Genomic DNA, 72,089 nt, shown 5'->3' on the forward strand with positions numbered 1-72,089 from the left:
GTGAATAAAGCTACTTGCTTCTTCTTCTGATTTCGGCTGTTCCAATTAGGGGTTGCCACAGATCTGTTCCGCATATTTGATTTGGCGTAGGTTTTACCCTTTACCCTCCCTAATCTATCCGGGCTTGGGACTGGCGCCAAGTATGCACTGGCTTGTGCAACCCCAGTGGCTGGGTATTTTGCTTAATCTGCATGTCTGAACTGTGAGAGGAAACCGGAGCACCCGGAGGAAACCCACGCAGACATGGGGAGAACATGCAAACTCCACACAGAAAGGCCCCTGTTCGAACCCGGAACCTTCTTGCTGTGAGGCGACAATGAAAACCCCTGCACCACCGTGCCGACCAATAAATAAAGCTGCTTGCTCATATCAGTATACCTTCACTCCACTGTTAGGGCTGATTTAAATATCACAGAAAACCTCCCTGCATTCAGTTTGTTGTGGATCTCAGTGTTCAGTGGAAAAGCTTTAGCTTTACAAGTGTGTTAGAGCGGGCGAGTGGACTCCAGGACCAGGGTATGTACCCTGCTGTGTCGTGTCTCAGTGAAGTGCGATGACTTAAACGTGTTCTGTGCATGACAGATATTTATAATTAGTACATTTAAAATGCATAGGAATGTTCAGATCCACACTAGTGTTGTAATCTGAATTCAGGACTTCAGTGCTGTCTACAGAAAAGCTGAACATGTTTAATGGCTGCTGTATTGCTTTTAATCCAGGATCTGAGCTGCTACATGATGCTGTTTTGCTGCTGTTAATACTGTATTTGTGTCTCTGTGGGATGATATTGTTAGCGTCTTCTTTGCAAAGCCATATTTTTTAATCAGGAGTGGCAAAACCTGGTGCTTGAGGGTCACCATGAAGAAATTCCGCTTACTCTGAATAATTTACACTTCTTGTTTTAGTGTAGAATGACGATAGAATGCTACAAAATGTGAAATAATTAATATTTTTGTTTGCTAACTTTAAAAAAAAATCCTCAAAGTTGAAATTACTTATTGTGATCAAGCTCTGATATTATAATTATTATAAAAATCAGGATATTATTTCTACCTCTAAAATTATGTTTCGACACCTCTGAATTGTTTTCCTGATCAAGTGAATCCTGGGATTTTTCCTGTATTTTGCGGTTGATGCCTTTTCTTAGAATGGCTCGTGTGTGTGTGTGTACAGAGCTTGTGTAATTGGCTGACATGCTTCCAGACTTCCATGGTGTCATGGAGAAGCGGTACAATGGAATGATTCTCCAGCTTCAGTTATCTGCCTGCCACGTATCCCTGCTGTAGATTTCAGAATCCTGCTGCACGTTGTTTTTGTTCCAGTTCAGCATGATTTTACATCAGTGTGCTTTCTTTTTTTATTCGTTTGCTTGACTTTTCTATTTTAAATGTTCTGCCTGATTTTTCGCCTGTAATTGTGTAATAACAATCAATACAAGATAAATAATTAAAATGATCATGTCCACTGGCTGTAAACATTTATCTACTTTTTCAGGTTTAATACAGAGTCCATCCATCTATTATCTGTAGCTGCTTATCCTGTGCAGGGTCGCAGGCAAGCTGGAGCCTATCCCAGCTGACTATGGGCGAGAGGCAGGGTACACCCTGGACAAGTCGCCAGGTCATTGCAGGGCTGACACGTAGACACAGACAACCATTCACAACTACAGTCAATTTAGAGCCACCAATTAGCCTAACCTGCATGTCTTTGGACTGTGGGGGAAACCCACGCAGACATGGGGAGAACATGCAAACTCCACACCGAAAGGCCCTCATCAGCCGCTGGGCTCGAACCCAGGACCTTCTTGCTGTGAGGCAACAGTGCTAACCACCACGCTTCCCCCTTAATACAGAATACTGAATCAAAAGATTTATAAACTTGATCTAAGGCCACGCTGATGTCTGTACCACCACAACCAGCAGCTTCAGGCCTGCATTTTATAAACACTAAAAGTAGGTTGTTTTTAAATGGGGAAATCATCAATGGGACTTTAACACAAAAAAATGCTTTCAGTAGTTGGTGTATTTTATAATTGAGTTGGGTAACATATCCGTCAATGTCACTTAAGAATATTGTGTGAATATTATGGAAGAAAATTCCAGATTGTGGCTTTAATTTAAAAACAAATTAATCAGAGAATCTATTCTACAGGATTCCTACAGTGAAGGTCTAAAACTAATGAAGATGTTAAAGCAGTGAGATTATTCATACAAACTGGAGAACAATGCTGTGTGTGTTAGATACAATTGAAAAGTAGAACAAAAGAAAGATTTCTACGTGACTTCACCATGACAACTATGAAGGACAAGAAATATATTTAAAAGTGGTTTCTGTTGTATTTCAACTGATTGGCTAAGGCATCATCTTCAAGACTGAGATGAACCCTCAGTCCTTCACTTCATCAAAGTCCAGCGTCGTCTCCTGACCTTTACAGATTAGAAGCAGCTCAACCGGCCTGAGGTCAGCATTAAAAAGGAGCAACATGCTCATTATATAGCGCATCCACACCAGTCACAGAAAAGCCCCATGGTATTGGTTCTGTTAGTGATGCTGGCCTTTTCACAGCCACTGACTTTTATGGAAGGCATACTGGTGGACGTTATCTAAAGATGTCATGGCAACTCAGTCCAAAAGCAGCAGAACCCCCCCCCCCCCTCCCCCCCAGCTCTAAATTTCACCACTAAATATAGCACACTGAGTCAGCCACACATCTCTCCTCTGCATTAACCCTTATATTATTTTTATTATTTACAAAAATCCCACACACACAAAAAATACCTCTGTGGGATTTTTGTCTAAAAGGGAAAAAACAGTTTACTGTGTTCAAGTTGTGTCTAGTGATGTTAAGGCTCCATTTATTAATCTGTTTTGTTCTGCACCTCAACACAAATAGTGAAAAAAAACAAACTTGATGCCAACTATAACCTTTAGAAAAAGGCAAGTTATATACAGTCAGGTTCATAAGTATTTAGACAGTGACAATTTTGGTAATGTCTCTGTACACCATCACAATGGATTTGAAATGAAGCCATCAAGATGTGATTGAGGTGTAGAGCTTCAGCTTTCATTCAAGGGTTTTAACAAAAACATTAACGGCTGAGGACTATTACAGTGGCTGTAACAGTCAAAAATGGCTGATTACAGTCATTTTTACATCATCCCTCCATTTCCACAGGCTCGAAAGTAATTGGACAAATTATATTGGTGGGGAACGCTCTTATTTCAGTGTTTTAAGGTCTTTCTTATTTTACACTTATGTTACATTTTACTGCTTACGTTCACTTGTTTTTTTTAATCTCACTAGTTTATGATCTCTATCCATATTTCACTTTCATTCTTTGAACTTATCCTATTTTACATGGTTTAATCGATGGTTTCTACTTTATAGTGTGTGTGTATAGACAGATAGAGAGAGAGAGAGAGAGAGAGAGAGAGAGAGATCTAGGTTGAATCAGATTTAAGATGATGAACACATAGATCCAAAATTTAAGATCTCTTGGTTTAATTTAAAGCCTGGTCTGATTTCAGTGCTCAGTGTGATAGAGTCACGTTAAAAATTATTTTGGTTTAAAAAAAAAATAGATGGTGAAATAAATTATTCTAAAAATGTATTCTAAAGGCAGTGGTTTATGTTCTGTTAGAGACCATCGGCGTCGCCAGGGGTATTTTACTGGGGCACGTGCCCCAGTATAGATCTGTAGTGCCCCAGTAAAAAAAATCCAGTGACGAAACGCTCTGAATTTTAAACTTGGGAATAGCTGCAATTTAATTAATTCATAACGTGGGGTAGGCTAACCGATGCGCGAAGAAGACCATCTACAATGCTTTTACATTGGTAGTTTTGGCTGGCCTCGCGCACACTAAGCAATGTGAAAAAAGTGTGCGCGTGACATGAGTAACATCTTGGTTGCTATGGGGACCGCAGACTCCAGCAGCCCTCAGATGCAATGAAATTCAGAGCAGGGGAAACCATCTCTCCGTGTTTTTCAACTGTTTACAGGTTAGTAGACAGTAATTCCACTGTCATTTTTGTAACACACACACACACACACACACACACACACACAGAGTGGTGCTTTTAGAGGCTTTTGGATTGTGTTTAGAGATGTTCAATGCTGAAAATGCGTGTGCTTACAAAGATATGTTTGGTGATTTAAAAGGTATCAAGTGTGAATACTGTTGGCCATTAAGTACTCTTGGTTGAGTTTAAAAACTCGGCGGTGTTGTATTGTATGTTAATATGTTCTTTTACAATATTACCAACAGTATAAGTATTACATTGCTATTATCACAAATGTTGCAAATATTCATACTGTTATTATTAAATGATTGACCTGGATTCAGTGTCCTCGTAATCATTTTGAGTTTTACAGCTCTAGTGACTAGTTTTAAGCAGGCCGTTTCTAAATATAAATATCAATATATAAATATATATTACATAAAATATAATATATATTACATAAAATGTAATATATATTATATAAAAAATATAAATATAAATATAGTGCAAAATTTTTAGCTCGCGCGCTTCGCGCGCTCGCATACATTTCCTGTGCCCCTTTTGTGCCCCAGTATGGTCTTGGGTCTAGTGACGCCCCTGTTAGAGACTGGCGATTATTATTATTATTATTATTATTATTATTATTATTATTAAAAAGTGATCAGCAAGACATTACATTGAAGATACACAGTAAAAGATTTCACAAAGCAACAGGATTTCTAATAAATGATTCAGGAGCAGGTGAATTAAAATAAATTATTCCTGAGCGCCCTCTGCTGGAGACTGACAGAATCCAACCGGTGTTAGTAATTACCAGTCATACACACCGCCACGGTGGTGTAGTGGTTAGCGCTGTCGCCTCACAGCAAGAAGGTCCGGGTTCGAGCCCCGTTCGAGCCTTTCTGTGTGGAGTTTGCATGTTCTCCCCGTGTCCGCGTGGGTTTCCTCCGGGTGCTCCGGTTTCCCCCACAGTCCACATGCAGGTTAGGTTAACTGGTGACTCTAAATTGACCGTAGGTGTGAATGGTTGTCTGTGTCTATGTGTCAGCCCTGTGATGACCTGGCGACTTGTCCAGGGTGTACCCCGTAGTCAGCTGGGACAGGCTTCAGCTTGCCTGAGACCCTGTAGAAGGATAAAGCGGCTAGAGATAATGAGATGAGATGAGACACACCGCCTAGTGGCCAGTGTTAGTAATTGCCAACCATACACACCGCCTAGTGGCCAGTGTTATAGCCGGTAAATAAATAAAACAAAAGAGGCTCTGGCATAAGAAAATTCTACAACCCAGAAACAGATGGGAGCTCCGCTTTTAATCTATATAATATTATTATTAAAAAGGGATCAGCAAGACATTAAATTGAAGATACACAGTAAAAGATTTCACAAAGCAACAGGATTTCTAATAAATGATTCAGGAGCAGGTGAATTAAAATAAATTATTCCTGAGCGCCCTCTGCTGGAGACTGACAGAATCCAACCGGTGTTAGTAATTACCAGTCATACACACCGCCTAGCCCTGTGATGACCTGTCACCTGGCGACTTGTCCAGGGTGTACCCCGCCTCTCGCCCGTAGTCAGCTGGGATAGGCTCCAGCTTGCCTGCGACCCTGTAGAACAGGATAAAGCGGCTAGGGATAATGAGATGAGATGAAACACACCGCCTAGTGGCCAGTGTTATAGCCGGTAAATAAATAAAACAAAAGAGGCTCTGGCATAAGAAAATTCTACAACCCAGAAACAGATGGGAGCTCCGCTTTTAGACAGTGCCTAATCTCATCTCATCTCATTCTCTCTAGCCGCTTTATCCTGTTCTACAGGGTCGCAGGCAAGCTGGAGCCTATCCCAGCTGACTACGGGCGAAAGGCGGGGTACACCCTGGACAAGTCGCCAGGTCATCACAGGGCTGACACATAGACACAGACAACCATTCACACTCACATTCACACCTACGGTAAATTTAGAGCCACCAGTTAACCTAACCTGCATGTCTTTGGACTGTGGGGGAAACCGCAGCACCCGGAGGAAACCCACGCGGACACGGGGAGAACATGCAAACTCCACACAGAAAGGCCCTCGCCGGCCACGGGGCTCGAACCCGGACCTTCTTGCTGTGAGGCGACAGCGCTAACCACTACACCACCGTGACGCCCAGTGCCTAATCTATATAATATTATTATTAAAAAGGGATCAGCAAGACATTAAATTGAAGATACATAGTAAAAGGTTTTACAAAGCAACAGGATTTCTAATAAATGATTCAGGAGCAGGTGAATTAAAATAAATTATTCCTGAGCGCCCTCTGCTGGAGACTGACAGAATCCAACCGTCATGAGCGCCCTCTGCTGGAGACTGATAGAATCCAACAGTCTGGAGGATGAAGTGCGGTTCATTATTCTCAGGTCTTTACTACACAGAATTATTTGATTAAATGTTTAATCACTTCAAATCACTTATGAATAATTTTTTTATTCAAAGGCTATATTTCTAAATCAGTCATCAACTTTTATTCAAGACACAAGAAGGTCCATATAGACAGCACAGTACATGAAAAAAATAAATATTAAAAAACAATACAAAACATTTAAAAAGGATGCAAATAAAGCATCAACAATTACATATATAAGCCTATATTTTTAAAATGCATACAAACTTCGGGTCCAATGTTTCCAAAAGCAAGATGAGTACCTTGTGTCACTTACAGAAACATCAGTTAAAGACACAATAATCGTGTTCTTAGACCCAGTCAATCTGCACATGAATCTATACATAAAATTTCTCAGGACAGCATTAAAAGTCGGCACATTGTTCGTAACGAACATTTCACTGGCACTACTGCACCTGGGAATTTTGAGCAAAATTCTCAAAGCATCATAAAATGCCACTTGAAGTTTTTTCATTTTTGCATTACTAGAATTGTACCACAAGTGGGCAGTATACAGTGGAGTGCAGCTTTGAAAAGCGATATTTTTACATCAGTAGTACACGTGGAATTTGGGAGCCAGCATATTTGCCTGCCTATACAGTTTACCACACTGACGCTGCACATCGTCATCACTGAGGTCATCTCTTATCACATGTCCCAGATATTCAACTTTCTTTACAACTACAAGTGGTTCACCTGCCAATGAGAAAGAGGGAGAAGCAAGCTTCATATCCTCCTTGGTTCTAACAATCAGTACCACACTCTTCGATGAGTTAAATTTAATATCATACATTATACCATATTGAGAGCATATTCTTAGAAGCTGCTGCAGGCCAGCACTGGAGGGAGACAATATCACCAAATCATCAGCGTAAAGCATATGATTACTGAGGTTATCCCCCACCATACAGCCAGTTCTACACTCCTTTAGCTCCATAGATAAGTTATCCATGTACAGATTGAATAATAGTGGATAGCCACTTTATCCTGTTCTACAGGGTCGCAGGCAAGCTGGAACCTATCCCAGCTGACTACGGACGAAAGGCGGGGTACACCCTGGACAAGTCGCCAGGTCATCACAGGGCTGACACATAGACACAGACAACCATTCACACTCACATTCACACCTACGGTCAATTTAGAGTCACCAGTTAACCTAACCTGCATGTCTTTGGACTGTGGGGGAAACCGGAGCACCCGGAGGAAACCCACGCGGACACGGGGAGAACATGCAAACTCCACACAGAAAGGCCCTCGCCAGCCACGGGGCTCGAACCCGGGCCTTCTTGCTGTGAGGCGACAGCGCTAACCACTACACCACCGTGCCACCCGAGATGTGTTGTTGTCATGAAATTTAAAATTGCCTAATTTTTCTCTTTAAATGATACATTTTCTCAGTTTAAACATTTGATATGTCATCTATGTTCTATTCTGAATAAAATATAGAATTTTGAAACTTCCACCTCATTGCATTCCATTTTTATTAACAATTTGTACTTTGTCCCAACTTTTTTGGAATCGGGGTTGTATTTTGGGTTTTCAGAAATCAACTGCCGAACCCGATCCAGGCTTGAGTAGGGTTGCCACCTGTGTCTGACAAAAATCCTGGACATTTCGACCATCCAATCGACCTTTTTGCTTGTAAGCAATGGCGCCCTTCGCACATCTAACCCAAGACAAAAAAAAAAAAAATCGCCCTTCTACGCTGAAATTGTATTGCTCTAATTAGTAAAAATGACGCTTTTGCTAGTTATTTGTTTAGTTAATTGCTTTACATAATAAAGCAGGTCTTCATTATTTTGGTTTATTTCCAACAGTTTTTGGTTGTGGACACCTGGGGGCAGTAGTGGGCACAGGTAAAAGGGGAATACATAATTAAGTTCTGTTTGTTTGCTTATGTGGAATAAAAATAATTAATTTTTCATTGTATCTAAGAATACCTGAATGTAACAATGTAAGGTGTAGTGTCAAACAGCTTACCTGATTGCTTAGAGTGTGGTGTGTGCTTTGCTTGTGCTTGCCTGTGCCTCTGCTGCTTGCTGCTCTTGGCTAAACAAATACATAGGAGGACATGTAACTGATATAACTGGGCACATACAGGAGTATGTACTACACTACACTATTTCATTTAATTCACCAAAACCTTACCTAATCTTCCATTTATATTTGGTGTTTTTCTTTGCTGCTGCTATGAGTCCTGGCTGATTTTCAATGAATGTCTTTAACTCAGTACAGGACAACTGAAAGTTTAGCCTGAATTGAAGCTCAGCCTTCACCATTGCAACAGAGAGTCTGTTTCTTTTATCAGTCCAAGCATCCTCCATTGCCCCTTTTCCACCAAAGCAGTTCCAGGGCTGGTTCGGGGCCAGTGCTTAGTTTGGAACCAGGTTTTCTGTTTCCACTGACAAAGAACTGGCTCTGGGGCCAGAAAAACCGGTTCCAGGCTAGCACCAACTCTCTGCTGGGCCAGAGGAAAGAACCGCTTATGTCAGCGGGGGGGCGGAGTTGTTAAGACCAACAACAATAACAAGACTGCGAAAGATCGCCATTTTTAAGCGACGAGAAGCAGCAGCTGTACAAACGCGAAGTCATCCATTATTATTATTATTGTTGTTGTTGCTGCTGCTTCTTCCGTGTTGTTTTTGTTTTGATATTCGCGCCAAGGTTTATGCAAACGTAGCGCCGTAACTGACGTATACAGCGACGTAAGTGACGTATTCAGCGACGTAATGACGTATTCAGCGACGTAATGACGTATTCAGCGACGTAATGACGTGGCTCCCCTTAGCACGTCGAGCTCGGAAAAGCAAACTGGTTCTCAGCTGGCTCGCAAGTTGAAATACCCATTTTGCCCATTATGTACAAAAAACCGGGACATTCAGTGTCCCGGATTTTTATTTATTTTTTCCGGGACAGACCATGAAAATCCGGGACAATCAGGAAAAACCGGGACAGGTGGCAACACTAGGCTTGAGGCAAACCATTTTTGGTTGACTTTGCCAGATTTGCAGCAGTAGGGTGGCCAGTTCCTTTCTGCATACTCATGGGCAATTTAGAGTAGCCAGTTAACCTAATTGCATGTCTTTGGGGGAAACCAGAACACACAGAGGAAACGGACACAGATACAGGGAAAACATACAAACTCCACACAGAAAGGCCCCCCGAACCCAGAACCTTCTTGCTGTGAAGCAACAGCACTCACCACTGCACCACCGTCCTGCCCTAAAATTATACATACTACAGGGTAGTAAATATACATACAGCATACCAAATTTGATTAAATATCACCTTGGACAGACACTTTTTGTCAACATCAACAAGGGTTTGACAGAATTCTGATTGGACAGGAGTTCCTAACTGGTGCAACAGAAAAGCATTTACCCTTCCATCTGGAGATCTCATCTCATTCATCTCATTATCTCTAGCCGCTTTATCCTGTTCTACAGGGTCGCAGGCAAGCTGGAGCCTATCCTAGCTGACTACGGGCGAGAGGCGGGGTACACCCTGGACAAGTCACCAGGTCATCACAGGGCTGACACATAGACACAGACAACCATTCACACCTACGGTCAATTTAGAGTCACCAGTTAACCTAACCTGCATGTCTTTGGACTGTGGGAGAAACCGGAGCACCCGGAGGAAACCCACGCGGACACGGGGAGAACATGCAAACTCCGCACAGAAAGGCCCTCGCCGGCCACGGGGCTCGAACCCAGACATTCTTGCTGTGAGGCGACAGCGCTAACCACTACACCACCGTGTCGCCCCTCATCTGGAGATTGTGAATTCAAATCCTGATGGTGCCAAAACCCAAAAAATCAGGAAGGGAGGCGTGTCAATCACAAGTGACCCTAGTCAAATGTCTATGAGCTCATACATATGGAAGTGGGTAGACAGCAGGTGTGTTATGCTGCATGAGAAACAGTTCAAATAGATGCAGTCAGCTGGCTTCATGTGCCTCAGTGGAGCCTCCTTTATTATTCTGCCCACTTTGTGCTACGCACCAGTTCCACTGGAAGCAAACCAGCCCCAGAGAATTTTAGCCTTTAGCAGCAAAAAACAGCACAGACATGTTCAGAACAACCAAATGGTTCAGGCATGTAATATTACACTTTTTTAAAATGACCTTTTAATTGTTATTAGTAGAAGTGTGTTGGGATAGGCATCCTCCACCCTGAAACCCCACTCCAATCCAGGTGGTGGCGGTAACGCGTCTAGTCACTGCTTCCCAAATCGCCAGAAAACACTGGAGAAGGAAAAGCCGCTGCTCGCCTGAACAGCTTTAGTCCCTCGATTTATAATAAATAAATAATAAAAGCACGTTATTGTGTCTGGCTATGAGGATTTAAAACGTTGTTCTGCTTTAAAAATCCCGAGGTAAGTTAAACTGAAGCTGTGTGGCCGAATCCCAAATGCATCTCCACTTCACTGTTTAAGTGAACTACATTCAGTATGAAATAATATCATGCGCACTCTATGTAGTGCACTTTTCATCCACTAAGGAGAGATTTGTAGTTCGGCGAACCTGTTTATTTATATGTTGAAAGTATTTAAATAATCTTCACTTCAAATCCATTTCCATCACATAAAAATTTTTGCTAAATTGCGACGTCTTTTCAATTCTGACTTGATTTCTCGCAGATTTTTTTCCTCGTATTTGTTTTAGCCAATCAGGCAGCGTCACCCCCCTCTGCAGTATATTCACCAGAAAGCTTTACAGGGATATTTAGCAAATTGGCTGGCCTTAAGTTTATAGCTTGATATTTTTGCCTGATATTTTTCAATTTTGCTATTGGAAAAAATTAATAAAGTCGTCGCTACTACATATTGAAGGTGTCCATGTGTCTGTGGTGGTCTCATTCCTAGTTTATTTTACGAAAGTATTACATAAGAATCTAGGATTATTTTTGTTATGTTCTATTAGAGTAGAGAGAAACATTGATCTAGCAGCAGTAAGAGCTTGTCTGTGTAGCTCAAGAGGCTTTCCTTCCATGCTAATTGGAATACTATCAATTTTGACACCATTTTCTAATTTTATGTTTTAAGGTGCATGTGTGATCATTATACCAGGGTGCTAATTTTTTCTCTCTCTTGAATTGTTTTCTTTTAAGTGGAGCTACATTATCGAAAGTATAGTGGACACTGACTCTAAGCATTCAGTTGGCTGATCGAGTTCTGTGGGTCTGATGGTGATCCAATCAAAGTTGATAACTGGGAGACTACTGATAAAACTTCATGCAGCAGTTGGTGTGAATGTAGGTTTGACACCGTAGTGTGGCCAGTTGCATATATTATTGCTCAGACATATTTTGAATAAGATGAGATAATGATTTGAGGTAGCTTCAGACTGTGGAAATGTGACTATATTTTCTGTATTAAATGCAAACGTTAGATTGAGAGTGTGACCACCATTATGAGTTGGTCCTATGATGTTCTGATTAACCCCTGTGGAGTCTAGAATGGAAATGAATGCTGTTCTCAGAGTCTTCCAGTTTATCAAAGTGAATATTAAAGTCTGCAACAATTAATGCTTTATCTAAAAAACCAACCAGGTTTGAGGTGAAATCCGCAAATTCAGAAAGAAATTCAGAATATAAACCACAGGTCTGTAAATAATAATTAGCTGAATTGACTGGGTAAACTTTTTTTTTTTTTGGCTACATATGTTCATGGGGCAGCACGGTGGTGTAGTGGTTAGCGCTGTCGCCTCACAGCAAGAAGGTCCGGGTTCGAGCCCCGTGGCTGACAAGAGCCTTTCTGTGCGGAGTTTGCATGTTCTCCCCGTGTCCGCGTGGGTTTCCTCTGGGTGCTCCGGTTTCCCCCACAGTCCAAAGACATGCAGGTTAGGTTAACTGGTGACTCTAAATTGACCGTAGGTGTGAATGAGAGTGTGAATGGTTGTCTGTGTCTATGTGTCAGCCCTGTGATGACCTGGCGACTTGTCCAGGGTGTACCCCGCCTTTCGCCCGTAGTCAGCTGGGATAGGCTCCAGCTTGCCTGCGACCCTGTAGAACAGGATAAAGCGGCTAGAGATAATGAGATGAGATGAGACATATGTTCGTAGAAAGAACTTCAAAACATATTGAAATTTTGTTCAGGTTTTTGTATGTTGCCTAGATTATCATTATAAATAACTGTGACATGTCCTCTACCAGTTAGATGAGGCTGATGCATATAGCTGAAGATGAAGCATATAGCTACATTTAAATGCTCCATTCTCATTTGGTTTGATCCACATTTCTGTTAAACATAATACGTTAAACTCCTGATCAGTAATAATTTCATTAACAATTAGTCTCATGCTGCAGTACTACACTGATAAGAGTGTTACACTTAAATCATTACTTGCATGTTGGTAATTAAGTACTAATTAATAAGTACTTAAGATCAAAATAAAACATGAATAATAACCATATTTAATTTGACAGCTTTAAATCAGACAATGTCTGAGTTAGTGTACTTGTGGGTCTTAAACGTAATTGAATAAGTAAACGTCTTCTCACACTGTGAGCAGTGATACAGTATAGCTTCTGTCCTGTGTGAACACGCTAGTGTATTTGGAGATTACTCTGATTTTTTTTTTCCTTTTTTTTATTGTCAGATAGCATTGCATACATTTTGTATAAAAAACATATATAACAGTCTGCCAGGGGTTATGGCATGGAAATAATAATAAAAAAAAAAACAAATAAACAGAAACAGGAAAATAAATAAATTTACATGAATACATTGTACAGCACAAAAAGGGAATAAGACTTCACAGCTTTCTTATTAAGAGAGCAAGAGATGGACGCTATATAATGATTTACATAAATGGAGAATTCAATAAAGGTTGGCTTTACATTTTGAAATTTTGACTTGTGTATATAATGTTTGGCTAAAATGATAATGAGGTTAATTAAGTAAAACTCAGAAGTGGCATTCCTGTCTTGAGTAACAAAACCAAAGAGTACATTTTCCCACTTCAAAGCAAAATCAGGGTAGACAGAATCTATAATATATCTTGATAGTTTAGACCAAAATGTCTTTGTATGAGAGCATGACCAAAATAAGTGTACAAGTGTTTCTCTGTGATCCCTACAAAAGGTGCAGTTTACATCAATATCTTTTTTAAGTTTCTGTAAATAGTGGTTAGTTGGGTAAAACCTATGTATCAACTTAAAAGAAATCTCTCTGACCTTATTAGTCAAGCAGAATTTATGTGGTAGCAGCCACACTTTATCCCAGCAAATGTCCCCTACATAACTGGACCAGAATGATAAAGAAGATGGCGCAGTGGTGATTTCTTGTTGGAAAAGTTGACGGATTGTTTTGTTTGAATTCTTATGATTTGAAAAGCAACTTCTTCCAACATTAGTCTCAGCAACATCACGCACGACAGGGTCATATAACTGACCCTTAAGGCCTCTAAATAAAGAAATTATGCCCGCAGGGATGGCATCAAAAACAACAGAAAAGTCCTTCGGGGTGATGGAGATTACTCTGATGAGAAGAACTCTTTCCACACTGTGACCAGTGTTGTGTTGGAGCCAGTATTAGCCCTTTGTGGTAGTGTGCACGCGCACACCCTCTACAGGCCTGGAGGGTATTGTGTCCAGGGAGATGATAAATCCCTGGCCAGGAAAGAACCCAGTGTGGTTGATTAGAGGCAACAGCTTCTTGCGGCTGTCTGCTGCTGTGCTCTAGTTTACCATCTTGTGGGGGTGTAACGCTACACTTATTCGTACCAGACCATTTTGGTACAGCACTTTCAGTACGGTGCAGATGTGTACTGAATGCAGTCTTTAACTATAGTCCTCCTGGATACAATAGTCCTACCTTTAGATTAAAGGTTCTGACATTGGCTATACAGTCATTATGATCTAATTTCATATTAATTAGATTACTAGAACAAACTCTGAGTAGTTCTACTTTTTTGTATGGTTCAGGGAATAGACACAGTCTCAATATAGTAGAACCTGAGTGACGACTTTGTGCAGCTAGCAGACAGTCGGTTTGGCCTGTTCATCTTCTCCCTGGCCTTGGCTCTGGATTGTCATACTACGCCTGTTCTGAGACTATGAGCTATGCTGCAAGAAATGAGAGTAGCACCTTTCCAAGTGGGATGGATACCGTCCCACCCTAACAGATTTATTGTTTGATCTTTAGCTGTATGAGGACATGAAAACAGAGACATCCAAAGATGGAGGGATGTCAGAAGTCGGTGTGAAGAAAGAGGACACGCTGGAGCTGAAAATCTACAACCATGGAGACGACCTCGACAACCCATCTGAAGGTCTCGCCGTTAAAGTGGAAGATCCTGACAATAAAGACTACCTCTGTAAGACATCAGGCCGCTCTGGTGCTCAGTAACACTCACTGTTTATTCTACCCTACACACTATCTAGTGCACTAAAAGTACAATACAGTACATTTGGGATGTAGCCTCAGTCTTGGATTATTTCATCAACAAATTGTGACAAAATGAAATTTATCTTTTTATTGCTAAAGTGTGAACTTTGTCTACAGAGTGTGTAATATGGTAGCAAGGAGTAAGAGGAACTAAATAATAGGGTTTTTTTTGTTTGTTTTTTAAATTTCTTTAAAATACATTAGTCGTTACAAAAAGATGTTAACCTGAACAAAAAAGTGTGGAATATCACATGACGGGTCATACTGTTATATAAAAATCTATGTTGGGCGATTTATTTTCATATAACAGCGTGACCCAAAGTGTATTATTCCCCTCATACCACAGTAATCTGCCTGCGATTACAATTTTTAATTTATTAATGAATGACACATTGCATGTTTTATTTGTTTCTATTTACATTTCAGTGTTTCCCTTGAGTTTACTGGCTTGGGGGTGGGGGTGAATGACGATCAACTGCAGGACCCCTCCCTGCAGCTCCTATTACAAAGATTTGGACCCGAACAAACTGTTAAAGGAGTCATATTTCAGTCTTCACATGTATTTTAGAGCAATAATTAGAAAAAAATTTATAATAGAACTCTTCTGTTCTATTGGGCAGGGGCAGAATTTTGATTTTGTTGGGGGGGGGGAGACAAAGTACAGGCATGAATCCTCTAAAGGGCTTAAGTTTTTCACATACCCCGAAAAACCCTGAGGTCTATCTGCTGTACTCGGGTCTCTTGCAAAAGAAATCTTGATCTCAATTAAATTACCTGATTAAATAAAGGTTGTATAGAAATGAGGGAATATCTTGGAGGAAAGTTCATCCCTCCAATACAGTTCCACAGACTTGGCAAGGAGATATTCTGAAGATATTCTGCAGACTCATGATGGCCTCACGACACTTCAGTTTGGCTTTAATTTGTCACTCATCTGTACCACAGCCTCTCATACCTTCTTGCTTGATTCTGTAATTTGTAATTCGCTCATCTCTGAACTTTCTACATGCTGTTCCTGCTCCCTGCCTATCACCTGGGGCAGCTGTCCCTACTGAGTTACAGACGCAAGAAATTATTTCCAAATAAAAATACTTTCATGAATGAAAGTGTTCTACTGTAGTGATTTGGAGATTAAAATGGCGCATTAACCATTTATAGTTCTAACTGATTTATAATTCTAATTAGAAAGTCGGATAACTTTTCTTCTTTCTGTAATTTTTCACTCACCTCTCCGCTGCTCATCACTACTCTGATTTATGTGTTGAGTGAAGAAGTACAGTAGTAGACTGACTGTGCTCGTTTGAAATAAAGTTTTAAAAAAAAATTTCTATGGCTAGCTAATTTGAAGATGTTTACAAAGTGATATTCCAACATGATCTCACTATGAATATTCTTAATATAACGTTAGCTAACTTAATATAGAGTGTGTCTGAAGACATCACTCACACTAAAAAAAAAAAAGTCGTATGTCCTCGATCTTTTGCCGCTTGGGGGGTTCTGACATTGCTAACTATTGAATAATTTTTGAGTGCACTCGAGGAGAGTGAAGCAGACGTATACCGGCAATTTGAGCAGAGGATGTTTCTGCGTGGTCCTAGTGCCTGCAATGTCTCCTGTTCTTGAGCAGGTGTTCTTTCCGCATGGTCCTAGTGCCTGTATGTCGCCCCCCCCCCCCCCCCCCCCCCCCCCCCCGGACCTTAAAATGTGCGTGTGGAGAGGGAGTTTTGGGGTGCAGGGTCCTGTTTGGGGGGGGGGGGGTATGCCCCTGGAATGGGATGTTCAATAAGCACATTAGAAGATTATAGGGTTTTTTGTTTGTTTGTTTGTTTGTTTTTCACCTATTTTCTCCCCAGTGTGGTCACCAGCTAGTATCTACCCACCAGCCAGGTCTCTAACTGTTTGAGTGAAGGCTAACATGTGCTTCCTCCAAGACATGTGAAGCCATCAACCTCTTTTCCAAATGCACCTCATGCTGCGTCACAGGATAGCAAAACGCGCCCGGAGAACAGTGCTATGTGCTCTCTTCCCCACATGCATGAGCTCGCAGAAGAACCCAATCTGCTGTGATTAATAGGGGACAGAGAGTATGCCCTTCGGTATGCCCCTGAAATGGGATATTCAATAAGCACATATGGGTATGATGCATGGATTAAAGTTTTCCGTCGCTACGACGGATTTCCGTCAACTGGGAGTGCTAAAGGTCAATAGTGAGAGTGATGCAGATCCGAGGAAAAAGGGGGGGGGGTAGGCCCATAGGTCTGACACCGATGTGATTTAGAACTTCACCAAGCTGCTGTGATTGCCTGTTGTTGAACCCTTTCTTGTGCTATGTTTGAGTATATGTAAAGGAATAAGTTGTTGCGCTAGATAGGCCTAAATAAATAAATAAATAAATAAATAAATACAGCCTACACTACTGTCTAGTCCCGGGGAGGCTCGGCGTAGGCAGCGAGCCGCGGTGCTCGGCTTGAGTTTCGTTTCTATCGGCGGCTCCAGCCCGACTTTGCACGCTCGTAACTCGGCCAGGGGAGGTCCCAGCCTCTCCAGACTTGGCAGCCAGCGACCTCTGCCCTCTCCCCAACGAACCAGCGCTGCCAGGGCGGGCCAGCCCCGCGCCTTGGGACGCGATTCACCCCGAGGTGAGCTGCGGCGCTCCGCATCAATTTCCTTTTAACGGCGGCTCCACTGATGAAACAATCTGGCTGTCCTACTACTAATACTAGGCCTATTGTAGTAGTAATAATAATAATAATAATAACATTTGCCTATTGAAAGGTGATCAGGTGAAAAATCTAAACAGCCCTGTTGAAGCCGCAGCAAGATCTATGCTATTAAAGGAACAGTCCACCGTACTTCCATAATGAAATATGCTCTTATCTGAATTGAGACGAGCTGCTCCGTACCTGTCCGAGCTTTGCGCAACCTCCCAGTCAGTCAGATGCAGTCAGACGCGCTGTCACTCCTGTTAGCAATGTAGCTAGGCTCAGTATGGCCAATGGTATTTTTTGGGGCTGTAGTTAGATGCGACCAAACTCTTCTGTGTTTTTCCTGTTTACATAGGTTTATATGACCAGTGATATGAAACAAGTTCAGTTACACAAATTGAAACGTAGCGATTTTCTATGCTATGGAAAGTCCGCACTAGGGCTGAACGATTTTAAGAAAAAATTGAATTGTGATTTTTCTGGCAGATATTGCGATTTCGATTTCAACCACGATTTTTTTTCTTTAAATCAAGTTTCAGTGCAAATTAATTAATACAATGAATTCCATAAAGCTAATGCAAGAATGAAAACTGAGGTCAACAGATTTCAAATGTAGGCCTGTTTATTAACATTGAGTGCCTGAGGAACAAGTTATAATAACTTAAAATAATAAAAAGAGAGCCATCTTTCTTAAGGAAACTTTTGCTTCTTTTACTTTTCCCATCTACAACATATCAGACATAAAAAAAAGGTTGATCAATGGCTCAGCAGCATCAAAATATTGCACTTTTGTAAAAGAATGTACATAAGCATTATAAATTATAACTAGAGCCAACAATTCCCCTGTGGGAAAGAAGAGTGATGCAGTGGCTGTAGCAGTCGCTATTGCAGGGCCCCTCCCTCCTGTGTGTGTGTGTGAGAGAGAGAGAGCCGCCCCTCCCCCACCCGCGCGCTCAGACACAGACAGAGAAAGCGCAGTTTCTCCTCGCAGTGCTCCCTCCAAACGACAGGGATTTACACGAAAACGGAAGGAGATATTCACAAAATTCTTTCACACTGAGTGCCACAAGGCTTTCCTGAACGTAATTTTTTTGTCTGTAGTGTAAAAAATGAGGACAATTTATTGATGGAACAAAACATGGGTCAGTTTAGGAGCACTGAGAAAAACCGCGGCTTTGACGATCCCAAAATCGTGTTGTCTGAGATCGCGATTTTCGGTCGAAAACGATAGATCGTTCAGCCCTAGTCCGCACTATAATGGCAGGCGTACTAACACCTTCTGTGCGCTTCGGCAGCGCATTGATATCTGAGCTCCGTATCAATGCGCTGTCGAAGCGCGCAGAAGGTGTTGGTACACCTGTCATTATAGTGCGGACTTTCCATAGCATAGAAAATCGCTACGTTTCAATTTGTGTAACTGAACTTGTTTCATATCACTGGTCATATAAACCTATGTAAACAGGAAAAACGCGGAAGAGTTTGGTCGCATCTAACTACAGCCCCAAAAAATACCGTTGGCCATGCTGAGCCTAGCTACATTGCTAACAGGAGTGACAGCGCATCTGACTGCGTCTGACTGACTGGGAGGTCGCGCAAAGCTCGGACAGGTACGGAGCAGCTCGTCTCAATTCAGATAAGAGCATATTTCATTATGGAAGTACGGTGGACTGTTCCTTTAAGCCTTTTGTAGGTTAAACAGGCTTCGGCACACAATGTTCTGGAAAGGCTGTGTTTTTTCTTTGGTTTGATTAGCCTACGATTTAATCTTTAAACATTATGGTTTCAGCAGTTCGCTTAAACATTGGAGGCTGCAGAGTCGGGCTGCAAGATTTCCCGACACTTGTTTAAGATGCCAAACTTCATAGTAAGGAGAAAATAATTCCACAGTATTTAGTGCCTCGTCAGTCTCAAAAATGAATAGTAAAGGACCAACGTGAATTAAGTCCCCAAAAAACATCTCGTAGGCCTATATTTTACATTTTCAAAAAAGTCCGGAATTGGATGTCGGTCAGTGGAGTGTAATGAAGTGTCTCATTCACTAAGCACAAAAGGTCGGAAAACAGTGAAGAAAACAGCTATTGCTTAAATAGGCTACTAATGGTTTACATTAGTAATTTAATGTATGTGACAAATAAATTCATTGATTAAATAGTTAAAGAAGCGAATACTCCAAAGCTCAAAATTCAGGAAAGTGGCTCCGGTGTCGCAAGTGCACAAGAACAGTTATTTGAAAGTTAACCTGATGAATTTGTGCGTGCACGTGCGATTTCATGAAGAACCGGGACAATTGGCATTCGGTGAAAGATTCACACCTATGACTCATTATATTCGCGCGCGCCCTCTCGCCCACTGTTGCTTTGTTTTCCCGATTTACACGCGTGTCTGAAGATGGAGTTTTCAGAAATCTCCACTCTGCCCCGAGTTTGCAAAACTAGCTATTTTCAGTGACTGAAACCTCCGTATAGGTGTGAATGAGAGGTGCAACCGAATAAATAAATATGCGTCTTTTTTATCCGGCTACATGTAGGCTATCACTGCGCAAAGCCTCTAATGTTGAAATGGTAGTAATATTTGTTAAAATAATAGTAGGCTAATTTCCACATTAATTGGTAAAATGGCCCAAGGAATGTGATGGGGGGGATGGCCGTTTTATAAGGGGGATGATTTGAGATTTTTATTTCAGAAGGGGGATGCCCCCCCCACATCCCCCCTCAACTCTAGTACTGCGTATAAGGCCATATTTCACCGGACATAGGCCCTTCGATTTCCATCACTAGAGCGTGTCAAATTACTTTCGGTTTTGCCAGCACGGACGCGCTTCTTTTAAATGAAGCCACAGATGTGTCAGACATCGACAAAACGGTAAAGAATAAGTGGAGATGGGCTTGGCGAAATGAAATGGGCGATAATGGCAAGCTCCTGCTGCTGTGCCAAGGAAAAAGAAACAAAAACAGGCATCAGGTGTTGCCAAACTAGATGCCTTTGGCTTCACTGCGAAGAAGCAGAAAAAGTGAACTTTCACTTTACTTTTCTTGTTTCCTGGCTTTATTTCAACAGATTTTCTTATTTTTCTTTCTGTTCCACCCTTTTGAAAGCATGGTTCAAGTTCGACTGCACTTGCACTTTTCTCTGAACCACTGCTGTGCATTACTAAGTACTGTTGAAATAAATTTGCACTTTGTGCTGAAAACTTGATGTTTCGTCATGTATAGCCAGTAATGACAACGGTCAAGTCTTGCCTTAGCTTTAGTCATTGTTAAAATTATGTAAATGTACTATAAGTAGGGGCCTAGGGGATAATGGACAACACGGCGTTTAAAATTTGACGCATCGCTGATGTCGTAGGGGCCAACGACATGGAGCTTTTTTTTTTTTCAGTCAGATGATTTTTTTTTTGCTTTAATCCATGTGTTATGGACAGGTGTCCAAATATCTGTATATGGATTTAGGGGCATCACAGTGGCGCAGCTCCAGGGTTCTGTATTCGATTCTAAGCTTGGGTTGTTTTCTGTGTGAAGTTTTGCAAGTTCTCCCCCTGTGTGCATGGGTTTCCTTTGGGTCCACTGGTTTCTTCTGAAACAAATGGAATATGCTTAAATTGCCACTGGATATATATTCATCCATCCATTATCTGTAGCCGCTTATTCTGTTGTTCAGGGTCGCAGGCAAGCTGGAGCCTATCCCAGCTGACTATGGGCGAGAGGCTGGGTACACCCTGGACAAGTCGCCAGGTTATCGCAGGGCTGACAATTGGATATTCATCTCATCTCATTATCTCTAGCCGCTTTATCCTTCTACAGGGTCGCAGGCAAGCTGGAGCCTATCCCAGCTGACTATGGGCGAGAGGCTGGGTACACCCTGGACAAGTCGCCAGGTTATCGCAGGGCTGACAATTGGATATTCATCTCATCTCATTATCTCTAGCCGCTTTATCCTTCTACAGGGTCGCAGGCAAGCTGGAGCCTATCCCAGCTGACTACGGGCGAAAGGCAGGGTACACCCTGGACAAGTCGCCAGGTCATCACAGGGCTGACACATAGACACAGACAACCATTCACACTCACATTCACACCTACGGTCAATTTAGAGTCACCAGTTAACCTAACCTGCATGTCTTTGGACTGTGGGGGAAACCGGAGCACCCGGAGGAAACCCATGCGGACACGGGGAGAACATGCAAACTCCACACAGAAAGGCCCTCGCCGGCCCCGGGGCTCGAACCCAGGACCTTCTTGCTGTGAGGCGACAGCGCTAACCACTACACCACCGTGCCGCCCACAATTGGATATTATTATTATTATTATTTTAATTAAATATGAATCCTAGATGTATGGCATTAGAAAAATGCGTAGATCTAGAAATGCCAGATAGTCAGCAAGCTCAAATAGAGATATGCGTGGGATTATTTACTTATTTATTTTTATTCTGTGTGCACAGTTATTTTTGTTTGTGCATATGATTTCCTAACAAATTTGGGAAATTCTGTTTCCCAAAAAATAAGCAAACAAGTAACCGAATTTAAGAAAACCATGACCCTGATCAGGCAGGTCCTAAGAATGCTGTAAATACATTACACAGTGTCACACTCTCATGTTAATGAACATTTGTTTTATTTTGCCCTGCAAGCTTCATATCTGACCACTTGTTTACTCCCACAAGGAAGTAAAAAATTCATACTCGTGTATCTTGTTGTGTCCTGTGAGATCTCAGTCCTGATGGACACGTCTAGTCTCAAACAGATGCTCAGTGAGCCTGTCTGGCAAGCTTTCTTAGGATAATCTTTATACAGTATTCATATACTGTATATAGTCTTCAATATACACACACATTACACACACATTTGGGCCTCATTTCTTCCTATTGTGTTTTCTTTGCTCCCAGACTGTGAAGTTTGCAAATCCTTCTTCCTCCACAAATGTGAGGTTCATGGACCGCCCCTTTTCATCCCAGATACTCTTGTTCCCATGGGAGTCCCTGACCGAGCCAGACAAACTCTTCCTCCTGGGCTAGAAATCCAGAAGTCCAGTATTCCTGATGCAGGCCTGGGAGTGTTTAATAAGGGGGAGACTGTTCCAGTAGGTGCACACTTCGGACCCTACGAGGCACTCTGCTGCATCCACAACAACACGGTATCTTTCGATTACGTTCATTATGTCTTATATTAAATATAGTTAGTTTTTTTTTTTTTTTTTTTCTTTTTTATCAGACATCTAATTTTTGGGTTTGTTTACCTGACATGTTTCGACGTACAACTTCAGAAACAGCAGCTGATAAAAGATGCGTCACCAATTAACATCCGGTGACACTCTGAGGAAGACGGAAGTTGTACGTCGAAACATGTCAGGTAAACAAACCCAAAAATTAGATGTCTGATAAAAAAGAAAAAAAAAAAACTAACACGGTATCTTCTTCACACGCACACATGGACAAAGAACTTATTCATTCACACTTACACCTTGTTTCATTTCTAAATGTCGAGGATAAACAGAAAAGTATGACACTAGAGGATTTGAACAAATACAAAGACATGCGGTTAGGTTAATATGGGACGGCCTTGGGCTGAGGTGCCCTTGAGCGAGGCACTTAACTCCCAACTGCTCCCCAGGCGCTGTTAGCATGGCTGCCCACTGCTCTGGGTATGCGTGTGTGCATGTGTGTGTTCACTGCTTCAGATGGGTTAAATGCAGAGAGGAATTTCACAAGTGTGTGATGAATAAAGTTGTGCTTCTTCTTAATTAATGCTAAAGTGAATATAAAACTTGTTGTTACACCAACAATCCGATGATTTTCAATGCCACAAAATTTGCCGTGATGCGAGTTGGTTTGATGCTGGGGTCTGCAGTTGGTTTGACGTTTTACACAATCTGTTTCATTTCCATGAATTCACAAATGCAAACAAAATATAATTTGAACATCGGTTCGGCGAGGGTAGATTAGATATGTACAGTATATATTCAGTGTGCTGTGAGGCAAAGTGAAGTGTGCTGTGGAATTTTGAGCAATCCCATGCATTTTTCTACAGGCTCATGAATTTTTTTTTTTTTTAAATACACCAATGACTGCTTTTTAATTAAAAACGTTTGTAGGTAGTCATTTATACAAAATATATATAAATATACAAAATTTTCTTACAGGGGAACATACCCTGTGAGTTACATCCCTCTGAGTTACATGTCAATCCTGGGATCGAGGTGCTGACCTCTTCTGTTCCTCGGACCTGCCTGATCCATCCTGATGCCCTATCTCTGATTGGAGTCTCATCACATCGCTCCTGTGGAGGACGGCCCCATATGGACAGTTGAAAGTCACACTTGGAAGACACTCTGGACACTTACAGTAATGCTTTTGTGGCTGAGGACTACAGTTGGCTTGCTCAATTTGGGACTGCGGTTGTCATGAGCAGTTTTGCACTCAAGTTTCCATTAATGAAGAGTTATAACATCAACGAAACTGACTTCATGTTAAAACTGTTATTATAGTCATGTTGTCTGTTGTTGTCCAGGTGAGGATTGGTTCCCTTTTGAGTCTGGTTCCTCTCGAGGTTTCTTCCTCGTGTCGTCTGGGGGAGTTTTTCCTTGCTACCGTCACCACAGGCTTGTTCACTGGGGATAGATTTGGGATAAAATTGGCTCATGTCTTGGGACATTCAGATTCTGTAAAGCTGCTTTGGGACAATGTCCATGGTTAAAAGCGCTATACAAACAAACTTGACTTGACATACCCCCAGACCCTCCAGAGTGAGGTCCACTGACCACAATTTCAAAAAATCCTGTGGGAAGCACTATTATATTCTACAATAACAGCACTATAATATAATATTAGAATATAATAATATTCTCTGTTTACAGTTTTTATCCCCCGCTGGCCAAAAGGCCCGAAGGGGGATTATGTCGTGCCTCTGTCTGTCCATCCGTCCGTCCCAAGAAGGGTGCTCATCTTCTGAAATCAATTCCTCTCAATTTTTGGAGGAATTTCACGAAACTTAGCAAAAGGCTTTGTTGTAGGACAGTAATACGCATATTATAATTTCATTAAATTCAGTCACATTTTACCAGAGTTACAGCCCTTGATTAACAAAATTATAATTTGACAATTTTATGAGAGTGTGTTTTCCTTCTGAAATCAACTCCTCTCACAATTTTTGAAGGAATTTCACGAAACTTGGCAAAAGGCATTGTTATATGTCGGTAGTACGTATATTGTTATTTTGTTCAATTCAGTTGCATTTTACCAGAGTTGTGGCCCTTGAGTAACAACCTTGTACTTTCACAATTTCATGAAGGTATGCTTGCCTTCTGACAGCAACTCCTTTCACAATTTTTGGATTAATTTCTCGAAGCTTAGCAGAAGGCCTTGTTATATGATGGTAATACGCATATTGCGATTGAATTTCATCTCATCTCATTATCTCTAGCTGCTTTATCCTGTTCTACAGGGTCGCAGGCAAGCTGGAGCCTATCCCAGCTGACTACGGGCGAAAGGCGGGGTACACCCTGGACAAGTCGCCAGGTCATCACAGGGCTGACACATAGACACAGACAACCATTCACACTCACATTCACACCTACAGTCAATTTAGAGTCACCAGTTAACCTAACTTGCATGTCTTTGGACTGTGGGGGAAACCAGAGCACCCGGAGGAAACCCACGCGGACACAGGGAGAACATGCAAACTCCGCACAGAAAGGCCCTCGCCGGCCACGGGGCTCGAACCCGGACCTTCTTGCTGTGAGGCGACAGCGCTAACCACTACACCACCGTGCCGCCGCGATTGAATTTCATTTGTGAAAATTTTACCACAGTTTAGACCCTTGATTAAATAACTTGTACTTTGACAATTTCATGAGGATGTACATTCTTCTGAAATTAACTCCTCTCACAATTTGTGGAGGAATTTCACTAAACTTGGCAAAAGGCTTTGTTACGGTATATGACAGTTATATGCATATTGAAATTTTGTTTAATTTGGGCAAATTTTACCAGAGTTATGTCCTTGATTATTAACAAACTTGTACTTTCACAATTTCATGAAGGTGTGCTTGCACTTATCCTTCGCGCGCCTTGTGCTTTACCACCTTAAAGCCACCCAGTCCTGGACCCCATGCAGTTCACATACAGACCCAACAGATCTGCAGATGATGCTGTCAACATGGCTCTCCATTTCATCCTCCAGCACCTGGACTCCCCAGGAACCTATTCTAGAATCCTGTTTGTGGATTTCATTTCCACTTTCAACATGATCATCCTGGATCTTCTGCAGGACAAGCTCTCCCAGCTGAGTGTGCCTGACTCCACCTGCAGGTGAATTACTGACTTCTTGTCTGACAACTTAGCAGCACGTGAAGCTGGGGAAACATGTCTGACTCCTGAACCATCAGCACCGGTCCCCCCCCCCCCCCCCCCCCCCCCCCACACACACACACACTCTTCTCCCTGTACACCAGCAGCTGCACCTCCAGTCATCAGTTTGTCAAGCTCCTAAATTTTGTAGAGGACACCACCCTCATTGGACTCTTCTCTGATGAGGATGAGTCTGCCTACAGGTGGGAGATTGACTACCTTGTGTCCTGGTGCAGGCAGAACAACTTGGAGCTTAAAGCTTATAGGCAACAGTTTTAATTTTATGCACATTTGAAACTTTATACGTTAAAAAACCCTCTGTAATTTTCTTCTGGTCCCAAGAAGTATTGTTAATAAGTAATAATTAAAATAAGTTAGCGCGGATCGTGGTGAATTTCTGTTCGGCTATTTTCGTGACCACTCGGCGCGTGACGTCATTTAAGACAAACAAACCGCTTGAGTTGAGTCCACTTCCGTTTATTTACATTGACGTTCGGCTTGAGTGCAGACGTGCGTTCAGGAATTTCCAAAGAAAAACCATACCTTATTGGTGTGTAGTGAACTGTAACAACGGGACCAGTTCAGGAAGAAGTTTTTACCTTTTTCCAAGAGAGGAGAAGAGGCAGAGAGAGTGGATTGGCTTTTTCCGGAAGAGGAGAAGAGGCGGAGCAAGTGGGTTGGCTTTTTCCAAAAAAGAAGAGGCAGAGCGAGTGGGTTGGCTTTTTCCGAAAGAGGAGAAGAGGTAGAGCGAGAGGTTTGGCTTTTTCCGGAAGAGGAGACGAGGCAGAGAGAGTGGATTGTGCGCGTGAAGCCAGAGGGTTGGCTTTTTCCGGAAGAGGAGAAGAGGTGGAGAGAGTGGATTGTGCACGTGAAACAAAACAAGCAGTCAAAGAAGAAACGGACCAGCAACGCTCAAGCAAAAAGGAGAAGATTGGAGGTAAACATATTTTTACTTTTACTTGCAATTGACAAGTCAAGAATCCTGAGGGATCCTGTACAATCATTGTGGAAATGAGACAAAAGGATATTTCCTTGCTTAGAGTAGGCTATAAATAGTATAATGCCGCGGATGGCAGGCTAATGTGGCCTACCGGTGCACTGTCAAGTAATCGTTACCTATATCCACTCGGGAGGGCAGTTTAATTATTCTTCAAAAGGGCTCTGTAGAAATTGTTCAAGGTGGGTGGAGCACAGAAGCACGGCAGGCCAGAACTGAGTTCTCTTAAACTCTTTATTTGCACTTTTCAGTGTCTACTTTACTCTCCCAGTCTCACGCGCGCGCGCACACAAGCATTCTGGTTGGGGCGAGAGCTCCCTTCCTCTGCTCTCCCTCTCCTCTTATAGGGTGCGGTCACTGGGGAAGACACACAAACATAGGTTAATTCCCGTCAGGTGTAGTGATTCTGCCACTTACCTTCCCTGACTCCGCCCTCGATTCACAGACTGACGCTTGACCACACCCCCGCTGCCACAGGCTCTTATTTAGTATTACGACAAAAGTAGGAATTTATCATAAGTACCAGGATAAATCGTTTGGCTGCTAGTCTTGTTGAGGTCCGGGGTCACTGCGATCAGAGTTGGCTGAGTCGCTGTCCGATTCCGAGGCTTCACGGTCAAACCAGTGAGCCACATTCACCGATTGCTTCGCAATGGCCATAGGTTCATACATATGGTTTCACCTCTCGATATTTAATTTGGAGAGTTCCTACTTCAAAATCGCTATCGCTTTCAGACATTTTACACAACCTCTCACGACCAAAGTCCGTACACGTGTGCTCGGTTCGCAAGTAAACACAGACCTGCTCCCAGTCTGTTTGGCTTAAATGATGTCACGACGACTGTCCCCTGGCGGTGAAAGTGTGCCTAAGTGAGATGTAAACAAACCTTCAGAAATTGGGCAAAACAGTATATTTTAACCGTTTTATTCAATTTTAGGGTGCAAATTAGACACTAGGAAAATTGAATTCGCTTTTTGGGTCGTTCTTCTAGACAATAAAGTTGATATTCTGTTTCATCTCCGACCATTGCCTATGAACTTTAATGCTCTAAAGACAGTGAAGATGATTGTCGACTTCAGGAGGAGCTCTCCCACACCCTCCCCATCACCCTGTTTGACTCCCCAGTAACCACTGTGGAGTATTTTCACTTCCTGGGCACTATAATCACCCAGGACCTTAAGTGGGAGATAAATACCTGCTCTCTCACCAAGAAGAGGAGTAGAATGAAGAACTTAAAATGATGGAGATTAAATACCATTAACGTCCATCATCGTAAGCTCTTCATTCTGCTCCTTGAAGATAGCATTGCGGGCCAGTTCCAGATGCTGGTGCCCATACTACTACTACTTTTGGCTGCTCCTGTTAGGGGTCGCCACAGTGGGTCTGTTCTGTATATTTGATTTGACATAGATTTTACACCGGAGGCCCTTCCTAATGCAACCCTTCTCAATCTAGTCGGGCTTGGGACCAGCTGAACAGTATGATGTTGTTTGTTTTGTTTTTTTGTTTTTACATTTGGAAGCCTATGCCTCTAATGCCTGCTTTTATTCTCAATTTTTTGGCCCTCCTTTAACTTTTGACCTTTTCTTGTCCATGGCATTTGTTTCACTGCTGCGCATTACTTTTGCATTAGTGTAGAATGTTAATGTGCATTAGCTAACTTGGTTGTGATTGACCAGTGAGAACACACATGCAGCACGCTGTCTTGCAAACCCAAAATGACAGGCCCACAGAGAGGGCCGGTAAAAAGACAGCAGAACAAAATCTGTTTGTTATGCCCTGGCGAATAAAGATAAGCCAAAATAGCTGGTTCTGTTCAAATAGACGTCCTAGCTTACTTTTCAAGGGAATTTTTACAGCCAAATATCCTTTAGCAAAATCATTACAGTATGTTGCCTTCCCTCTTTTTCACGTCCCTGACTGTAGTTTGGAAGTGGGGGTGAATCCGGTTCACTAGGCTCGCTCACTTACTTACCTGCTCGCATGGCTTTCATAATGCTTCTGGATTCTAACAGGTACAGTGGTGCTTGAAATTTGTGAACCCTTTGGAATTTTCTATATTTCTGCATAAATATGACCTAAAACAACATCAGATTTTCACACAAGTCCTAAAAGTAGATAAAGAGAACCCAGTTAAACAAATGAGACAAAAATATTATACGTGAACCATTTTATTTATTGAGGAAAATGATCCAATATTACATATCTATGAGTGGCAAAAGTATGTGAACCTCGAGGATTAGCAGTTAATTTGAAGGTGAAATTAGTTAGGTGTTTTCAATCAATGGGATGACAATCAGGTGTGAGTGGGCACCTCATCTTATTTAAAGAACAGGGATCTATCAAAGTCTGATCTTCACAACACATGTTTGTGGAAGTGTATCATGGCACGAACAAAGGAGATTTCTGAGGACCTCAGAAAAAGCATTGTTGATGCTCATCAGGCTGGAAAAGGTTACAAAACCATCTCTAAAGAGTTTGGACTCCACCAATCCACAGTCAGACAGATTGTGTACAAATGGAGGAAATTCAAGACCACTGTTACCCTCCCCAGGAATGGTCAACCAACAAAGATCACTCCAAGAGCAAGGCGTGTAATAGTTGGTGAGGTCACAAAGGACCCCAGGGTAACTTCTAAGCAACTGAAGGCCTCTCTCACATTGGCTAATGTTAATGTTCATGAGTCCACCATCAAGAAAACACTGAACAACAATGGTGTGCATGGCAGGGTTGGAAAGAGAAAGCCACTGCTCTCCAAAAAGAACATTGCTGCTCATCTGCAGTTTGCTAAAGATCACATGGACAAGCCAGAAGGCTATTGGAAAAATGTTTCGTGGACGGATGAGACCAAAATAGAACTTTTTAGTTTAAATGAGAAGCGTTATGTTTGGAGAAAGGAAAACACTGCTTTCCAGCATAAGAACCTTATCCCATCTGTGAAACATGGTGGTGGTAGTATCATGGAATGGGCCTGTTTTGCTGCATCTGGGCCAGGACGGCTTGCCATCATTGACGGAACAATGAATTCTGAATTATACCAGCAAATTCTAAAGAAAATGTCAGGACATCTGTCCATGAACTGAATCTCAAGAGAAGGTGGGTCATGTAGCAAGACAACGACCCTAAGCACACAAGTTGTTCTACCAAAGAATGGTTAAAGAAGAATAAAGTGAAATGTTTTGGAATGGCCAAGTCAAAATCCTGACCTTAATCCAACCAAAATGTTGTGGAAGGACCTGAAGCGAGCAGTTCATGTGAGGAAACCCACCAACATCCCAGAGTTGAAGCTGTTCTGTACGGAGGAATGGGCTAAAATTCCTCCAAGCCGGTGTGCAGGACTGACCAACAGTTACTGGAAATGTTTTAGCTGCAGTTATTGCTGTACAAGGGGGTCACACCAGATACTGAAAGCAAAAGTTCACATACTTTTGCCACTCTCAGGTATGCAATATTGGATCATTTTCCTCAAAAATTAATGACCAAGTATAATATTTTTGTCTCATTTGTTTAACTGGGTTCTCTTTATCTACTTTCAGGACTTGTGTGAAAATCTGATGTTTTAGGTCATATTTATGCAGAAATATAGAAAATTCTAAAGGGTTCACAAACTTTCAAGCACCACTGTATAGGAGTAAGGACATGCATATGGCGTTGGTTTGAACAAAGTAACATCTTCATGTGCAAATAGTGGTCATCACCATTACAGTCGTGGCTAACTCCACATAACTTCCACATAGTGACAACACCAGCCATGTACTGGGGGAATCATTCAGCAATACCCCTGCTATAATAGCCCCTCTTAAAACTACAGAGCACATTTTACTACAAGTACCATGCAACTGTCTGAAAAAATTATGACAAACATTGTGTAAAATTAAAATTGAGTTCCACTGATTAAATCTTGATGGAAAAAAGACTAAAATAAAATGACAATTTTCAGTACACAACTAAAACTAAATTTAAAATTCTTTAAATTAAAAATGAACACTGCTATACTGAACTAAACCAACGTTAGCTCCCAAACACTTATGGCAAATAAAATCTTACTTGTAAAATTCAAAATATTTTATATAAAATCCATTTAGTGACAAAACTGACTTTTTAAAGTTGTGCATTTTTGTAGCTGTCTGTTTAGAGACCAAAACACAAGGGACAGATATTTATCAGAGAGGTCTGAGTCATACCACAGCTTTGCCATGTCAAAGACATACAGACTTTTATGAGAAACCTTTCCTTTGCCTAAATTCTGATGAAAAGCCTTGCCTGCATTTTCCTGTAGTTACTAAATTCATCTTGGAGCTTGTCGGCTGTTTTGTGAATCTAAAGATACAGTCAAGAACTTTTAATTCAGTCTTCATGAGGCTTAATATAATATTGGTATGAGCCATCATTCTCGTTTCTGTGTACCTCATTTAAAGGCATAGATTGATTTAGTGAAGTAAATGTGGTATTTTTCTCCAGATGTACAGGAGCATGCAGTGTGGAGAATACATCGATGCCAAAAGAGAGATGCATGTGAATTGGATGAGGTGAGGAATACACCAGTTGTTGGGGTTTTTTTTAGTGATTGATTTTTACAGCTTCTCATTTGTTGGAAGGACTTTATCTTCATGTCACTGATATCTCCACCATGCTTTCTCCAAGTCTGTAACTCTGAGCTGATTTTGATTTTTACTTTTTCTGGAATGTTGCCTCACTCATTTAGGTATGTGAATTGTGCCCGTAATCCTGAAGAACGGAATCTTGTGGCATTTCGGTATCAAGGGGGAATTCTGTATCGTTGCTGTCGACCCATTAACCCAGGACAGGAGCTCTTGGTGTGGTATGAAGAGGAGTACGCCAAACAACTGTGTCCTGCACCTACAGGAACAACCAAACAGCAAGGTGTTACTATAGTCTAAGAGGTTATAGAGGTTATTTTCTGCATCATCTTGTGACGTATTTCTTAGTCAAACAAAGTTTCTGGGATGAAAGCTGTTGTAGAATGGAGTCTACAATAACCAGAGCACTCCCCCAGAGGACTCATTTTGGCCAGTTCTACCAACCAGGTAGGTCTTTATCATATGACAACGACCAACCAGAGAGGGTGACGTCTGTTGGCTTCCTTTGAAACACGTAACGTCAGCCCACTGCATCTCTTGCTAGTCCTTTGTAAAGTCTGGCTGTTCTCCATAAGAGTGCTAATTAATCGACATTTCTCACAAGTAAAACTAATACTGATGACAGAAGAAGAATAGCTAAATGTCTTCGGGCAGCATGGTAGTGTAGTGGTTAGCATGGTCGCCTCACAGCAAGAAGGTTCTGGGTTCGAACCCAGCGGCCGGCGACGGCCTTTCTGTGTGGAGTTTGCATGTTCTCCCCGTCTGCATGGGTTTCCTCCAGGTGCTCCGGTTTTCCCCACAATCCAAAGACATGCAGTTAGGTTGACGTGGGGTGGCCTTGGGCTGAGGTGCCCTTGAGCAAGGTACCTGACCCCTGACTGCTCCCCAGGCGCTCTGGTGTGGCTGCCCACTGCTCTGAGCGTGTGTGCGTGTGTTCACTGCTTCAGATAGGTTAAATGCACAGGATGAATTTCACTGTTCGTTGAAGTGTGCATGCTTGCATAAAGGTTTCTTTCGTCTTCTTCCACACAACATAGTGAATAAACTTAATGCTGTTTATTCTGAAATACTGTGGATTGTATTTGTATTTCGAGCCACTTCCTGATGAGGACTATGAAGAACATGGTGTCCTGTCTTTCAACAAAATAGTTTGAAAAAGAAATGTAGCAGCAGGTGAAAATCAAAAGAAAAAATAATGGTTTATAACCAATAAATGCCCTGTGTCTTCTTGAAAACATTTGTGGATGTGAGCAAAAAACACTTGTGGATAAAATGGACACTTTTTTTGGGGGGGCAGTCTGGTTACGTTTGACCTTTTGTTAAAATTTTATGAAGTCTTGGAAAAGTGTTTTTCTTGGGTAAATGCTACTAAAAACTATTTGCAAATAAAACCATTCTTATCCAGCTTGATAAATAAGGCCCATTATTGTATCTTTCAGAACCTTGAATGCTAGGGCTGAGTCTCCTTATCAGTCCTGGACGAGCTGTAAATAAAGCTAGGCTTGCCATTACCTAGACTTGACATTAGATCAAACAGAAACCAACAACTCCCCCCTTGGTCACTCAGACCCATGGGGTAGTGGCTAAAGCTGTGCATAGCTGCTGTTACAGCACCTTATCGAATCTACCATGATTCCGAGCTAGAGGTCACTATATCTTAAGGCCAATTTATGCTGACAACCCAGTCCTCGCAGATAGCGTCGCAGACAGTGTCTGCGTAGCCCCCCCACCTTTGCAGACGCTCTGCGCGCACCTCCCAAAAATTGTGACCGCCGCAGAAGCCTTGCAGACAGCGTCGCAGACAAGAGGGCTCTGATTGGTCCACTCTACATCCGCTGTACACGCACTTCCGCTTCTCTACTTTCCCGGTTTGGTTTGTTTTCACGACCACCATTTTTAAAAACACGAGCGAAGATGGAGCAGCACGAAGAGCGGTTGATCGAGGAAGTGAGGAAGTACGTACATCTATACGACTCCAGTTCTAGTCATTATAAGTAACCGGAGGATAAACACTCCACTAACCACACCCACCAACTACTCCTAGCGATTTCGCGACTTCGCGCCCCCTTGTGTTGTGGCAGTGAATAACATCGCGCACGCCTATTACTCCCCGCTCAACGATAAATTACAACTGTCTGCGAAAAGCTATCTGCGAAAGCCTTGTCGCAAGAGCATGCAGAGGCCTTTAGTCCTCAAACTTTTTTTTTTTGGTCTCGGTCTTCATTCATGTAGAATCTTGAATGTTTGAGGTTCAGTAAAAATGCTCCCTTACATTGGGTTAGTGTTGTTACATTTTATAATCGGGTAGCATTTCATGTTCAATTTCTGATTTTTTTTTTTTGTCCTTTCACTTCTCCAGGAATAAAGAATGCTCTGCTGCAAGTCTTTTCCTGCTCCACCTGTTCCCTTTCCTATGCATCTCAAATTTACCTCGATAAACACATCCAGAGATGCCACTATGAAGAGTATGTGAGACTTCAGGAATCAAGAGAGAGTAAATATGAATTTCAAATCCCCTGCAAATGCTCCAGTAGTCATCCAACATCAACGGAGTCTCTCAGTTCTGACATTTCTCACAATGATGTACAGAAGGAAATTCACCACTGCTCAGACTGTGGAAAGAGTTTTGGTCATCAGAATGCACTCAAGCCAAACCAGTGCAGTCACAAAGGAGAAAATCCACATTACTGCTCACAGTGTGGAAGGAGTTTCACTGAACATAGTGCTCTCCAACGACACCAGCGCATTCATGCAGCAGAGAAGCCGTATCACTGCTCACAGTGTGGGAGGAGTTTTACTTGTGAGAGTCGTCTCCAAACACACCAGCGCATTCACACAGGACAGAAGCCCTATCACTGTTCTCAATGTGAGAAAAGTTTTACTGATAAGAGTAATCTCAAAAAACACCAGCGCAGTCACACAGGAGAGAAGCCGTATCACTGCTCACAGTGTGGCAAGAGTTTTACTCGGCAGAGTACTCTCCAAACACACCAGCGCATTCACAGAGGAGAGAAGCCCTTTCACTGCTCACAGTGTGGGAGGAGTTTTACTCGTCAGAGTCATCTCCAAACACACCGGCGTATTCACACAGGAGAGAAGCCCTATCACTGTTCTCAGTGTGAGAAAAGTTTTACTGATCGGAGCAATCTCCAAAAACACCAGTGCATTCATACAGGAGAGAAGCCATATCACTGCTCACAGTGTGGCAAGAGTTTTACTCAGCGCAGTACTCTCCAAACACACCAACGCATTCACACAGGAGAGAAGCCGTATCGCTGCTCACAGTGTGGCAAGAGTTTTCCCCGTCGGAGTGCTCTCCAAATACACCAGCACATTCATACAGGGGAGAAGCCGTATCACTGCTCACAGTGTGGGAAGAGTTTTACTCAACAGAGTGCTCTCCCAAAACACCAGCGCATTCACACAGGAGAGAAGCCATTTCAATGCTCACAGTGTAGGAAAAGCTTTATTGATCAGAGTAATCTCCAACGACACCAGCGCATTCACACAGGAGAGAAGCCATTTCAGTGCTCACACTGTCGGAAAAGCTTTATTGATCAGAGTAATCTCCAACGACACCAGCGCATTCACACAAGAGAGAAGCTCCATCACTGATCACAGTGTGGGAAGACGTTTACTCATTCAGTTAGATTTAAGACCTACAGGTGCACTAACGCGGAGACCTTGCATGATTAAAGTTATCAAATTTAAATATGGCTATTACTACAGTTTTGGCTGAAAATGACCTGTACTTTGAACTTTATTGTTCATGTTATATGACTGTGTTTTAAAATGTAACCTCAGTGATGTTTAAAACAAGACTATTAATGTTTTCTTTTGATCGTAAGTAGTTGTTAATTACCACCCTACAAGTAATGATTTAACTGCAACACTATTATCATTGTAGTACTGCAGCATTGTAGTACTGCAGCAATTGTTAATGGAATTATTACCGATCAGGAGTTTAATGTACTATGTTTCACAGAAATGTGGAACAAACTAAATGAGTAGGTAGCATGTAAAAGAAGCTCGTCCAGCTATATCCATCAGCCTCATCTAACTGGTAGAGGAGAAGGCGTCTCAGTTATTTTTAATGATAATTAAGACATCATACAAAAACATGAGGAAAAAAAAGCACTATGTTTGAAGTTCTTTATACTAACATACGCAGCCAAAAAAAAGTCTATCCAGTCAATTTAGCTAATTATTTTTTACAGATCTGGGATGTATATTTTGAATTCCTTTGTGAATTTGCACATTTCATCTTAAACCTGGTTGTTTCTTTAGACAAAGAATTAATTGTTGGAGACATTTATTATTCATTTTGATAATCTAGAAGACTCTTTGAGAAGCGTGTTCATGTCCATTCTAGATTCAGTAGGGGTTAATCAGAATAGCATAGGACCCACTCATAATGGTCGTCTCACACTCTCAATCTAATCCTTGTATTTGTATTAAATATAGAAAATATAGCCAAACTTCCACAGTCTGAAGCTACCTCAAATCATTATCTCATCTTATTCAAAATATGTCTGAGCAATAGTATATACAAGTCGCCACACTACGGTGTCAAACCTGCATTCACACCAACTGCTGTATAAAGTTTTATGAGTAGTCTCCCAGAGTTATCAACTTTGATAACTCTGGGAGACTAACAACAAACTCTGGGATATTAACAACAAAATTGATAGTATTCCAATTAGCATGGAAGGAGATCCTCTGGAACGATACAGACAAACTCTTAGTGCTGCTAGATCAACTTCTCTCTCCACCATCATCGAAGATCACAAAAAATAAGCTTAAATTCTTATGTAATACTTTAGCAAAGTGAACTAGGAATAAGACCACCACAGAAATACGTACATAGTGTGTGTGTATACTGTATACATTGGTGCTTGAAAGTTTGTGAACCCTTTAGAATTTTCTATATTTCTGCATAAATATGGCCTAAAACATCAGATTTTCACACAAGTCCTAAAAGTAGATAAAGAGAACCCAGTTAAATAAATGAGACAAAAATATTGTAATTGGTAATTTATTTATTGAGGAAAATGATCCAATATTACATATCTGTGAGTGGCAAAAGTATGTGAACCTTTGCTTTCAGTATCTGGTGTGACCCCCTTGTGCAGCAATAACTGCAGCTAAACGTTTGCGGTAACTGTTGATCAGTCCTGCACACCAGCTTGGAGGAATTTTAGCCCATTCCTCCGTACAGAACAGCTTCAACTCTGGGATGTTGGTGGGTTTCCTCACCTGAATTGCTCGCTTCAGGTCCTTCCACAACATTTAGTTTGGATTAAGGTCAGGACTTTGACTTGGCCATTCCAAAACATTAACTTTATTCTTCTTTAACCATTCTTGGGTAAAACGACTTGTGCGCTTAGGGTCGTTGTCTTGCTGCATGACCCACCTTCTCTTGAGATTCAGTTCATGGACAGATGTCCTGACATTTTCCTTTAGAATTCGCTGGTATAATTCAGAATTCATTGTTCCATCAATGATGGCAAGCCGTCCTGGCTCAGATGCAGCAAAACAGGCCCAAACCATGATACTACCACCATCATGTTTCACAGATGGGATAAGGTTCTTATGCTGGAAAGCAGTGTTTTCCTTTCTCCAAACATAACGCTTCTCATTTAAACCAAAAAGTTCTATTTTGGTCTCATCCGTCCACAAAACATTTTTCCAATAGCCTTCTGGCTTGTCCACGTGATCTTTAGCAAACTGCAGATGAGCAGAAATGTTCTTTTTGGAGAGCAGTGGCTTTCCCCTTGCAACCCTGCCATGCACACCATTGTTGTTCAGTGTTCTCCTGATGGTGGATTCATGAACATTAACATTAGCCAATGTGAGAGAGGCCTTCAGTTGCTTAGAAGTTACCCCGGGGTCCTTTGTGACCTCGCCGACTATTACACGCCTTGCTCTCGGTGTGATCTTTGTTGGTCGACCACTCCTGGGGAGGGTAACAATGGTCTTGAATTTCCTCCATTTGTAGACAATCTGTCTGACTGTGGATTGGTGGAGTCCAAACTCTTGAGAGATGGTTTTGTAACCTTTTCCAGCCTGATGAGCATCAACAATGCTTTTTCCGAGCTCCTCAGAAATCTCCTTTGTTCGTGCCATGATACACTTCCACAAACGTGTTGTGAAGATCAGACTTTGATAGATCCCTGTTTTTTCAATAAAACCGGGTGCCCACTCACACCTGATTGTCATCCCATTGATTGAAAACACCTGACTCTAATTTCACCTTCAAATTAACTGCCAGTCCTAGGGGTTCACATACTTTTGCCACTCATAGATATGTAATATTGGATCATTTTCCTTAATAAATAAATGACCAAGTATAATATTTTTGTCTCATTTGTTTAACTGGGTTCTCTTTATCTACTTTTAGGAATTGTGTGAAAATCTGCTGATGTTTTAGGTTGTATTTATGCAGAAATAGAGAAAATTCTAAAGGGTTCACAAACTTTCAAGCACCACTGTAAGAGAGATATTTAGGTTGAATCAAATTTAAGATGATGAACTAATTAATCCAAGATTTAAGATCTCTTGGTTCAATTTAAAGACTGATCTGATTTTAGCGCTCAGTGTGATGGTCAGTGTCACACAAATTCCATGTCCGACTCTCATGGATGCTAACGCGTTAAAAATCACTTTGGTGGAAAAAAAATTATGCTAAAAATGTACTCTAAAAGTAGTGGTTTATTTTCTGTTAGAGACTGGAGATTATTATTATTATTATTATTATTATTATTAAAGGGATCAGCAAGACATTAAATTGAAGATGCACAGTAAAAGGTTTCACAAAGCAACTGGATTTCTAATAAATGATTCAAGAGCAGGTGAATTAAAATAACTTCTGAGCGCGGGGCGGCACGGTGGTGTAGTGGTTAGCGCTGTCGCCTCACAGCAAGAAGGTCTGGGTTCGAGCCCCGTGGCCGGCGAGGGCCTTTCTGTGCGGAGTCTGCATGTTCTCCCCGTGTCCGCGTGGGTTTCCTCCGGGTGCTCCAGTTTCCCCCCACAGTCCAAAGACATGCAGGTTAGGCTAACTGGTGACTCTAAATTGACCGTAGGTGTGATTGTGAATAGTTGGCTGTGTCTGTGTGTCAGCCCTGTGATGACCTGGCGACTTGTCCAGGGTGTACCCCGCCTTTCACCCGTAGTCAGCTGGGATAGGCTCCAGCTTGCCTGCGACCCTGTGGAACAGGACAAAGCGGTTAGAGATAATGAGATGATGAGATGAATTTCTGAGCACCCTCTGCTGGAGACTGATCGAATCCAACAGTCCTGATCGCCCTCTGCTGGAGACTGATAGAATCCAACAGTCTGGAGAAGGAAGAAAGATTAGATTAGATAGAACTTTATTGATCCCTTTGGGAGGGTTCCCTCAGGGAAATTAAGATTCCTGCAGCATCATTACAGGATAAACGGAGAATACAAAATAGAGAAAAAACTTCTAGATAAATTAAATTAAGTGTTTACATATACTGTGATGACCTGGCGACTTGTCCAGGGTGTACCCCGCCTTTCGCCCATAGTCAGCTGGGATAGGCTCCAGCTTGCCTGCGACCCTGTAGAACAGGATAAAGCGGCTACAGATGAGATGAGATGAGACATACACAAATATAGAAAGAATAAGATATGGGGAAGGGGGGGAGGGGGCCAGCAGGAGAGATATTGCACATTATATTGCACATTGTCCAGTATTGCTTATTGTTAGGCTAGGCTACTGCTCCTTCCCGTCCTCTGTCCTCCTGTTACCCCTCCTCCCCCCCAGAGAGGAGTTGTACAGTCTGATGGCATGAGGGACAAAGGAGTTTTTAAGTCTGTTCGTCCTGCACTTGGGAAGGAGCATTCTGTCACTGAACAGGCTCCTCTGGTTGCTGATGACGGTGTGCAGAGGGTGACTGGCATCATCCATGATGTTCAATAGTTTGTCCGTAGTCCTCTTCTCTGCCACCGTCACCAGACAGTCCAGCTTCAAGCCGACCACAGAGTCGGCCCGCCTGATCAGTTTGTCTAGCTTGGATGTGTCCTTCTTGGATGTGCTGCTCCCCCAGCACACCATGGTTCATTATTCTCAAGTCTGAACTACACAGAATTATTTGATTAAATGTTTAATCACTTCAAATCACTTATGAATACATTTTTTATTTAAAGGCTATATTTCTAAATCAGTCATTCCCTCTCACTACAATATGAGTTATATTTTCATTAAAGATGTGAATTTCAGGCGGCACGGTGGTGTAGTGGTTAGCGCTGTCGCCTCACAGCAAGAAGGTCTGGGTTTGAGCCCCGTGGCCGGCGAGGGCCTTTCTGTGCGGAGTTTGCATGTTCTCCCCGTGTCCGCGTGGGTTTCCTCCGGGTGCTCCGGTTTCCCCCACAGTTCAAAGACATGCAGGTTAGGTTAACTGGTGACTCTAAATTGACCGTAGGTGTGAATGTGAGTGTGAATGGTTGTCTGTGTCTATGTGTCAGCCCTGTGATGACCTGGCGACTTGTCCAGGGTGTACCCCGCCTTTCGCCCGTAGTCAGCTGGGATATGCTCCAGCTTGCCTGCGACCCTGTAGAACAGGATAAAGCAGCTAGAGATAATGAGATGAGATGAGATGTGAATTTCCACATTATTGGAGTATTATCTTAACCTCAAAACTTATACAGTGGCGAGTTTGGCCCTACCACTTCGGGTTATAGCCTAGGTATTTTCGCCCTCAAAAAAAGTAAGAGATTAATTTGCCCCTTTCACATATCTCACAATCCATTGCATGGTTGGGAACTTCTGGTGGACAGGCCCAGGCTGCTGATAACAGTACAAAAACCAATATTGTGCTATATAATCAGTTTCAATGTTCAAATATCGGATGCAAGCTGAAATGCGATGTTATTAGATTGCTTTTATATGTCTGGTTACTGATTCCATTATATTTTTCATTAGCACAGACACTTTTAATCGGTCATCTTTATATTATCGTCCATACAGCCCTTTCACTTTCATTCTTTGCATTGTTTACACAAAATACATGTTCCAACTGCTCAGCACTATAACTCTGGCCAACAGCATTAACAGTGTACATTTACATTGCACATTTACAATTTGTCATCAATCATTTCGAGCAGTATTAATCTTGGAAAAAAAAATCTGAGACCATGTAAACCTGTAATATTATTTGAACATTGATATTTGAACATAATAATATTTGAACATCTGATATTTGAACATCGAAACTGATTATATACTATTCAAAAAATGTAGGGGATATTTTATTTTGAGATCCAAATTTTCACATATACAAAGGGATACGAAAGCATGTTGTATGGTTCCTTACTGAGGAAGCATTTCCAAAGAAATTCATCACCCAAACACATCAATGACACTCTCATGATCAGCACGGGATGCTACTGATGATCAAGGGGGTCGTGCCACAAATTTGCATGACTCTGAATTGGAAGGTTAGAGCCACTCCAAAGGAAGATTTTGAAGAGAAAGCATCAGATTATCAGTGGTTGAAGTCGTTAATTAAACAGACCATGCGCCGTCTAACACAGGATGAGAGGTTACGTGTCCTTGGCATGCTACAGGTTGGCACAAGACAGGTCGTTGTGGCAAGAGCATTGAATGTTTCCCAGTCTGTCATCAGCAGATTATGGTCCAGACATCGTGCTACAGGGTCTGTTCAGGATAGACCACGATCCGGTCGACCAAGGGCAACAACTCAGGCTCAGGACAGATTCATCCGCACTATTGCCTTGAGAAATCATATGGTAACAGCAAATCAGATAAGGTCTCAACTTCGAAGGGATACTGGCTTGGTAGTGAGTGGCCAGACCATCAGGAATCGACTGCACAGATTTCACTTACACGTCCGACGTCCTCGTGTCATTCCCTGTTTGAGGGATCGTCACATTAGGGCCAGACTCCAATGGTGTCGTCATCATCAACGCTGGGATAATCGCCGATGGAACCACGTAATGTTCTCAGATGAGTCGAGGTTCACTGTGGACTTCCTGGACAGACGCAGGAGGGTTTGGCGCCGACGTAACGAACGTTTCCATGACGTTAACGTCATTAGACATGATCCGTATGGGGGTGGCTCTGTAATGGTGTGGGGAGGCATCACTGCTGCCGGCAGAACAGACTTGCATGTTGTTGCTGGACGTGTCACAGGGCAGTACTACCGGGACAACATCTTGGCACCCCATGTTGTGCCATTTGCACGTCGTTATGGCCGCCGTTTCATTTTCCAAGATGACAATGCCAGATGTCATAGGGCCAGGATCGTTACAGATTACCTCCAGCAGCAGAATATCACCAGATTACCATGGCCAGCACTCAGTCCGGACCTTTCCCCCATCGAGCATGTCTGGGACATGCTTGGACAGCGGCTACGCCAACGTCAACAACCTCCTGCCAATGTCCAAGAACTTGCTGCAGCATTGCAACAGGAATGGAATAACATTCCCCAAAATGACCTGGGACGTCTCGTTAGGAGTATGCCACGCCGAATTCGAGCTTGTCTAGCCAATCGAGGGGGTTTTACCTGCTACTGACTCGGTTTCAAAATGGTGGTAAATTTGCTGTGTGACCCTGTGTTTGTGTTGACCCTTATTCTGGAGAATCTGTCCTTTACTGACTGTACACAGGGTTTCGAATAAATTGACAAATGTTTCCTTAATGTTTTTCTGTCATTTGTTTCCTTCCTGACCTCATGATCTGCATTTCATTCTACTTGTAAATCCAATATCCCCTACTTTTTTTTGAATAGTATATATCCCAGTATTGGTTTTTGTATCATTATCAGCAGCCTGGGCCTGGTCACCAGAAGTTCCGAACCCAGTATTGGTTTTTGTATCATTATCAGCAGCCTGGGCCTGGCCACCAGAAGTTCCGAACCCAGTATTGGTTTTTGTATCATTATCAGCAGCCTGGGCCTGGCCACCAGAAGTTCCGAACCATGCAGTGGATTGTGGGATATGTGAAAGGGGTGAATATCTCATAGCATATCATACTGGTAAGTTGAAGGTGTAGGAGCTCAGTACATTGTGTGATTAATCGCGATGCTGAATGCATGTACATTATCCCTTTATTGAACACTTGCTTCACCTACTGGGAGTGGCAAAGAGCATGGTCTGAAAGTTATACAATTCCCCAATCAGATAAAAAGACAAAAGGCATGCACATCCATTTATAATAATAATAATAGCCCTGTGATGACATGGCGACTTGTCCAGGGTGTGCCCCGCCTTTCACCTGTAGTCAGCTGGGATAGGCTCCAGCTTGCCTGCGACCCTGTAGAACAGGATAAAGCGGCTAGAGATAATGAGATGAGATAAAAAGCTCCATTTGTAATCTGAGAGAAGAGAATCTTTAATGTATAATGCTGTTGGAAGAAGAAGAATGAGACAAGAGGAAGAAAACATTCTAAAATCGTATTAAAACGTTCTGTCGTTCACCTTTTGACTACTCTCACTTACTGGACTGTACATGCTCATTTTCGCACATGAGCAGTCACGTGCACGGTCTACGTGGATACAAAATCTGGATGCTGCATGGATTGTGTATCTGAAAAATTTGTGTCCTGCGCACTATGCATACTTCTCCTTCTTGTGGGCCAGTTGACAATGGAGTGGCTGGCCTCTTACAGTAGAAGCAGAATCACTCCCGTCTGTGTGTGTGTCTCTCTCTCTCTCTCTCTCTCTCTCTCTCTCTGACACCCAGGTGGTTCAGCTTTAGCCCCAGGAAAGGAACATGGTGGCACGATTCAGTATGATGATAGAACTTTTTTTGTCATTCTTTTAGAAACAATGAAACAGAGTTTAGCAGCTCTCGGTACTGGCAGTGCAAAATGCAAAATAGACACATAAGAACAAATAACACAAAAAGAAACACAATAAATAGACATAAAAGCAATAAGGCATTTTCCTTGGGGGAGGGTGTTTGTTGCCCCTCACTGGTGGAGTTGGGGCAGCAGGGGAGGTGGGGTTGCGCAACCGACAGCTTGAGGGTAGAAACTGTTTTTTAGTCTGTTTGATGCAGCTCTGATGAGTCTGTATCTCCTTCCAGCAGGCAGTAAGGAGAACAGATGATGTCCAGGGTGGGTATGGTCCTTTAACATACAGCTGGCCTTCTTTTGTAGTCGGTCAGTGTAAATGTCTTTGAGAGGAGGTAGTGGTGTATCAATTATGCACTCTGCCACCCTCACCCCCCGCTCCAGGTCCTTCCTATTCTCCGTGGTACAGCTGGAAAACCACACCATACAACAGTAGGTCAGGAGGCTCTCTATTACAGATTGATAAAAGTTGATCAGCAGGTGGCGAGGGAGGTGAGCTTTAACTTCCTAAGGAAGTAAAGCCTCTGTTGGGCTTTCCCTACCTGGTGGGAGATGTTAGTGGTCCAGGTGAGATCAGCCGAGATGTGGACACCAAGGAACTTGAAGGTCTCCACCCTCTCCACCTCCTCACCATGTATGCAGAGGGCAGAGTGTTTGGTGCATCTCAATCTTTTAAAGTCCACTATCATTTCCTTAGTTTTTGAAATGTTTAAGTCCAGGTTATTGTCAGAACACCATTTTGTCAAGTGCTGAACCTCCTCCCTGTAGGCTGTCTCGTTGTTGTTAGTTATCATACCCACTATCGTGGTATCGTCAGCAAATTTGACAATGATGTTATCAGTGTGGATGGGGGAACAGTCATGGGTGAAGAGGGAGTAAAGGAGGAGGCTGAGGACACACCCCTGTGGTGTGCCTGTGTTCAAGATGAGAGTGGACGATGTGTAAAGTCCAATCCTGACATTCTGTGGTCTGTTACTTAGGAAATCTAATATTCAAGTGCACAGTGAATTGCCAAAGCCCAGGTCATTCAGTTTTTGAACTAGCCTGTGGGGAATAACTGTATTAAATGCGGAGCTAAAATCCACAAACAGCATTCTCACATAGATTAGATTAGATTAGATTAGATTAGATTAGATTAGATTAGATTAGATTAGGTTAGAGAAAACGTTATTGATCCCTTTGGGAGGGTTCCCTCAGGGAAATTAAGATTCCAGCAGCATCATTACAGATAAACAGAGAAAAGAAATAGAGAAAAACTTCTAGATAAATTAAAATAAATTAAGTATTTACATATACAAATATAAAAGAATAAGATATGGGGAGGCGGCACGGTGGTGTAGTGGTTAGCACTGTCACCTCACAGCAAGAAGGTTCGGGTTCGAGCCCCGTGGCCGGCGAGGGCCTTTCTGTGTGGAGTTTGCATGTTCTCCCCGTGTCCGCGTGGGTTTCCTCCGGGTGCTCCGGTTTCCCCCACAGTCCAAAGACATGCAGGTTAGGTTAACTGGTGACTCTAAATTGAGCGTAGGTGTGAATGTGAGTGTGAATGGTTGTCTGTGTCTATGTGTCAGCCCTGTGATGACCTGGCGACTTGTCCAGGGTGTACCCCGCCTTTCGCCCGTAGTCAGCTGGGATAGGCTCCAGCTTGCCTGCGACCCTGTAGAAGGATAAAGCGGCTAGAGATAATGAGATGAGATGAGAAGATATGGGGAAGAGAGGAAGGGGGAGGGGGGAAAGGGGGGAGAAGTGGGGTTAGGGTAAGTGTGTGTGTGGGGGGGAAGCAGGAAAGATATTGCACTTTATATTGCACATTGTCCGGTATTGCTTATTGTTAGGCTAGGCTAGGCTACTGCTCCTTCCCATCCTCTGTCCTCCTGTTACCCCTCCTCCCCCCCAGAGAGGAGTTGTACAGTCTGATGGCGTGAGGGACAAAGGAGTTTTTGAGTCTGTTCGTCCTGCACTTGGGAAGGAGCATTCTGTCACTGAACAGGCTCCTCTGGTTGCTGATGACGGTGTGCAGAGGGTGACTGGCATCGTCCATGATGTTCAATAGTTTGTCCATAGACCTCTTCTCTGCCACCGTCACCAGAGAGTCCAGCTTCATGCCAACCACAGAGCCGGCCCGCCTGATCAGTTTGTCTAGCCTGGATGTGTCCTCCTTGGATGTGCTGCCCCCCCAGCACACCACAGTGTAAAACAGGACACTGGCAACCACAGACCGATAGAACATCCACAGGAGTTTCCTGCAGATGTTAAAGGATCGCAGCCTCATAAGGAAGTATAGCCTGCTCTGTCCCTTCCTGTATAAGTGATTGGTGTTGCAAGTGCAGTCCAGCCTGATGTACTGCGGCCTGTCAGTGAGGTAGCTGGAGATCCAGGTGACCAGGCAGAGTGTTTTTCTGATCCAAATGTGTGAGAGCTGTGTGGAGAGCTGTGATTATTGCATCCTCTGTCGACCTGTTTGCTCTATAAGCATACTGATGTTGGTCAAGGTCAGCAGAGATGGCCGTTTTAATGTGAGAGAGGATGAGTCTCTCAAAACATTTAGTGATGATGGGGGTTAGGGCAACTGGATGATAGTCATTGAGGCAGTTCACTGTACTTTTCTTCGGTATTGGGATGATGGTAGCTGATTTCAAGCAAGTGGGGACTATGGACTGTTGTAATAATAGGTTGAAGATGATTGTAAATACCTCTGCTAGCTGGTCTGTGCAGTCTCTGAGGATCCTGCCAGTGACTTCATCTGGACCGGCTGCTTTCCTCACGTTGACTCTCCTCAGGGTGGATCTGACCTGGTGTTGATGCAACTGTATGGGGGTCATCCTTCGCTGTTAGTGCTGGGTGGATGTTGGCCTCCCTGTTTCGTTGATTGAATCAGGAAAAGAAGCAGTTCAGTGTGTCCAGCAGAGTGCAGTCCGTGGAGTTTGTGAGTATGTTGCCGTCCTTGTAGCCAGTCAGAGTTTTTATCCCCTGCCACATACCTTTGGAGTTATTGCTGTTAAAGTGTTCCTCTATGTGCTGCTTGTACCTGCACTTGGCCTCTCTGATACCCCTCTTCAGGTTTCTCTGTGCTGTTTTGTAGGCCTGCAGATCCCCAGATTTAAACACAGAGTCACATGTTTTGAGCAGGGCCCGCACCTTACTGTTGAGCCATGGTTTATGATTGGGGAACACTAACAGTTTTTGTCTCAGTCACATTCTCAGCACAGAAGTTAATGTATGAGAGGACAGCTGTTGTGTCTCTCTCTCCAGGTCTGCCTCCTCAGCAAAAACTCCCGTCTGTATCTTCAAAACAGTCCTAAAGGGCTGAGGCGGCTTCCTGAGTCCATACTTTGACTGTTTTTGTGGATGGTTTCTGTCTGCAGCTGAATGGTTTGTATGATGGAATCAGAGACAGAGAGAGATGATCTGAGAGTCCCAGGTGTGGCAGAGGGCTGGCTTTGAAAGCATTTGATATGTTGCAGTAGACTTGATCTAAGATATTCTTTTCTCTTGTTGGGAAGTTCACATACTTGTAGAATTTGGGCAGAACTGACCTCAAGTTGGCATGATTAATGTCTCCTGCCACTATAACAATACTGTCCGGTTGTGTTGACAGATGCTGACTAATGGAGTGGTATAACTTCTCCATAGCTAGCCTAGTGTTAGCTTGTGGCGGCACATACACAGCTGTTATGATGGCCGATGTAAACTTCCTCGGCAAGTAGAAAGGTCTATACAGCAGCATTAGATACTCTATGTCTGGCGAGCAGTACGTGTCTTTAACAGTAGCGTTTGTGCGCCAGTTGTTATTTAAATAAATACAAAGTCCTCCTCCTCTACTCTTACCGGAGTGAATAGTCCTGTCCACTCTGAAGATAGCGTGGCCTGCTAACTCAATAGCAGCGTCCAGGATGTTCTGGTCAAGCCAAGCCTCCATAATCATCACACAGTGGTTCAGACTGTATGACAGTCGTAACTCGTCCAATTTGTTGTTTATTGACCGGGAATTAGCAAGAAAAAGACTTGGGACTGCCGGTTTGTGAGGGTTAGCTTTTAGCTTCACCTGTAGCCCCCCTCTCTTCTGTTTTCTGTGTCGCTGGTGTCTTCTCCACCTCAGTGGGGGGGTGTTGAGCCCCTCGCTCTCGGGAGAGCACCAAATCTCCGGAGGGATGAAATCCCAATTGTCAGCCTTGAACTTGCAGTGAATATCATTCAAAACTGAAAACAGCTCCACTCTACTGTACTGTACACACATAGTTGCAAAACCCCGCAAGAAAAACACCATAAAAAGCAAAATAAAAACAAAGTAGCTGCCAAAACGTGAGGAGTGCTGGGCCGCTGCGCCTGGATGCACCACCATCTTACACCATCTTGATTGCGATTGTGTGTCTAGGCAAATAGCCATGTCAGTCAAGGAGTCGAGTATAGCAGTGTTGTACCGGCACACAAGCTCTGTCAGAACTCTGCCAGTGCTGTCTCGTTCCATCTGCTCTCTGTGACTAGCATGCAGAGTGCCAAGGCATATTCTGCCACTCACCAGTTTCCTTGCTTTACTGCCTACAGCCATTCACCAATCTCTTTGCCTTCAGGGCCATGATCAAAAACATGGTGGAACAGGGATATGAAGCAGTCATAAGTGGTAAGTGGTTCTGTGCCCTGTTCCCACACAAGTAAGCACCTTACAGGTGAGTAGGTGGATGAACTGTGTGATCTTCAATCTGTCAGGTGTGAGACTCGCGCTGCAAGGCGGGGAGAACACAGACACAAAACCCAATTCTTAGTGTAAAAATCAGTGAATTTTAATGAAAAAGTAGCGTAGGGGGAATGTAGTTTGAAAGCAGTGCAGTCCGTGCAGCAGGTGGGGAGCGTAAGACGGCCTAGAGCGGGGTTGCTAGCAGGTGCTGACTGCACGAGAGTCTGTTGGCTTCCTAGAGGCAGAGAGAGCAGGGTCGACCACCGGCAAAACAAGTGGGAGGCTCGAGCTCGTCATCCTCTATGTAAGCAATTTTTTCTACCCAGAGAGTGAGAGGGCATGTGAGCCAAAGAGCACATTTGCGATTCGACTCCTCTGGCTGCTTGAGGAGGGTGAATTAAGGCACTGATTATGCCACTCCAGGATAAGCGGCTACAGATAATGGACAGATGGATGGATTATGCCACTTCAGGTGTGTGTAATCAGAGGGTCCTGCCCCCTGGCCATGCTGCTTCTGGCCATCCAAAACAATGGTACTGAAGCGCTGCTGTTTCTTCAACACTGTGGGAGTGGTTGGGCAAGGAGTATTGTGCTATTTTGACGGTGGTTTTCTGGAGCTGCCGTCACATTCCCCCCTCTTAGCTCCGAGTCTACCATCCTCCAAAGGTCAGCCCAGAGGCTGTAGCTTCTGGAGAGGCTATCAGTGTTCCAGTGCTGGGTCCCTGCTCTACGTTGGACATGGGAAGAGAAGTCCTGTAATGACAAAAACCAGCAAGTAACACAAGCGTTGGTGTTCTTGGTGGCCACCATCCACTGGAGTGGGGCATGGTCAGTGACCAATGTGAAATTATGATCAGACAAATAGTACCTCAGCTTGGTTACCGCCCACTTGATGGTGAAGGCTTCTCTCTCCACAGCTGCATAGTTCCTTTCTGTTGGGAGTAGCTTGCAGCTGATGTACAACACAGGGTGTTCTTCATCCTCTACGACCTGTGACAGCACAGCACCCAGACCTGTCTCTGAGGCGTCCATCTGGACGATGAAGAGGAGATCAAAGTCCAGGTTTTGGGGGATGGAGTGGTGGTGAGGGCCTTCATCAGGGCCTGGAATGCTTGTTCTGTCTTGGCTGGTCCACTTTATCTTGTCCAGCTCCCCTTTCTTGGTCAGGTCTGAGAGGGGAGAGGTTAGAGAAGAGAAGTTGGGCACAAATCTACGGTAATAACTGGCTAACCCTAAAAAGGCACATACAGTACCTGCCGCTTGGTGGTGGATTGGGGGTAATTCTTTATGACCTCTAACTTCTTGGCCTGGGGCTTCAGCAGGCCTCAGCCGATGCAGTAGCCCAGGTACTGTGCCTCGGTCAGCCCCAGATGACACTTCCATGGGTTGGCAGTTAACCCAGCCTTCCTCAGCTCCCCTAGAATGGACTTAAGGTGGTGCAGATGATCCACAAAGGTGGACGAATGGATGATAACATTGTTGAGATATGCAGTGGCAAAGTCTTGGTGGGTGTGGATGATGATGTTCATGAGACTTTGGAAGAGTGTGTTGAGAGTGTTATAGCTATGTGATTGGATGATGTGATTAATGAAGCTAAGTTATCTATGTGCAACCCTGATTCCAAAAAAGTTGGGACAAAGTACAAATTGTAAATAAAAATGGAATGCAATGATGTAGAAGTTTCAAAATTCCATATTTTATTCAGAATAGAACACAGATGACATATCAAATGTTTAAACTGAGAAAATGTATCATTTAAAGAGAAAAATTAGGTGATTTTAAATTTCATGACAACAACACATCTCAAAAAAGTTGGGACAAGGCCATGTTTACCACTGTGAGACATCCCCTTTTCTCTTTACAACAGTCTGTAAACGTCTGGGGACTGAGGAGACAAGTTGCTCAAGTTTAGGGATAGGAATGTTAACCCATTCTTGTCTAATGTAGGATTCTAGTTGCTCAACTGTCTTAGGTCTTTTTTGTCGTATCTTCTGTTTTATGATGCGCCAAATGTTTTCTATGGGTGAAAGATCTGGACTGCAGGCTGGCCAGTTCAGTACCTGGACCCTTCTTCTACGCAGCCATGATGCTGTAATTGATGCAGTATGTGGTTTGGCATTGTCATGCTGGAAAATGCAAGGTCTTCCCTGAAAGAGACGTCGTCTGGATGGGAGCATATGTTGCTCTAGAACCTGGATATACCTTTCAGCATTGATGGTGTCTTTCCAGATGTGTAAGCTGCCCATGCCACACACACTAATGCAACCCCATACCATCAGAGATGCAGGCTTCTGAACTGAGCGCTGATAACAACTTGGGTCATCCTTCTCCTCTTTAGTCCGAATGACACGGCATCCCTGATTTCCTTAAAGAACTTCAAATTTTGATTCGTCTGACCACAGAACAGTTTTCCACTTTGCCACAGTCCATTTTAAATGAGCCTTGGCCCAGAGAAGACGTCTGCGCTTCTGGATCATGTTTAGATACGGCTTCTTCTTTGAACTACAGAGTTTTAGCTGGTAATCGCGTATGGCACGGTGAATTGTTTTCACAGATAATGTTCTCTGGAAATATTCCTGAGCCCATTTTCTGATTTCCAATACAGAAGCATGCCTGTATATGATGCAGTGCCGTCTAAGGGCCCGAAGATCACGGGCACCCAGTATGGTTTTCCGGCCTTGACCCTTACGCACAGAGATTCTTCCAGATTCTCTGAATCTTTTGATGATATTATGCACTGTAGATGATGATATGTTCAAACTCTTTGCAATTTTACACTGTCGAACTCCTTTCTGATATTGCTCCACTATTTGTCGGCGCAGAATTAGGGGGATTGGTGATCCTCTTCCCATCTTTACTTCTGAGAGCCGCTGCCACTCCAAGATGCTCTTTTTATACCCAGTCATGTTAATGACCTATTGCCAATTGACCTAATGAGTTGCAAATTGGTCCTCCAGCTGTTCCTTTTTTGTACCTTTAACTTTTCCAGCCTCTTATTGCCCCTGTCCCAACTTTTTTGAGATGTGTTGCTGTCATGAAATTTCAAATGAGCCAATATTTGGCATGAAATTTCAAAACGTCTCACTTTCGACATTTGATATGTTGTCTATGTTCTATTGTGAATACAATATCAGTTTTTGAGATTTGTAAATTATTGCATTCCATTTTTATTTACAATTTGTACTTTGTCCCAACTTTTTGGGAATCGGGGTTGTATGACAGGATAATGGTAATGGGTGAGTAAGGATTACATCACTAGTTTAGACTACACTACTTTATGAAGGAAGAGAGACATTATGTACCATTACATCACCTGTTTGGATCATAGTCTTCTGAAAAGAAGAAAGACTTTACTAGTCAACATAACCTTCATTCAGCAGAGAGCAGAATGTGTGGGCAAGGATAAATCTCAAGGATTTAACTTACCAAAACAAGTCGCAATCAGAACAGCCTGTTCCAGTTTCAAGCATCAAGTAGCAATCATAACAGGCTGTACCAGTTTTAAGCATGCCAAACATCTATTTCTATCAAGTTTTAAAGTACAGAACAAGCAAATTTATATTTTAAATTGATAATATTTATATTAATATTAGAATCATCAACTAAAATACTAGTGATCTCATATTTGTTTATTGTTCAGCAGATCTGTCCAATGTTGGTTGAGTGACTTTTTTGCCATTTGAAAATAGATGTAGCAGCATGAATCAACCCAATGAGTGTTCTCAGTGCAAGGTTTTAGGGGCTTGTTATAGTTTACACAATTTATTTATTGATAAATTATTAGAAATTGTAATTGTTATAGTACAATTCTCTGAAAAATGGTGAGTAGAACTAAATGTTAGTGTGTGAATAGTGATGTTGGATTCGATTTTGTATCAAAATTAAGTTATCACAAATCATGGCTGTTATGCATCACAAACTTAGTTTGTTAGTTTTACTACTTAATTTGAGTATTGCACACTCAATAAATGTTACTTTCAGTACTACACACTCACAATAAATGTTATTTGAACTCGCGTCGTAATTTTACTTTACTTAGTTTTTCTGAGGCAATGAGTTTGCATACTTCAAGTAAAGCCAACTTATATTTTACAGGGAAATGGGAGTGTAGTATGAGAACAGTTCAGTCTGTGCAGCAGGTGGGGAGCCAAAGCTGGCCTAGAGTGGGGTCTCTGGCTGGTGCTGACAGCGCCAGAGTCTTTCAGCTGCCCAGAGGCGGAGAGAGCAGGGTCGATCACTGGCGAAATGTGCGGGGGGTTCAAACTCCTCGTCCAGAAAACATAGAAGCTTTATATAAGAAAAATAATAATGATGGTGGGCAAAATGCCCCTTTTGTTATGGGAGAATTAAAGAGGGCACTTGATAAAACAGGAAAGTCTGCACCAGGCAAAAATGAAATATATTACAGCATGTTAAAACATCTAATTGTAGAAAGTCTGGATAAGTTACTGATGCTCTATAACAAAGTGTGGGAAGAGGGAATAATTATTCCAATAAAGAAACCTGGGAAAGATGCCATCAAGCCTGGAAATTACAGACCAATAGTTTTGACCTGACAGATTTGTAAACTCATGGAGCATATGATAAATGAGAGGTTGATTTATGTCTTGGAATATAGAGGTATGGTGGTGACGTACCAAAGAGGATTTAGGAAAGGTAGGAACACAATGGATCCAGTACTGATGAGAAAGAAAGCTCAAGTAAATAAAGGAGATAGTGACCGTGGTATTTTTTGATGTTGAGAAAGCCTCTGATAAGTGATGGAAAGAGGGCTTCTAATTAAACTGCACTTAATGGGAATAAGTGGGAAAATGTTTAATTGGATTATGGACTTTCTAGATGGAAGAACCATTCAGGTGAAGATCAGGTCAAAGTTATCAAGCCAATATGTTGTAGAAAATAGGACGCCTCAGGGGAGTGTAATTAGTCCAACTTTATTTTCTATTATGATTAATGAGATATTGGTAAATATTCCAGTAGATATTGGGAGATTGCTGTTTGCAGATGATGGAGCGCTGTGGAAAGAGGGGGATATATTGAACACATTGTTAAGAAAATGCAAGATTGAAATGGGGGACAGCATGGGGGTTTAAATTCTCAGTAGGAAAAAAACAAAAACTGTTCTTTACAAGAAAGAAATTCATGGAATGTAAGTTAAAACTATTTGGAAATGAATTGGAGAAAGTTGAAAGTTTTCATTTTTTAGGAATTTATTTTGATCAGAGACTAACATAGCGGGAACATATTAGATATGTCGCTAACAAATATAAGAAAGTCATAAATGTTATGAGGTGGCTTGCAGGATTGGAATGGGGAGCTGATTTTGCATCTCTGAAATATATTTATGTAGCCTTAATTAGATCAAGGTTAGACTATGGAAGTATCGCATATGAATCAGCAGCAAAATCTGTGATAGCAGAGCTAGATATTGTACAAGCTCAGACTCTAAGGATGTGTCTCAGAGCAGTTAGAACCTTCCCAGTATGTGCACTCCAAGTTGAAGCAGGTGAAATGCCTTTATTGTTACATCGGAAAAAGATATAGTGGCCAACTACTAGATCAATCTAAGGGGACATAGAGATAGCCATCCCATAAAAAAGGTTCTGCAATCATGCTGGGAGAAGGAGAGGACACAAAAATAGAGCTTTGGCTGGACAGGAGATCAAATAGCTAAAGATTTGGGAGTATACGACAAAGAGTTTTGCTCAACTGTGGTGTGGCCTGTTAAACCTGCTTGGGTGTTAGAAAACTCATGTGGATATGGAATTATTGAGGATTAAGCTCACAAATAAGAAAGCTGAGCTAATCAGTTAATATTATAGTTATAGGTGCCATATATATAAAGACAGTATTCAGGTTTTTACAGATGGTTCAAAGGATTTGCAAACAGATGCAACAGGTTCTGCAGTTGCTGTGCCCAGTTACCAGGTAGAAATTAATAAGAGAGCTTCTGATTGTTTGAGTGTTTATACAGTGGAAATGTTTGCCATATTGTTGGCATTAGAATGGATTGATCAGATAGACTGCAGAAATAAATTAATATGTAGTGATTCCATGTAGTGGGCAGCAGGTGGGCACCCTTTCGGGGCAGCCTACAATGAAGAAGTAAGACAACTCCTTCCCTCCACTAGTCTGGGAGCTCACCTTGGGCAAACGTTAGTACTCCCCTAGCCTCCCTCACCAGGGATACGGTATGTCACACCTAGTCCTATGATGGACTCCCAAGAAGTCATGAGCAGCAGCATGATGAATTGCTGTATCAGCGGAAGAGCCTTTACGGTCAACGGTGAATACAGCAGGATGCTAGCATTCTATGCTCGGGTTCACCAGGCCCAATTAGGTGGCCACTACAGCTGAGGAAGACAAAGGGAAACCACCTCAGCAAATTTTCTTCTTCTCTTGAGCCCTTATAGTATTATGACTGATAGAATGAATGATATCGGAAGTAACAATGTGAATGGGACCTCTGCTAGGCAAGGTGCCGCATCCGGCAGGAGAGGAATGGGGGCCTCTCAGGTCATCAATATGTGAAATACTCCTAATACGCTTATCCGAATTGGTACATGGAATGTGAGAACAATGTCGAGTAAGGAGAAGTTAGAGAACATCAAGCATGAAATGTGCAGAGAAAACATTCAGATCTTAGGCCTTACCGAAGTACACTTGAAAAACAAGGTGATTTCCTCAGTGATGGCATGCGCGTAATCCACTCTGGAGGAATAAGGAGGGAAAGAGGTGTCACCTTGCTCTTAGACAATCAGACAGCAAAATATGTTGAGATAGTGGAAAGTCATAGTGACTGGCTTCTGATGGGAAGATTAAGAGGTGATCCAGTGGATATTACAGTCATCGTCATGTACATGCCTACCACTGACCACCTGGACGAGGAAGTAGAGGAAATGTATGATAACATCGAAGAGTTGATCAATTGAGGAAAGGGCCAGAGGTGGAAAGTAACGAATTACATTACTCATGTTACTGTACTTGAGTAGCTTTTTTGTGTACTTATACTTTTTCAAGTAATTTTTAAAGAGTCTACTTTTACTTTTACTTAAGTATGTTTTCTTTTAAGTAGTGTACTTCGGTACATTTTACATCACAACCGTTACTGAGTAAAATAAAGAAATAAATAAAAAATTAAAAAAGGCTAAAACGGAGAAGGGGAAATGCGTTCTGGAAATGAATCATGGGAAGGACAGTTGTCGGGCGCGCGAGAGTCTCACACAGACGATGGCAGACATGGAGGAGACCGAGGAACCTGTGGTGGACGACCCTGCAGAAAACACAATTTCTTCCAGTAATGAAGTGCACCCCTGGCCCTACATACGTGATCACTTCAGCTTCGTAGAGAAAAGGGGTGACAGTTTCATTATGCAATGCAGATTATGTGTGCCCAAGAAGACAACCATTGCGGCATACAAAAATTTGATGTCTAATCTGCGCAAGCATGTTGAGGTAAGTATTGTCATTGGCATCATAATGTTTCCTTTCCATAGTAAAACCGACTGGTTATATTCCAAAAATAGTGGATGGCATTGCTAATGTTGAAGTAGCAACCTGTTGGTACTGTAACATAACGGTAACTAGTCTGTTATTCGGTTGGCTAATCATGCAAGCAAGTTAGCTCGCCAACCTGACGTGATCAGTCCTCCTACCATTCTACATCCAACAGGCCAGAAAGGAATACTAAGCAAAACAAATAATGTTTGAATTGAAACGGTTGCAACGGTTTTCGGTGCTGAAACCAACCTTTCATTACCCCTAGCATGGTTTATTAATCCTTTTCATTTGTTCAATAACACACAGTGCACACAGGCAAGCTACGAGATTTCGGCGCAACATTTCACTTTCATATTTCGTGTACAATGCTTGTTTCCTCTTCTTTTTCATTTTTGCACAACACAATGGAGGCAGAAAACACCCATTGTTAAAAGTAACGTTTTACTTTTACTCAAAGTACATTTTAAATGATCTACTTTTTACTTGAGTAGATTTTTTGTCTGGTAACTTTACTTGTACTTAAGTAAAATTTCATCAGAGTAACAGTACTTGTACTTGAGTATAATATTTTAGTACTCTTTCCACCTCTGGAAAGGGCAATGATTACCTCATAATCTTAGGAGACTTCAACGCAGTCGTTGGAGTAGGAAGTGAGTGTTTAGTTGTAGGCCATTTTGGCCTTGGTAAAAGGAATGAGAGAGGTGATATGCTAATTGAATTCTGCAAGTGCAGGAAACTTATGATAGCTAACACCTGTTTCGAGCACCACCCGAGACGAAGGTATACATGGAAGGCACCGGGAGATGTCAGGCGCCTGCAGGTCGAGTTCATCCTGGTGAGGCAAAGGTACTAAAACGGTGTGAAGAATGCAGCAGGGTATCCAGGAGCTGATTGTAATTCCGATCACAATCTGGTCATGATGAAGGTGGAGCTAAGACTGAAGAGAGTATACAGTAGTAAGAAAATCATGAGGTGGAACAGGGAGAAGCTGAAAGGTGATGATTGGGAAAAGTTTGCAAAAGGAGTCAATAAATATCTTGAAGTGGAGACTGAATACACAAGCCAGAACTTGGTGGAGAAATGCTGGAATCACCTCAAAAGCGCAGTTGTGAAAATCAGAGAGGAAAATATCGGGTATGAAGCAAGGAAAAAGGCCAAGAAACCTTGGGTCACTGAGCAAATGATAGACAAGTTGGAGGAGAGGAGGAAGTGGAAGAACATAAACACGAAACATGGTTAAGCGATGTACAGGAAGCTTAACAATGAGCTTCGCAGAGAAACGGACAGAGTGCACACTAAGTGGTGGGAAGATGAGTGCATTAAGCTTGAAGAACTGGATAGAAGAGGAAGGTCAGATCGGATGTATGCTAAGATAAAGGAGCTCTGTGAGGGGGAAGAAGCAAGATAACATGCTGAGTAAGGATGGAACTCTGCTGACAGATCCAGCTGATGTTAGGAGGAGATGGAGAGACTATATAGAAGAGTGCTACACCAAGGATGACAAACCAGATAACATACTGCTAGAGAGGGAAGAAGACGTCAGGTCAGATGACGTCAGACCTGATGTCTTAAAAGATGAGATTGTAAAGGTGTTGCAACAGCTGAGTGATGGGAGGTTGGAAGGTATTGATGGAATACCGGCGGAAATGTTGAAAGCAATGGGTCCAGAAGGTGTGAATGCATTCGTAGGTCTCTGCAGCTCTATATATAAAACTGGAGTTTGGCCAGAGGACTGGTTGAAGTCAGTGTTAATACGGTTGGAGAAAAGGCCACAATCGACACGCTGCAAGGAACATAGAACCATAAGTCTTATCGCACACGCCTCAAAGGTGATCCTCCATGTCTTGTCCAACAGGTTAGAACCCAAGGGTAATGAGTATTTTGGAAATGACCAGTTTGGCTTTCAGAAAGGGGTTGGGACCAGGGAGGCCATAGCAGTCATGAGGCTGCTTAGTGAATGCTGCATTGACCATGGTCAGGATGTGTACGTGTGTTTTGTGGATTATGAGAAAGCCTTTGACAGTAGAGTGGATAAAACTCCTGGAGGTGTTAAAGAGCATTGGTGTTGACTGGTGTGACAGGAGGCTGATAGTGGCTTTATATATGGGCCAAACTGCTATTGTGAGAATGAAAGATGGTGTCACAGAGCCAGCAGATATTGGACGTGGTACTAAGCAAGGTTGCTCTCTGTCGTCACTTCTATTTAACATCTATGCAGAAGCGATGCTCAGAGAGGCTTTATCGGATATCAAGGAAGGCACTTGCATTGGTGGCCAGCTCGTCAAGACAGTCAGGTATGCAGACAACCAGGCGATGGTAGCTAGTTCTGCTGAGGGGCTACAATGCATGATGGATCGAATGATGGCTACTGCCATGCGTTATAGTATGAGGATCAACCTGAAGAAAACGAAGATCATGAAGATTAGTAAAAGGCCTGGTGAACAATTTGAGATCCATCTTGAGGGCAAGAAGTTAAAACAGGTGACGCAGTTCAACTACCTTGGAAGTATTCTAACTGAAGATGGTTATTGTGAAAGGGAAGTCAGATCAAGGATAACTTGAGCTATGGATGCCTTCTTGAGTAGAAAAGAGTTGATGTCCAAAAACTTCAACTTCAGTTTGTAGAAGCGCATCATCAAAGCTCTTATCTGGAGTACCCTTACGTACGGGTGTGAAACATGATCACTGCGTCATGAGATATGCAGGCTGGAGAGCTGTGAAATGTGGATGTGGAGACAAGTACTGAACATTGTCTGGTCAGACAGGATCAATAATGAAGAGGTACTCAGGTGTGCTGGGGAAGACCGTGCAATTATATACACAATCAACAAGAGGCAAAGAGCCTGGTTTGAACACACACTTCAGCATGGGGACCCTCTGGTTAAAGTCATGGAAGGCCATATAGTAGGAAAGAGGCCTCCTGGGAGACGAAGAACAGGTATGCTAGATCGTATGAAGGATGGCCGCTCTTACGCAAGAGTAAAGAGACTGGCACTAATAAGAGACCTACTGTAAGGCTGGACCTGCCTTAATATGGCAGAGCACTAGAGAGAGAGAGAGAGAGAGAGAGAGAGTTTCCATGTCGACAGCAATGGGTCCACTTAGAAGCATTAAGACAGTGTGGCAGCGGGGGCGTGGTCAAGCGGCAGTCTGTGAATGGAGGGCGGAATCAGGGAAGGTAAGTGGTAGAATCTCTGCACCTGATGGGAATTAACCTGTGTTTGTGTATCTTCCCAGTGACCGCGCCTTATAAGAGGAGAGGGAGAGCAGAGGAAGGGAGCTCTCCCTCAACCAGAACACTTGTGTGCGTGCGTGCATGCGTGGGTGCCTGGGAGAGTGAATGGTTGCAAAGCTGAAAAGCTAAAAATAAAGTGGTTTTTTGAGAACTCAGTTCTGGCCTGCCGTGCTTCTGTGCTCCACCCACCTGGTCTGATTCTACAGACAGGTTCAACCAGAAGACATCAAGATCTGCTCTATGAAATATTGTTTACCAATTCAAGAATGGTTAATCAAGGGAAAAAGATCACATTCATTTGGGTCCCAGCACATACAAACATCCAGGGGAATGAGACAGAGAACAAACTAGCAAAAGAAGCAGTTAAAAAAAAAAAACTGTTGAAGTTAGCATCAAATTATCAAAGTAGGTATGTTGAGAAGCAGGGGGTCAAACCAGAAAGAACAAATAATAATAAGCAGACTGAGGACTGGACACAGCAATCTTAACAGTACACTTAACATAATTGTAAAACATCCAACTGGTTTCTGTGATGAATGCCATGAAGCTGAGACAGTTGATCAAATCTTTACATCATGCAAGAAATTTAGGTATGAGAGGCAAGAAATTATGACAGAGCTACAGAAAATAGGGCAGGTAGAGGACAGTATTAAAAGTATATTAAAATATGGAAACACTGCTAAGCGGAGGAAATGGTTATTTACATTTTTAAGAACAACTGGACTGGAAAGAGGGCTTTAAAATGACGTGACAAGGATCTCATCTCATCTCATTATCTCTAGCTGCTTTATCCTGTTCTACAGGGTTGCAGGCAAGCTGGAGCCTATCCCAGCTGACTACGGACGAAAGGTGGGGTACACCCTGGACAAGTCGCAAGGTCATCACAGGGCCGACACATAGACACAGACAACCATTCACACTCACATTCACACCTACAGTCAATTTAGAGTCACCAGTTAACCTAACCTGCATGTCTTTGGACTGTGGGGGAAACCGGAGCACCCAGAGGAAACCCACGCAGACACGGGCAGAACATGCAAACTCCGCACAGAAAGGCCCTCGTCGGCCACGGGGCTCGAACCCGGACCTTCTTGCTGTGAGGCGACAGCGCTAACCACTACACCACCGTGCCACCCCGTGACAAGGATATAGAAAAAAATCTGGAGATGACAGTAATCCAACACTGTGGATGCCAGCTGCCGTAAAACCTCAAAGAAGAAGTTGGAGACTTTATTGGCCACTGCAGTAGACTGTGGGTATTCGGGGAGTCTGTGGTGGATTCTAGTGCAGATGTAATAGAACTCCCCCCTGAGGTGCTCAGATTCTGTCATTTTTTGAACATACTCCAAGTCTGGTGATTCCATAATTTTTGCCAGGGGTTGTCCACTCATCATGGACATGAATATGATGGCAATATTGGCATTTCAAGGATTTCTTCTGTGGAACACTGATAGTACAACATACATCTCATCTCATTCTCATTATCTCTAGCCGCTTTATCCTGTTCTACAGGGTCGCAAGCAAGCTGGAGCCTATCCCAGCTGACTACGGGCGAAAGGAGAGGTACACCCTGGACATGTCGCCAGGTCATCACAGGGCTGACACATAGACAACCATTCACACTCACACCTATGGTCAATTTAGAGTCACCAGTTAACCTAACCTGCATGTCTTTGGACTGTGGGGGAAACCGGAGCACCCGGAGGAAACCCACGCGGACACGGGGAGAACATGCAAACTCCACACAGAAAGGCCCTCACCAGCCACGGGGCTCGAACCCGGACCTTCTTGCTGTGAGGCGACAGCGCTAACCACTACATCATCGTGCCGCCCCCACAACATACATACATCTCATCTCATTATCTCTAGCCGCTTTAGGTGCACAAGTTTTAATTTATTTTGGGTTTTCAGAAATCAACTGCCCAACCCAATCCAGGCTTGAGGCAAACCATGTTTGGTTGACTTTACCAGGATTGCAGCAGTAGGGTGGCCAGTTCCTTTCTGCATACTCATGGGCAATTTAGAGTAGGCAGTTAATCTAACTGCATGTCTTTGGGGGAAACCAGAGCACCCAGAGGAAACCCACACAGACACAGGGAGGACAAACACACTCCACACAGAAAGGCCGGTTGGCCACTGGGCTCGAACCCAGAACCTTCTTGCTGTGAAGCAACAGCACTCACCACTACACCACCGTCCTGCCCTAAAATTATACATACAGGGTAGTAAATATACAAACAGCATACCAAATATTTGATTAAATATCACCTTAGACAGACACTTTTTTGTAGACATCAACAAGATTTTGACAGAATTCTGATTGGACAGGGGATTCTAATTGGTGCAACAGAAAAGCATTTACCCTTTCATCTGGAGATTGTGAATTCAAATCCTGATGGTACCAAAACCCAAAAAATCAGGAAGGGAGGCGTGTCAATCACAAGTGACCCTAGTCAAATGTCTGTGAGCTCATACATATGGAAGTGGGTAGACAGCAGGTGTGTTATGCTGCATGAGAAACAGTTCAAATAGATGCAGTCAGCTGGCTTCATGTGCCTCAGTGGAGCCTCCTTTATTATTCTGCCTACTTTGTGCTACGCACCAGTTCCACTGGAAGCAAACCAGCCCCAGAGAATTTTAGCCTTTAGCAGCAAAAAACAGCACAGACATGTTCAGAACAACCAAATGGATCAGGCATGTAATATTACACTTTTTAAAATGACATTTTAATTGTTATTAATAGAACTGTGGGGCGGCACGGTGGTGTAGTGGTTAGCGCTGTCGCCTCACAGCAAGAAGGTCCGGGTTCGAGCCCCGTGGCCGGCGAGGGCCTTTCTGTGTGGAGTTTGCATGTTCTCCCCATGTCCGCGTGGGTTTCCTCCGGGTGCTCCGGTTTCCCCCACAGTCCAAAGACATGCAGGTTAGGTTAACTGGTGACTCTAAATTGACCGTAGGTGTGAATGGTTGTCTGTGTCTATGTGTCAGCCCTGTGATGACCTGGCGACTTGTCCAGGGTGTACCCCGCCTTTCGCCCGTAGTCAGCTGGGATAGGCCTGAGACCCTGTAGAAGGATAAAGCGGCTAGAGATAATGAGATGAGATGAGATAATAGAAGTGTGTGAGGGTTAGGTTGGGATAGGCATCCTCCACCCTGAAACTCCACTCCAATCCAGGTGGTGGCGGTAACGCGTCTAGTCACTGCTTCCCCAATCGCCAGAAAACACTGGAGAAGGAAAAGCCGCTGCTCGCCTGAACAGCTCTAGTCCCTCGATTTATAATAAATAAATAATAAAAGCACGTTATTGTGTCTGGCTATGAAGATTTAAAACGTTGTTCTGCTTTAAAAATCCCGAGGTAAGTTAAACTGAAGCTGTGTGGCCGAATCCCAAATGCATCTCCACTTCACTGTTTAAGTGAACTACATTCAGTATGAAATAATATCATGCGCACTCTATGTAGTGCACTTTTCATCCACTAAGGAGAGATTTGTAGTTCGGCGAACCTGTTTATTTATATGTTGAAAGTATTTAAATAATCTTCACTTCAAATCCATTTCCATCACATAAAAATTTTTGCTAAATTGCGACGTCTTTTCAATTCTGACTTGATTTCTCGCAGATTTTTTTCCTCGTATTTGTTTTAGCCAATCAGGCAGCGTCACCCCCTCTGCAGTATATTCACCAGAAAGCTTTACAGGGATATTTAGCAAATTGGCTGGCCTTAAGTTTATAGCTTGATATTTTTGCCTGATATTTTTCAATTTTGCTATTGGAAAAAATTAATAAAGTCGTCGCTACTACATATTGAAGGTGTCCATGTGTCTGTGGTGGTCTCATTCCTAGTTTATTTTACGAAAGTATTACATAAGAATCTAGGATTATTTTTGTTATGTTCTATTAGAGTAGAGAGAAACATTGATCTAGCAGCAGTAAGAGCTTGTCTGTGTAGCTCAAGAGGCTTTCCTTCCATGCTAATTGGAATACTATCAATTTTGACACCATTTTCTAATTTTATGTTTTAAGGTGCATGTGTGATCATTATACCAGGGTGCTAATTTTTTCTCTCTCTTGAATTGTTTTCTTTTAAGTGGAGCTACATTATCGAAAGTATAGTGGACACTGACTCTAAGCATTCAGTTGGCTGATCGAGTTCTGTGGGTCTGATGGTGATCCAATCAAAGTTGATAACTGGGAGACTACTGATAAAACTTCATGCAGCAGTTGGTGTGAATGTAGGTTTGACACCGTAGTGTGGCCAGTTGCATATATTATTGCTCAGACATATTTTGAATAAGATGAGATAATGATGATTTGAGGTAGCTTCAGACTGTGGAAGTGTGACTATATTTTCTGTATTAAATGCAAAGGTTAGATTGAGAGTGTGACCACCATTATGAGTTGGTCCTATGATGTTCTGATTAACCCCTGTGGAGTCTAGAATGGAAATGAATGCTGTTCTCCGAGTCTTCCAGGTTATCAAAGTGAATATTAAAGTCTGCAACAAGTAATGCTTTATCTAAAAAACCAACCATGTTTGAGGTGAAATCCGCAAATTCAGAAAGAAATTCAGAATATAGACCACAGGTCTGTAAATAATAATTAGCTGAATTGACTGGGTAAACAGCCCTGCGATAACCTGGCGACTTGTCCAGGGTGTACCCCGCCTCTCGCCCATATGGCCCTTTTCCACTACCCTTTTTCAGCTCACTTCAGCCCGACACGGCTCGCGTTTTGACTATCTAAGAACAGCACGACTCAGCTCGCTTCAGCCCTGCTCCAAAACTCGCACGGTTTTGGAGTAGGGCTGAAGCGAGCCAAACCGAGCTGAGTGAGGCTAGGGGCGTGAGCAGACATTCCCCTGTGCACTGATTGGTGAGGAGGAGTGTCCTCACACGCCCACACACGCCCCGCAAGCACGCTGGGATCTGTAAACACCGTAAACCCGGAAGAAGGAGAATTACGAGAATTATGAAGCCTTATGCGCCTCGCCTCATCTATATGCTCTTGCCAGTATCTGTTGGCGTTGTCGGTGACAACAAGCCACAGCACCAAGACCAGCAACACTAACGACTCCATGTCCTCCATGTTTATTGTTTACTCTCCGGGTCGTGAGACTACCGCTTAAAAGCTCACTGATGTCACTGTTTGCGCCGCCTAACGACATCATGTGATGTCCACCCACTTTCGCTAACTCCACCCAATGTGTCCACCCACTTCCAGCAAGCACAGTTCAGCGTGATTGTAGTCGAAATGCAATGCCAACAGCCCCGCTCAGCTCGACTCAACACGGCACGGCTCAGCCCAACTCAGCCGCGTTGGTAGTGGAAAAGCGGCAATAGTCACCTGGGATAGGCTCCAGTTTGCCTGTGACCCTGTAGAACAGCATAAGATAATGGATGGATGGATGGATGGACTGGGTAAGCTTAATTTTTTGGCTACATATGTTCGTATAAAGAACTTCAAACGTATTGAATTTTTGTTCAGGTTTTTGTTTGATGCCTAGATTATCATTATAAATAACTGTGACATATCCTTCTCTACCAGTTAGATGAGGCTGATGCATATAGCTGAAGATGAAGCATATAGCTACATTTAAATGCTCCATTGTCATTTGGTTTGATCCACGTTTCCATTAAACATAATACATTAAACTCCTGATCAGTAATAATTCCATTAACAATTAGTCTCATGCTGCAGTACTACACTGATAAGAGTGTTACACTTAAATCATTACTTGCATGTTGGCAATTAAGGACTAATTAATAAATATTTAAGATAAAAATAAAACATTAATAGTTTTGTTTTAAACAATTTTATTACGATAAGATTATATATTTTAAAACAATTATACAACATGAACAATAAAGTTTAAAATACAGGTCATTTTCAGCTAAAACATGAATAATAACCATATTTAATTTGACAGCTTTAAATCAGGCAATGTCTGATTAGTGTACTTGTGGGTCTTTTTAAATGTAACTAAATAAGTAAACGTCTTCTCACACCGTGAGCAGTGATACAGCTTCTGTCCTGTGTGAACACACTAGTGTATTTGGAGATTACTCTGATGAGAAGAACTCTTTCCACACTCAGTGCGTTTACATGCACATAGAGAAAATCGAATTTCTGCCGTAGCTCGACTGAAATCGAAGTTCTAAATGCCATGGAACCACCTTAGCTCGGCTGAAATCGAACCGAACTGGACTTCTCGTAATCGAGCTACGCGACCTAGATTATGCGATTGTAGCCGAGGTACTTGGTGCATGTAAACCCTATCGAGCTACGTAGTCGAGCTACTTACTTCAGCACTGCCCCTTCCAGAAGTGACGAGTGACGAGACCACAAGCGGGAAACACAACAGCCTCGGTCGGCATGACAACAGTAGTAGTAGCGAGCAGCAGGAGAGGTCAGGAGGAACAAGGAGAACGAACGTCGTCATTCTTCTTGTGAACACTTCTTCTTCTTTTGATTATTGGCGGTTCACAATATATGATTGTATATCGCCACCGTATAGGAGTGTGTGAGATGGTCAGGTCAAGTCTTGGCACGGCAAAAAAAAAAAAAAAAAAAAAGGTAGAAAAATAAACTAAACTAAATTCTTCCCATTAATTCTGAATCTATTAGATACCTCATAAGGGCTTTAATCCTATTTCCCTGCATTCCCTCTTCCTTCAAAATGTTATGGATATCTCCTTCATCTCCTTGTTCTAACCATTTTGTCCTATGATCATTGTACTTCCTGCAGTAGAAAAGAATATGTTCTACATCTTCCTTAACCTGACACTCAGCACAAAGCCCATCAGTTTTCCCCAAGACATGTAGTGTGGCGTTGAGACCAGTGTGCCCTAATCTCTACCGTGTGTATGTAACTTCCTCCCTTCTTCCAAGCCCCACTGAAGTGATTCTTCTCCCACCAACCTGATGTTGCACATTAAAGTACTGCCTACCCTTTGAGTCTGTCTCCCGTTCGTCCTGCCATCTACTCATGATTTCTGCTTTAATAAAATATTTAGCTTCCCCTTTTCCTAATGGTACATGAATTGTGATACAGTGGTGACCTAAAGCTTCCTTGGCAGTTTTATCTGCAGTTTCGTTACCCTTGAGGCCTGTATGAGCTGGTACCCAGCAAAATTGGACGGGGAGTCCAAGATTTCTGAGTTGAGCCAATAGCTGTTTCATTTCAATAACTAGATCATCTCTTACTGCTTTTCCAGAGATAAAGCTTTGCAAAACGGAGAGTGAGTCTGTGCATATGACTGACTGATTTTAAAGGTTTGACTTCTTCAATCCATCTCAAAGCAGTAATTATAGCAGTTAGTTCTACTGAGTATATGGACAAAAAGTTATTCAGTCGATATCCATAGGTCCTCTTGAATTCTGGTATATAGATTCCTATACTACACTGACCATTTTGAGGGTCTTTCGAACCATCTGTAAATATCTGTAGGTAACCATAGAATATAGAAGTCAGATAGGTTTTATAATGTATTGCAAAGCTATGTTTGTTAGAGTGATCTTTCTTCGCTGTAAGCAATTCTGTGTTAACATCTGGAGCAGGGAGGATCCATGCGGGGACACTACTCGTAGCCAATGCAGAGCTGAACTTAAGATTTTTTAAACCAAACACTCTCGCAGACTCATCAGTATTCCATCCAAATCCCTTAGCTTCTTTGGAATATTCCCAACAATCTTTGAGCACTGATATGGCTGGTCTGTCAATGTTGCACTGTAGTCTGACCCAGTAGGTCAATGACAGTTTTGCAAAACGCAACTGAAGTGGAGTTTCCTCTGACTCCACTTGTAAGGCACTAATGGGAGTTGTCTTAGGTGGGGTTTACATTAGACCGTATCAGCGGATCATCAGATTAACATTTTTAAAAACGATTAGCGTGCACACAGCAACGCCAATACACGATTCGCGTGCACACAGCAACGCCAATACACGGATACGCTAATCACATGACTAATTCGGCACGTAAGTTGAAATGTGTCAGTGCGGCTCATCGCTTCCTCCTCAGCGGCTGCGCTCCAAATCACTCCGCCCTGAACAGCGAGTGCCCTCTGGAGGGTGCGCACTCTGGCCCTGCGCAGCTCACAGAGCGCGCGAGTGGAGTGCACGAGCAGTGATTTGGGACTGAGCCGCTGTGTGAGAGATCTCAGTGCATGTCAGGCATGCGCGTCACTTACCACTTGCAAGTGGAAGGATGGCAAGCCTAAAGACAATCATAACTACACAATGGGCAGTATTTGCATCAGTATTTGCAGTATTTTCATACTTTTATACTCTTTAATGAAAGGTGATACAAGGCGGAAGTCCGCGCCGTTTTTCAGCAGTCGCGTCACATGACCAACGCCAGCAAATCAGGAAGGTGGATGTCACAGTGACGTTGTCCAATGACGATGCCAGCTAGAGCTCAGCCCAGCGTATCCGCGTATTCTCAATGTTTACACAGCACCGGACCAGACACGATCTAGATTGAATACGTGGACCCTGGCGGATTCCCGTTTCCCGGCGTTTCCAGGCGTTTTAATGTAAACGGACAGTGCATTCGCGAAGAAAACGAGACAGATACGGTCTAATGTAAACTTGGCCTTAATAGCACCCAGGGCTATTCTCAGGGCCCTTGAGTGTACTCTTTCGAGTTTCAAGAGGGATGTTTTACAAGCAGAGCCATACACTATACAACCATAATCAATATTTGACCTTATCAACGCTTTATAAATATTGAGTAAAGATTGTCTATCTGCTCCCCAGCAAAGACCAGAAACCATTCGCATCAAGTTCAGAACCTTTTTGCACTTTGTTTCTATGTATTCAATATGTTGTTTCCAGGTGAGTTTGTTGTCTAATCATAGACCCAGATACTTGAAACCTTCTCTTTTGAGCGGGTGGTTGTAAAGTAAGACTTCATGGTTTTCTGGAACTTTCTTCCTTGTGAAGTATGACACTTGTGATTTTTGCACGGAAAACTTAAAACCCCACTCCACTCCCCATTGTTCTAGGATATACAAGTCCTTCTGTATTGTTTTAGTGATATGCGGGATATTATTCCCCCTTCTCCAAATGACGGCATCATCAGCATAAAGTAGACCATCATTCATTCTGTTCAATTTCTCAAAAATATCATTAATCATAATATTAAATAAAATTGGGCTAATCACACTACCCTGCGGAATTCCACCTTCCACTGGGAACTCCTTTGAAACAGCTTCCCCAGCTCTAACCCTCAAGGTGCGTTGTGATAGGAAATTTAAAATATAGTTGTACATCTTCCCTTCGATGCCCATTTTCTTTAGTTTGATTAATAGTCCTTCTCTCCACATTGTGTCATAGGCTTTTTCAATATCCAGGAAAATTGCTGCCATTGCTTCTTTCATAGTCAGTGTTTTCTCAATTTCATTTGTGAGTTTGACCAGTGCATCTATAGTTGATCTTTGTTTTCTAAATCCCGTTTGATAGCTATGGAGTAAATTATTATATTCTAGATAGTAGTTTAGTCTAGTCACAACCATTTTCTCCATTAATTTGCCCAGGTGTGAGGTGAGGGCTATTGGTCTATAATTACCTGGATCACTTTTATCTTTACCAGGTTTATGAAACGGGAGGATTGTTGATCTTTTCCATGCCGTTGGTAATGTACCCTCCTTCCATACTTTGTTAAACAGCTTAAGGATTATTTCTAAAACTTCGTCAGGGAGTTGTCTAAACATGGCATAGCAGAGACCGTCACTGCCAGGGGCAGAGTAGGCCGTATTATTTAAAGCCATTTTTAAATCTATCATGCTAAAATCAAGATCTATACTAGACATGTTTGATTCCCTCTTTGTAAGAAGGTCCTCATTCATACTCAAGATTTCCTCCTTTCTTTTCTTACAGCAGTCTTCCAGGTGGTGACCTTTGTGAACATCTGCAAAAGTTTTAGCTAATATATTAGCCTTATCGACATCTGTAATATAATGATTGTCCCTGTCAGTTAAGACAGGAATATGAGGAGGTTCATATCTACCAGTCATCTTTTTAATCATCAGCCATACTTGGTTGAGTGAGGTTTCTCTGCTTATTGATGAGCAAAAGTTTCTCCAGGATTCTCTTTTCGCCTCTTTGATAGTTCTTCTAGCTAATGCTTTCTTGTTTTGATAGTCCAATAAGTTATCATAGGTTAAAGTATTACATAATAGCTTAAAAGCTTTATTTCGGTCCTTAATCGCTTTGGTACATTTATCATCCCACCAGGGGACATTCCTCGTGTTATTTTTGCCCTCACTCATTGGTATAGACTGCCTTGCTGTAAAATAGATAAAGGAGCTTATACTGTCATTCATGTCATTCACACTCTGTTCAGATCCTGGTATTCGTTCAGCCAAATCTGCAGACATGTTCTGGAATTCCTCCCAGTTAGCCTTCCTAAAAAGCCATTTATGGTGTACATAATAGGTTCAGTCCTGATTTCCACATCCACTTTACACCAGATAGGAAAATGATCACTGCCAATAGTAGTTGTTTGGTCAATGTTCCATTGACATCTGTAAGCTAATCTTCTGTCAACTAGGGTTAGGTCAATACATGAAGTCTCATTCTTAAGGATATTGATTCTAGTGCCAGAGCCATCATTTACACACACTAGCATTCTGTCATTGATGACTTCTTCAACCACCATACCATTTAGGTCTGTGTGCTTGCTACCCCACAAATTATTGTGGGCATTAAAGTCGCCACACCAGATCTCTGTGTGATTCCTCTTAGCAACACTATTTAAGAAATCAATTGTTAAGGCTTTACATGGGTTATAATAGTTAATGATAGTATACGTCTCCTTAGGCCCATTAAATATTTCTGTAACAATACATTCATGTTCACTGCTTGTTTTAATGCATTTATAGGGAATCCCTTCTTTAATGAATGTTATACATCCACCACCTCTCTCATTACCCCGTCACGTCTAATAGCACTATAACCCTTAATGACAAATTGTAAGTGTGCTTTCAACCAGGTCTCCTGGATACAAATCGCCACAGGTTTATCTGTTAACTTTTGAATATATTTTTTAAGTTCCTGACCATTGGCTATTAAACTTCATGCATTCCATTGTAAAATGAAAAACACCATAGTCCATTCAATTATCTTGAGTCTGGCTATATTTGAGAGTTAGCATTTTATGTATCTCATCCGCTTTAGCAGTAGACCCCAAGAAATCATTGGCAATTTCCACAATAGACTTAATCCTGTCACTTTTCCCTGGATATTTCAGAGTTTTATTCATTACTGTACACAGGAATGCAATAAATTCATTTTTCTTCACTAACAGTGTGTCCTTTGTAATGTTAGTATTGCATGCACACTTCTCTGGGGCTGGCATAGGCCTAGGACCAGGCCTAGTCATGTAATGACTTCCATCCAGTTGTATCTGCTCATTCAGGTTAGTAACTCTGTCATATTGGCTCCATGTAGGTCGTTGCAGTGTAGTGGGAACACTAGAGACTCTTTTGTCATTCTGAACCGTCTTAAGGGCATTCGCATAAGACATCTTACGCATGACTGCATTTCTGTACCTCCTTTGCCTCTTTCTGTTTTTCACAACCACCATACGCAGCACTATGTGGGCCTCCACAGTTGCAACATTTTAACACTTCTGTCTCACACTTATCATATTCATGGTCCCCACCACATTTAGCGCATCTTAATTTCCCTCTGCATTGGCTTGCAACGTGTCCAAATCTTTGGCAATTAAAACACCTTAAAGGGGGAGGAATGTATTTGCAAACCGTGTAAGATATATAACCCATTTGAACTCGAGCTGGTAGATCTTTAGTGAAACTTAACAAAATTGACATGCTGTCTGTTTTCTCTTTGCCTTTAGTCAGTCATTTAGCATCAAGTATTGCATACTGGGACAGATTCTTTTTGATCTCTTCAATAGAGACAGTCGTAGGAATTCCTGATATGACCCCTCTTGTTCTAGACGCTGTCCCTGGAATGTGCGAGGATATCTTAAGCTTATTAAGTGTGCTTTTCTTTAGGATGTTGTTACGTTGTTGTTCTGAGCTAGCATAGATTATCAGTCTACCATTCCCCAGGAATGTGGCATGATGAATCTTCCCTATTTCTTTCTGAATGGCATTAGTGATGTGAATGGGATTTAAATCTGGTCCACCTTTTGCTTCGAAGGCAACAATTACTTTCCATGTCGTAGTCTCTCTATCTTCATTAGACCGTTTTCTAACCACTCTTGACCTTTTGACCACTGAGGCCACCGATTCTCCACTGCTATCTCTGTCTGATAGCTTCCTCACCCAACTAAGTTCATCCCAAAACATATCATCACCCAGATTATTATTTCTCAAATGCCCGCCAGACTTCTCCGCCATGACCATTCACTGTACAGTTCTGGTAGGATATCAACGTTACCGCGTATTGCAGAGAGATTTAAATTCACCGCCGTCAGCAACCCGGTTCTAGGACGAAGTGCAAACTGCTCCTCCTCAAGCCTGTAGCAAGTCTGTATTCATCTGTATTCAAGATTTCACCATATTCTTCAGTAGTATTAGAGAATCTGGAGAAACTTGTCACCTTAGCTTAGTCAAAGTGCACATTGTGGAAATTGCGATATTAGAAAAGAAGAGTCAATTTCTCACTTTGACAACGCAACGGCGTGTCGTTTATTGAAACACTCGAAGAAAAAAAAACAAAGATGGCGCTCCCCATCAGATAAACAAACCGAGTTGCCATCCTTAAAGGGGCCGCGTCGCTAATACTCTAACCAGGTAACACATTAAACATGTCGTGCGGAACGCACATCAGATCAGAGGAAAAAGGTATGGTGAATTATGTCCATAATAGATGTCCACTACAACATCAGACTTAAAATGATTATATCATCCATATGTGGATTTCAATCGGACTACTTTTTGTGTTTGTTTGCAAATATTTCTGAAATTTGATAAAATGACTGAGGTATGGTTTCATATTTCAAGTTTCCAAATGGTATTGATTACCCTTTATTTTCACTGTTAAACGTTACCAGAGGCCACCATTTCTCAGTGCATTTCATAAAATTTTCTGTGCCCAAAGGGGGGCACACCCCCCCCCCCTTTGAAACCCCCCCTGCACACTTTGCGTGCATTATGTCTGCTGCTGGCAGACATTTTACCATTTTGCACCCTGCTGTAAATTATTTGTACCCTGCTGTTCTCCCAAACTTTGAAGCCCCTGGCATGTAAACGCACTGAATGTGACCAGTGTTATGTGTTGGAGACAGTATTAGCCCTTTGTGGTAGTGTGTGCGCGTGCACACCCTCTACAGGCCTGGAGGGTATTGTGTCCAGGGAGATGATAAATCCCTGGCCAGGAAAGAACCCGGTGTGGTTGATTGGAGGCAACAGCTTCTTGCT

At 42.6% G+C, this 72,089-nt stretch overlaps 2 protein-coding genes across 6 annotated transcripts in view; both read left to right on the top strand.

Annotated features, from left to right (window-relative positions):
• The first annotated feature begins 10,664 nt into the window (after positions 1–10,664).
• LOC132883558 (zinc finger protein OZF-like) lies at positions 10,665–35,315 on the top strand. 5 transcript variants are annotated; one of them, XM_060917313.1, is made up of 6 exons: positions 10,665–10,800; positions 14,572–14,743; positions 22,401–22,648; positions 31,319–31,386; positions 31,563–31,741; positions 33,818–35,311. In XM_060917313.1, the coding sequence occupies exons 2-6, from the start codon at positions 14,584–14,586 to the stop codon at positions 35,071–35,073; spliced, it is 1,911 nt and encodes a 636-aa protein (XP_060773296.1). In that variant the 5' UTR covers positions 10,665–10,800; positions 14,572–14,583; the 3' UTR covers positions 35,074–35,311. The 5 variants fall into 5 exon arrangements, with proteins under 5 accessions (XP_060773296.1, XP_060773297.1, XP_060773299.1 ...); XM_060917314.1 differs by lacking the exons at positions 10,665–10,800; positions 14,572–14,743 and adding exons at positions 23,654–24,021; positions 25,553–25,820 and having other exon boundaries at positions 22,561–22,648; positions 33,818–35,312; XM_060917316.1 differs by lacking the exons at positions 10,665–10,800; positions 14,572–14,743; positions 22,401–22,648 and adding exons at positions 22,786–22,863; positions 23,654–24,021; positions 25,553–25,820 and having other exon boundaries at positions 33,818–35,312.
• Positions 35,316–61,917: 26,602 nt separating this feature from the next.
• LOC132883557 (oocyte zinc finger protein XlCOF6-like) overlaps positions 61,918–72,089 on the top strand; it is a 47,554-nt gene continuing 37,382 nt past the window's right edge. Inside the window, exon 1 of the mRNA XM_060917311.1 lies at positions 61,918–62,055. The gene's annotated coding sequence lies outside the window, so the exon portion shown is untranslated. The remainder of the gene's footprint in view (positions 62,056–72,089) is intronic.

This window comes from Neoarius graeffei, chromosome 3, assembly GCF_027579695.1.
Source record: "Neoarius graeffei isolate fNeoGra1 chromosome 3, fNeoGra1.pri, whole genome shotgun sequence".
In the NCBI taxonomy this organism is placed as follows: Eukaryota; Metazoa; Chordata; class Actinopteri; order Siluriformes; family Ariidae; genus Neoarius; species Neoarius graeffei.

Bases quoted from the DNA above. Each gene is read 5' to 3' on its own strand.
- LOC132883558 (XM_060917313.1), top strand. From the start codon at position 14,584: ATGAAAACAGAGACATCCAAAGATGGAGGGATGTCAGAAGTCGGTGTG. The intron at 14,744-22,400 runs GTAAGACATCAG...CTTTGCTCCCAG, and splicing joins TGACAATAAAGACTACCTCT to ACTGTGAAGTTTGCAAATCC. The intron at 31,387-31,562 runs GTGAGGAATACA...TCACTCATTTAG, and splicing joins ATGCATGTGAATTGGATGAG to GTATGTGAATTGTGCCCGTA.